Below are 55701 nucleotides of genomic sequence, written 5' to 3'. Positions count from 1 at the left end.
TCATTTTCCTCAACATGTGAAGACTAAAAAAACATTTTTTTAAACCAGAGATTTGAGATGATCATTAAAGGAAAGTGTAGAGTCAATAATGATGCCCAAAACTTTGCTTGAGAATTCGATCTGCAGTGTGGGACCAGAAGGTAGTGAAATGAGCCATGGGTAACTGATCTAATTTTGGGCCAAGCCAGAGTATTTTTGTTTTGGACTCATTCAGCTTCATTTGTACAGTGAGGGCCCAGGATTGGAGTTTCGTTATGCAAGCTGTTATATTTTCACCAATGCTGAAATACTTTTTGACTTTTGGTTTTTCTGGATTAAGAGGAGCTGTGAAAAAAGAAGTGTAGAGAATTAAAAATGCACTAACTTAAATTTAGAAATTCATTGTTTGGATCTTTCTTGAGATGTTCTCTAAAGAATGTTCCTATCCTTCTAAACAGGGCAGGAAATTTCCCTTACAATGCAGCAATTTACATTAACATAGAAACATGATGACAGATAAAGGCCAAATGGCCCATCCAGTCTGCCCATCCACAGTAACCATTATCTCTTTATCTCTCCAAGAAATCCCACGTGCTTATACCAGACCCTTTTGAATTTAGACACAGTCTCTGTGTCCATCACCTCTTCCAGGAGACTGTTCCACGCATCTACCACCCTTTCTGTAAAAAGTATTTCCTTAGATTACTCCTGAGCCTGCCAGCTCTTAACTTCATCATAAGTCCTCTCATTCCAGAGTTTCCTTTCAAATGAAAGAGACTCGACTCATGCGCATTTAGATCACGTAAGTATTTAAACATCTCTATCATATCTCCCCTCTCCTGCATTTCCTCCAAAGTATACAGATTGAGATCTTTAAGTATGTCCACATACGCCTTATAACGAAGACCACGCACAATTTTAGTAGCCTTCCTCTGGACCAACTCCATCCTTTTTGTATCTTTTTGAAGGTGCGGCCTCTGTAATTGTACACAATATTCTAAATGAGCTTGAAAGTAAAGTGTAATTGTTATTTGCGCAGACCAGAACATTTTGGCCCCCTTTTCAGGACCTTGGACAGTGACCTGCTAGTTATCCTTATAACAAAGGCCCCCGTTTATTAAGCCACGGTAAAGCATTTTAGCGCTGGCCAGTGAGGTACACTAAATGGTCCAGAGCTCATAGGAACAGAATGAGCATCAGAGCATTTACCTTGCTGGCCAGCACTAAAATGTTCTACCCTGGCTTAATAAACGGGGGCCTTTGTTATAAGGATAACTAGCAGGTCACTGTCCAAGGTCCTGAAAAGCAAGAAAGTGAGAAAATTTGAGTACAGACATCATGATATTTTCACTTTATTATATTTTTTGTATTTATTTATTGGAATTTTGTTAGTCACTTTTATGAAGAGATTCACCCAAAGAGGTATTGCCGTACAATTATGTTAACAGTATAACAGTAGTAAAAAGATCAAATATAAACATAAATACATTGAATAAGGTAAAGTCAAAATCAGTAAATTGAAACTTATTAATAAGACAACCATGAAACAGCTTCAAAAATATACTTAATAACATAAGAACATAAGAATAGCCTTATTGGGTCAGTCCAATGGTCCATCAAGCCCAGTAGCCCTTTCCCACGGTGGCCAATACAGGTCACCAGTACCTGGACAAAAACCAAGGTGTAGCAATATTCCATTCTACTGATCCAGGGCAAGCAGTGGCTTCCCCCGTGTCTTTCTCAATAACAGACTATGGACTTTTCCTCCAGGAACTTGCCCAAACATTTCTTAAAACCAGCTACGCTATCCATTTTTACCACAACATCTGGCAACATGTTTCAGAGCTTAACTATTCTCTGAGTGAAGGCCCCGAAGCAGCAGTGTATAGAGTGCTGCAGACGCTGCTGGAATCCGAAGGTTAGTCGGGACCGCGGGAAGGGAAGGGGGGCGGTAAGGGACTAAGGGAGCCAGCCAGACCGTGGGAAGGGAAAGGGGGGGGGGGTAGGGGAAACGCTGCTGCTGCACAGGGAAGTGGTGTGGGGGGAGGGAAATGGAGGGGGAGGGAATCCTGCTGTGGCTGCTGCACAGGGAAGTGGTGGGAGAGAAATGCTGCTGCATAGGAGGCAGGGAGAGAGACAGATAGAAAGAAAAGAAGAAAGACACAGGGGAGGGAGAGACACAGAAAGACAGACAAAGGGGGCCAGGGAGAGAGACAGACAGCGGGAGGGAGAGAGAGACAGAAATAAAGACACACAGACATATATTCTAGCACCCATTAATGTAACGGGCTAAAATACTAGTAAACCAATAAGCACAAATCAGAATATGACACTAACCCCCTCTTCTACAAAAACGTGCTAGCGGCTGACCCATGGCAACAGCCCCGAAGCCCATAGAGATATAAAGGGCTTCATAGCAGCCCCTAGCGCGGCTTTGTAGAAGAGGGTGTAATGAAGTAAGCTCTGGATTATTGACCATGTGAGGATCTATGAAATCTTGGTTTTAAGAGGTAATCTATTCATTTGTAATTCAAGAACAGCTATGCAGATAGCGAAGCTGGTTTTAACGAAGGTTTGGACAAGTTCCTGGAGGAAAAGTCTATAGTCTGTTATTGAGAAAGACCAAGGGGAAGCCTCTGCTTGCCCTGGATTGGTACCATGGAATGTTGCTACTCTTTGGGGTTCTAGAATCTTTTGTTACTCTTTGGGTTTTGGTCAGGTACTAGTGACCTGGACTGGTCATCATGAGAATGGGCTACTGGGCTTGATGGACCATTGGTCTGACCCAATAAGGCTATTCTTATGTTCTTAAGATATTTGTATAAGTCTTGTTTGCTTTATTTTATGCATGTTACTTTTGTAATGTCGCTTGATAATTTTTTTAAATAAATAAATGTTAAAGCTGGGGCCAAACATTTATTCCACTAAAAAAAGAAACCCCATTGTATTTGATTAATCTGAGCTGAAGAGTTATGGGTGATAAGTGAAGGTGACAGTGTTAGGGAACATGGACATTTTTTTGCTGTTAAAAAAGAAATAAATACTTTGAATTTTGACAAGAAGAAAAAAGATCAGTTGTAAAATGACTTGCATACTTTTCCCTTTCAAAATGTAGTCACGCGGACCCCAGAGGTCTCAAATTATTGTTGTTACAGATGTCCTGCTGAACTGCGTTAATGGCAAAGTAGTTTAATCACCTGCTTCTTGCGAGATCCTCCAAAGATTACAATCCCAAGAGCTCCAGATACCATTTAAGTCCCTCGCTTTGCTCCCTGTTGAAGAAAGCCTTGAAAATGTCACTGAGCCAGAGACGGCCTAGTCTCCAGAATTTCAGAATTTACTATATCTGTAAGTTATCCTTGGTGGTAATTTCCTTTTTTTCTTATATCTTTACTATTTAATCATTGTTTATTCACGCAATAAATTGTGAGCCTTCGGGACAGATAGGGAAGTTTTTCGTACCTAATTTTATTTTATGGTATCCCGTCTGGGCTATAAAAATGAACAGGTACATTTTAAAAAATCACATAAATAATTTTCAGGAATATGTTTGATATGAGCGCAAGGCTGATATTATCCAATCAAGTGATGATCTCTCCACATAGAATACGGTAAGTATCTGTATTTACATTTAGTTATTGAAAAATATCTATATAGGTGTTAAATTTAAATATATTTTACGTACAGGCTAAAGCTGAGACTTGACAAAAGAATATCTTTTCATGTGCAGGATAAAGAATATTTTATGATGCTTAACTAGCAGCAGGCTTTTCTGCCAATTTCAGTACACCGGGAGCTCCTTTTAATAAGCCGCGCTGGCGGTTTCAACACACCGGATTAGCGCGCACTATAGCGCGCGCCATTCCACGCGTTAAGGCCCTAGCGCGGCTTTGTAAAAGGAGCCCAGGATTCTGTTAACGGTGCCTAATTTGGCCAGTGCCTATAAAAACGGTGTCAGTCACACTTACCCCCTCTTTTACTAAGCTGCGCTAACCAATGAGCGCGTGCTAAACAGTTGGAGCACCTTAGTAAAACAGGGCCTTACTCCCTCTTACTAACGTGTGCTAACCGATTAGCGCACGCTAATCAAATGAGCGCACGCAAATGCTAACGCGTCCATAGACACGTGCATGCGTTAGCGTTTAGCACGTGGTTAGCGCGCGCTAAAACGCTTACTGCGCCTTTGTAAAAGGACCCCTAAAATTATTTGGCAGCTTAAGTCCCTACTAGCATTAATTATTTCTAAAACCTACCAGGTATATGTGACACACCTAAGAGAGTCAGACCCTGCTCCACAGAGCTTACAATTCATTCAAGAGAAACCTATATATATATATAAAAAAGAGATTCTAGGAGAAGGTATAATAGAGAAGTTATCAGAATGTAAACGTAACCTCAAAAAGGTGAGATTTTCATCTGGAATTGAAAAAGGACTAGAGATAGAGCATGACATGGCAACTCAAAAGGGCTGTCACATTTTATGCTTGCCTTTTGCTTTCTCTTGTGTTTCTACAGTTTGTAAAATAAAAGGAATGGCTCTTGGCAACGGCACCAGCATCACACAATTCATCCTCCAAGGAATTTCCAGCGATCCACACGTGCAGATCATAATCTTCGTGTTATTTCTAGTGATGTACTTGTTCACCCTAGCTGGAAATCTTCTCATCGTGATAACCATCTATGTGGACTCTCAGCTGCACTCTCCCATGTACTTCTTCCTCTGTAATCTGTCTCTCTTAGACTTGTCTTTTTCCACAGTCACGGTCCCCAGGACTCTTGTCAACTATCTCACGCAGAGCAAAACCATCTCATTCGGTGACTGCATTGCTCAGGTGTTTTTCTTGCATTTCTTTGGGGGCACAGAATGCTTTAACCTGACCTTGATGGCTTATGACCGCTACGTCGCCATCTGCAATCCTTTGCGTTATAACACGATAATGAACAGGCGAGCCTGCCTAGTGTTTGTGGTTTTTACATGGGTAGGTGGTTTCATTCACGCCTGTGCCCAGGCTTTCCCAGTCAGTCAGTTGCCCTTTTGCGGTCCTAACGAGATCGATCATTTCTTTTGCGATGACCATCCCTTGTCTTTGTTGGCTTGTTCAAGGACCTTTCTCAGTGAATCTACAGACATGATCAACACGGGAACCTTATCCCTCAGTTGCTTCTTGATTGTGTTCATATCTTACGCGTACATCATCTCCGCGGTCTTAAAAATTCGCTCAGCTGAGGGGAGGAAGAAAGCCTTCTCCACCTGCGCCTCCCACCTCATGGTGGTCACTTTGTTTTTCGGCCCAAGTGCCTTCATCTACATGAGACCCCCGGTGACCTTTGCAGGTGATAAACTGATCTCTGTTTTTTACACAATTGTGACCCCTTGGTTAAACCCCTTTATTTATGCTCTCAGAAATGAGAAGGTGAAAAAATCCATGATGAAGCTGGGAGGTAGGAAAGTATCTCTTTCGGGGGTACATATGAACTGATTTCCTGTTTATTCAAACAAAGTTTATGTTTTATAAATCACCTGTATGTCTGTATAATATTGTGATTATTTTTCCATGGATGAATTTTGAACTGGAATTTCCTTTGAAAGGAACTTGTATTAGTTGTGTTTTCAACATTATTTTTGGATATTCAATAACAGTTTTGTTCCAAAACACTTAGGCCCTCTTTTACAAAGGCGCACTAAGCGTTTTAGCATGGATTTAGTGTGCGCTAAATCAACGCATGCGCTAACTGCTAATGCGTCCTTAGGATAACATGCATGCATTAGCGTTTAGTGTGTGTTTAGCATGTGCTAATATTTAGCATATGCTAAAAAGCTTAGCGCACCTTTGTAGAAGAGGGGGCTAGGCCTAGAATTTGTAAATAATACCTAAGGTTAGAGACCTATATTGCCAATTTAAGTGGCTAACCTAATTTCTATAATGACATTAGGTTCAATTATAAGCTATAACAAGCTCATAATTGAAAAGAAAAAATTAATTGGCCGATAGGCGCCAACTGGATTCTACAAAAGATACCTAACATCTAAATGGGCATGTTTAGGGCCGGGAAAGGACTTAGGCGCCACTAAGGTTGATTCTCTATAGGACTTAGATGTCTTCAATGTAGGCCAGTCAAACCCTGGCCTACGTTACAGGTGCCCAAGTTCTAAGTTAGGTGCCATTAAATATGATTATGGATACGGTGCCTTACCGTGATTGACATGCGATAGGTATTACAGGTGTCTATCTTTTTAGGCACCGTTTACAGAATCTGGCCCTTAGGGCCCCTCTGGCACGGCAAAGGCACCAAAGTCCATTGACCAGTTCTCCCTGGACCAAGACTAGCGCCCTAAGAATATATGAGAAAATCCTCTTTTTATAACCTACCCACATATATTTGATTGGAGCAGCCTTTTCTTTTTCAAAATGTAAGACAATTCTTAAATCCTACTTTTTTAAAAATCTGGCCTTTGGAGATGGTTGGGGCAAAGGTGGCTTAGACATTCTTGATAGGTGGTATATCAAGAACTGAATAAACTTGAAGCTTGAAAATCTAAATGATTCATTTGCAGACCTAAGAACATAAGAACATAAGCAGTGCCTCCGCCGGGTCAGACCATAGGTCCATCCTGCCTGGCAGTCCGCTCCCATGGCGGCCCAAACAGGTCACGACCTGTCTGAATCACCAGAAGGGGCTCCCTTGCCACCTTGGTTTCTCATTGAAGTCCTATCTTCCCATCGTAGTCCTAACCCTCCGGTCTTGCACATGCACGACCTGTTGGGTTTCTATACTTATTATCTGGTTAACTTTCTGTTCGATTGATGTCTGTACCTAATATGAATTCAGTGCTTCTTTCCTGTTTTAAAATGGATTTCTTTTCTTGTGTTGTCTGCTTTGATTGATTCTAGAATTGTAAACCAGATGTCTGGATTTACCTGGACATGCCCTCTTTTTAGAGGACATATCCGGGCGTCCAGATGTCTTTTCAAAACCCGGCACTTTGTCCGAGTTTTGAAAAGCTACCAGCTCAAGACCGCGTCGGGAGGGCATGCGTGGATGCAACATGCGTGGCTCTGAGCATGAGAACTGGTTGAGGGGATGAGGCTGAGGGGGAACAGGGCGTGACTTTGGTAGAATGGGGCGGGGCTGGATTGAACTATGTGAGCCTGGGGGGTGGGGCCTTGGGTCCGGATTTTACCTTAGCGAAATCTGGTAACCCTAACCGAGACCTGCTTGTCAGAATAGGCCATATAACAATAGCCAATGGTCCATCTAGCCCTGACTACAGTTTCCACTGTGACCAATCCACCCATGAGCATTAGGACACTAAACAATAGAAACATAGAAAATGACGGCAGAAAAGGGCCATAGCACATCAAGTCTGCCCACTTTAATGACCCACTGACCTTTCAGGCCAAAGCCCCCTCTAGTGCCAGGCCCTAAAATTCAAAACCTTCCAGTACCCTCCTATACCAGATGCCCCCAAACTGAAGGACCACTATAAAGGCAACTTCCCTACTTGAAATGAACCCTCCCCGACCCAGGAATTCCCCCACCCAAAGCTTACCAACCCTCCCAATGCATACCTTTCATTTCTCTGCTGTTCTGGGCAGAGGCAATCTCCTGTCACTTGCCAGCACTGTCATCCATTGCCATGATCTGCATCCCAGTGATATATTCAATGTCAATATCTGGAAATCTACTTGGAGAACTTAGGACAGCTTTTGCCTTTTGCAGACCTAAGTTCTTCAAATAACTAATCAGGTACCGATGCTAAATATCATTGCTAGCTGCATATTTACTGGCTGCACCCAGGATTTGCCTCAGATAGAGGGCAATTCTATAACTGAGCGCCACAATTGAAATACTAAGGCCCTCTTTTACTAAGGTACGCTAAGCGTTTTAGTGAACGTTTAGCGCACGCTAAATCAACACTTGCGCTAACTGCTAACACGTCCATAGGATAACATGCACGCCTTAGTGTTTATTCACCATGCGCTAAAAAGCATCGCACACCTTAGTGAAAGAGGGGGGTAAGGGGAACAAACACGCTCGGGCATCCCGCAGTAATTTGGGGATCAGCAAGCGCTACACAAGCTGGGGGTGGAGACTGGGTGTGTTCTCTACTACTTAGCAGAGCTACATTGCAATACAGTAACCAATTAGCACATGCTTTGTGTATGAGCTTTTAACATCTACTTAGTGGTTGGCAGTAGGAGCTCATGAGCTAATGAGAAAATTTGTTTCTGGCCATTAATAAGGAAAATAGGAAAACTGGCCTTTATACCTCTGTAAGACTTTCGTGTACGCTGTGACGTAGTGAGGGTGGATGGCGCCTGGGGCGGTGTCACCCCTCACCCTCTGCTCCTTCCCCAACCCTCCACCATGCGCATGCCCTTTCCCTGTACCACTTTAACTTCCCCGGTGTGAGCAGCATCTCCAGCTTGCTGCCCGCCCTGGCCTTGGCTCTCCCTTAGATGTCACTCTCTGGTCCTGCCACCAGGAAGTGATGTCAGAGGGAGAGCCAAGGCTGGCACGAACAGCAGGTTGGAGCTGTTACTTGCGCTGGCAAAAAGCAAAAGGTACCCTGGAAGGAAGGAGTGGTGGGCATAGAAGAAGAGGTTGCCAGTGCCCCAAACAATACAGCACCCAGGGCAGTCCATCCCCCCACCTCCTTACTGCATCACTGAGTGTACGGGAATGACCCAAGTAAGGGTGTTTTAAGGCCACTTTTTACCACAGTTTATTAAAAAGGCCCTTAATTCTACTGAGGGTTGATTCATAAGCCATGGCAACTATTTTATTTTTTTTCGTTCAAAAATGTGCAGACTCTGGAAATATAATATATACATTTGAAAGTGTGTGGCATGTACTTCTTAATGCTGCCACCAGATAAGAGATGAGTGCAGGCATCTCTGGTAGGGGAGAAGCAAAAACAAAAACAAATCCAACAAATCTGCAGTGAAAGGTGAACACCAAAAACAAGAAAGAAACTGCAGAATGGAAAGTACAAGGTGCAGAAATCTTTATTTAAAAAGCATACACAATTGTAATCCTTAAAAAAAATGGCTCTCATGTACATGGAATACGGGCCCAACACAGTCCGTGTTTCGGAGAAACTCTCCTTCCCCAGGGGTCCGGGATGACCAATGTAGAGAGTGAATGTGGAAAACAATGTTGTGTTAAATTCATCAAAATCTTTGTATCGGAAGCAAGAAATTCTCCTTCTGAGCAGACGTACGGAGTAAGTACAGAGTGTTTTCTAAACCGGAGCTGTTCTGTGAGGGAGTTTTTTTGCCAGTGAAAGTATTTAAAGCAGTTTTGATTTGTACCTTTTGGTTCTCTACTGCTACATTAGTCTGAGGCTTTTACTCCCTCTTTTTGGGTGCGTGCTGGGTTTGAAGAGGGGAGGGTACCTCGGTGCCACGATCACACAATATTTTGACTCATTATATGAACACATTAGCAAATCAAATGCAGCTGATGGTATTCACTACCTTCCCCATCAATGGCAACTGAATATGGACAACCTGGGAGAATGCTTTGCCACCGGAAAATGGTTAATTTCTCATTCCAGTATTAATAGCCATATACTAATGTTCTCATGGACATAAAGTAATACACAACTGTTTGTTTCTGCTTTTTTTTTTATAGGTCTGACTCACTTTGATTGAAGATTTATTGTGAATTTAAATCTTGATGTCTAATTGTCTTTTCGAATTGTTTTAAGCATTATGTATGTTTGATCTCATGTAAACCGCCTATGGCTAGACGGTATAGAAATGTTAAAAATAAAATAAATAAATGTGCCGTTGTACTTGAAAAAGATACCAACTACTGCATCCATGACAATATTTTGGATATCTCGAGGTTTCCATCATTATTGACGGACCCCTAAGGCAGACATGTTTTATGTTGAAACACGGCCTGTATCAGGTCCCAGAATAAGTTTCACTTTCATTTCTGAGTCTAGATGGTCTTTGGTGTTTTTGTTTGGTTTTTGAGGTGGTTTTTATACTTCAACCCTCTCCTACACTGTTTTGTACCTTCAGATAAAGCCTGGAACCCATTGGATTCTAGATATTTTGGTAGCCTATTTTTCATTATGGCATCCATTAATTTTCTTACACAAACTAAAAAAACAAAAACCCAAGGGTTGCTGCATACAATAACGAAAACTAAAAAGAAAAACAGTGTTTCATGAACGGCCCGTGACCAGTGATTCCAACCACAAAATTCACATGGAAAAAAAAGCCTCAAAACATAATCGGCAGCACTTCATATCATTATTATCACAGGCAATGTGTGGCGGCGGCAAAAAGGGCGAACAGAATGCTAGGAATGATAAAGAAGGCAATCACGAACAGATCAGAGAAGGTTATCATGCCGCTGTACCGGGCCATGGTGCACCCTCACCTGGAATACTGCATCCAGCACTTGTCGCTGTACATGAAGAAGGACACGGTACTACTCGAAAGGGTCCAGAGAAGAGCAACTAAGGTGGTTAAGGGGTTGGAGGAGCTGCTGTACAGTGAAAGATTAGAGAAACTGGGCCTCTTCTCCCTTGAACAGAGGAGATTGAAAGGGAACATGATCGAAACATTCACTGTACTGAAGGGAAAAGACTTAGCAGATAAAGAGGGATTGTTCACCATCTCCAAGGTAGGGAGAACAAGAGGGCACTCTCTAAAGATAAAAGGGGATAGATTCCATACAAACGTAGGAAGCTCTTCACCCAGAGAGTGGTAGAAAACTGGAACGCTCTTCCGGAGTCTGTCATAGGGGAAAACACCCTCCAGGGATTCAAGACAAAGTTAGACAAGTTCCTGCTGAACCAGAACGTATGCAAGTAGGGCTAGTCTCAGTTAGGGCGCTGGTCTTTGACCAGAGGGATGCCGCGTGAGCGGACTGCTGTGCATGATGGGACTTCTGGGTATGATGGACTGCTGGTCTGACCCAGCAGCAGCAATTCTTATGTTCTTAGGCAAAAAAACTATTTAATGGCTCAAGGATTCGCAGCAAAGCACTTATCTGGGAAGCTGTAGATTGCTGAGAATGCTTCCTTCTTTCAAACAGTCCTTTTTTGATGTCCCAAAACTCCCCAAAAGGAACCTTGTTTTGACATAACTCATGGCTGCGTCAGGGGAGAATTACGCTTGCTGTGCTCAAACACAACTTTCATGGCGGCCTAGGAACATTGGAGAAGGACCGGACCTTTAAAACCCACAGGTTGATGACATCACTTTCGGACCTACAAAATGTCAAATTTCACAACAGCACTCAAAAAAACCACACACTCCACTCTATTCATTGATTAAGGCCCACCAGCCCAGTGTTAAATGAATATACATTTAGATCACCTCTTCGATGTGTATATGTAGCAGCATAAATCAAATGCATCTCAACTCAGTGAAACTGTGTCCCACATCGTTACAGACGGTCCACCATCATTCCATGATCAATGTCAGTGTTCTTCAACCTTTTTATACCTATGGACCAGCAGAAATAAAATAATTATTTTGTGAACCGGCATCGATCTGCAGACCAATGATTGAAGAACACTGAGCTAAGTCGTGGGCCATCTGGAAGCCTTCCCTCTGATGTTGCGACATCAGAGAGAAGGCTTCCAGTTCAGGCGCAAGACATGCATAGGAGCTGCTGCCCATGGCTTTGTGCACTGAGTCAGTGAGGAAGAGGGAGCCGGGCTGAACCGGCGATTGAAGAACACTGTTTTGGGCCTGATGCACATGCCGGCCCTGTGGACCGGCAGGAAATTTCTGTGGACCGGCACTGATCCATGGACCGGTGGTTGAAGAACACTGATCTATGTTATATCGATGTTCAACCATCCTGGTTTTTAGTGGACAAGTAGTGCAACCGATGTAGCAAAGCTTACAAAGACAGCTCAGCAAATACACTACATGAGTGCTGCCGATTATGTTTTGAGGCTTTTTTCTCCATGTGGTTGGAATCATTGGCAACAAGACATTCATGAGACGCAGGGGGTCTTTTACTAAGCACGCGCTAAAGACCCCCTACAGTTTCTTGTTTTAGTATCCATTGATTTTTACCATCATCAAAGTTAGCCTGTCTTGCATTTCACACTTTCTCTGTTGTATAAGTTTTATAAAGATATCATCCTCCTTCTCCAGTTTTAAAGGAACACTCTTGTCTCAAGTAATTATTAAACAGATCCTTTAGTGGACCCACTGGAGCTTCTTTGAGCTCCCTTAATATGTGGAGATGCTTCCTGGCCTTAGCTGTGTCCACTTCTCTTTTCGCTAGTTTCATGTACTTTTTAAATGGTGCAGCATCTACCTAGTTGTCAAATTATATTCCAATGCCAAGAGCTGGCAGTGAAGATGGAACAAAAGAATTTGATCTTAAAGCTGATTTTTTTTTCATTTCATTCCATCCACATTATCAACATTCTCTCTAAGGTGTGGCTGGAGTCTACTTCCCACATTGCTTTTATAGGATGGCACAGCAATATCGCAATGTTTCCAAATTGGGCATTAAGCACTAGTTACTCCTTCGTGCCCTGCTTAACGCCACTCAAATCAAAGACCCAGTGATTTATTCAACAGATATGGAATTTATTGTTGGCCGCAGCCATAAATGCGTAATACATACATCAACAAATATACACTTATCAATACCAAAGGAATACATAACATTTACTGAACTTATCACAACGTATACATGACACCTGTTACCAAACAACCATGCCACCAACATGAATTTGTGGGGGCCGTCCAAGCTTCCCCACTCTTCACCCTGACCCAGCCCGTTCAAGGCTGGGTCCCTTCCCTATGTTGTGAATGCAGTGAATGCCATGGCTTGGCCTCCTCACCTTCCAAGCAAGGAGACATGGCCTTTGCCACCACAGATGACCCGGAGTTTTCCTGTAAATCATCCGCTGTGCATGTGCCCCTTTATCAGATACCTTCCTAACTCATCTTTATTATACATTTACAGCTCTGACAGGAGTTGCGGGTGAGTGGGCGGGAACTCGCCGACGTCCCGTGCGCTGAAGCCGAAAGGACTGCCTTTCCCCCACACACTCTGCTATCAACCCTCTGGCCCCACCACTCCCCCCCTCCCCAATCCCCCTTTCTTTCCTAGCTGATAGGATCACTCTGTCCTTTTCCCTATCCTGGCCCCATCCCAAGATCGCCCTTCCCCTTTCTTTAACCCTCTCTTTCCCTACCTTTTTCTTTTCTTCGTCACCCCCCTACACCCCCACCCCCTTGCTTACCTAGTAACGGCCTCGCTCAATTTGTCTTCGCTCCCCCTATTCGTCAGGGAGCTTGTTCTATCTATGCTACTTTAGTGTCCTCATCCCACATGTGCACCAACAATGGTGATGAATCAATATTGTGTTTTCAATAGCAAGGGACAGACGGATCCCCTTGGGAGTACTGCATAACCAACTAGTTATGCCGAAATCTCTGTTAAGACTTACTCCATCCCATCTACACCCTCCCAGCCATTGAAGCCCTCCCCAGCCCATCCTCCACCATCCTCTTTGACTAAGAAAGCACGCAAATCTCTTTTCTATCATGGACTTCATTTTTTGCTGTTCACAAAACAGATATACTCTGAATTTTGACAAGAAAAAAAAGTCCGTGAGAACATGACTTGCGTTTACTTTTCTTGCACGATTTATCCACGTGAAGTCCATAAACTGCAGATTAGATTTGTTTTCCCCAGAGAAGAACTGGCAAACACTTGAAAAGGCAAAGTTGTTTGCAGCTCTTTCTTTTTTTGAGATGCTGTAACGATTATAATCCCAAGAGCCCCAAATACAGTTTAAGTACGACGCTTTGCTGTCTTCTGGAGAAAGCTTTCAGTCTGTAGCTGTTAGAAGAAGTTTGAGGAAGAGATGACCTATTTTCCAAGAATTCTGAATTTACTGTATCTCCAATTTAAACTTTGTAGTAATTTTCATGAATGTGTTTTGTTATTTGGAAATGAGCAATGCAAAAATCATCCATTCAAGTGATGATCTCTCCAGGAACCTTTTTTGTATTGGGAGAGCTAAGCAAATCAAGCTTTTCCTTGGCCCTTAACTTCTGGGCTTTATACAGCAAAAATTCGGACGGGCCAAAGTGTCCACCCCATTTCACTGCCTAAGGAACTTTCCAAATAATGTGCTGTAAGTATTTATTTCTCTTTGAATTTCTCCTTATGGTTTACTCACCTTATAACTTGCAACACTTTTAACGTAAGTTTTCAGATATCATTTTTAAAAAATATATAATTCACGTACAGGGTAAAGCTGGGAAACACCAAAGGAATATCTGTTCAGGTGCAGGATCAAAAGCATGTAATGATCCCTAAATATCGGAGACTTTTCTGCAGTTTCAGTATTCGTTCATCCGTCTTGTTGACCTTGTCTCTTCTTGTCTTACCTCACTTGCTATGTCTCATTGTCTCTTTCTAAGTCTTTCCTAAACATGTCATAAAACCCTTAAGTAGACCATCAAGTTTAAATAGCAAGGCTGTGAAGAGAACTGTCAGAATGGAATTGCATTGCCAGGGCTATTACTTCTTGATTATATCAGCTATTAGAAACATAGAGAGATGTTGGCAGATAAAGGCCAAATGGACCATCCAGTCAGTCCATCCGCATCATCCACTCTCTCCTCCTCTCCCTAAGAGATCCCACGTGCCCGCCCCATGCTTTTTTGAATTCAGACACAGTTTGTATCTCCACCCCCTCTACTGAGAGACTATTTCAAGTTTCTAAGTTTATTAAGAACTTGATATCCTGCTTATCACAAAATATCCACGCTTACAATTAAAACTAACCCCCTCTTTTACCAAGGTGCGCTAATCGATTAGTGCATGCTAATCAAATTAGCGTGCACTAAATTCTAACGTGTCCATAGACTAGCATGCACACCTTAGCGATTAGCGTACGCTAAATCGATTAGCGCATCTCAGTAAAAGAGGGCCTAAGGGGGAAAAAACGTGCCAAACAAGACATGAATGTGACGGAAGGGAGAAAACGACAACGTTTGATAGGAAAATGAGGTGGGATAAAACAAAGTTCTATTATTTAATTTCAGGCGTAGAATGAGAAGAAACGCATTACTTTATTTTCAACAGAAAGGATTTTTTTTTTTTCTAATATATTGTGAGATTATTATAGTTTCACTGATGGACGGAACTGATGAGTATGGTGGAAAGAAGCCAGTCTAAGAAAAAGGACCATTTAAATTAAGGGCCTGTTTTACAAAGCCTCGAAGCCCTTTAAATCTCTATGGGCTTCGGGGCCGTTACTGTGCGGCTTAGACAATGACCTGTATATTGAATAAACAAAACCTTTTTTTAAAACCCTGTCAATATTCATCTGATAGTGATCAGGGCTTTAGTGCAAAACTAGATCTGAAAATTCAATGACAGGCCATGTTCAGGCACCATCATTGTATAATTGGGTCATAAGAACATAAGAAATGCCTTCACCGAATCAGACCCTAGGTCCATCCTGTCCGGCGACTCACACACGCGGAGGCCAATCCCGGTGTTCCCTACTAAAGACCTTGTTTACCGGTATACCTCAATGTGTTTTGCAAGAAGGGGTGCATCCAACTTGCCCTTGAATCCTGGAATCTGGGTCTATCTGGACATTTCCTGGCTACCCGTACTTATTCAAGTCCCTGCGGATTATGATGCAGGGTATGGCGGCAACTATGAAAGCAACTAAAATGTTAGGAATTATCAGGAAAGGAATGCAAAACAAAGATGCAAATGTTATAATACTGTGTGCAATTTTGGTAGTTGTATCTCAAAAAAGGTATCGAGGAATTAGAGAGAAGAGTGACAAAAGTGATAAAAGGGATGGGATGACTTCCTTATGAGGAAAGGCTAAAGCAGCTAGTACTCTTCAGTTTGGAGAAGAGACGGCTCAGGATGATACGATAGAGGCCTATAAAATACTGAGTGCAGTGGAAAGGATAGATGTGAATCACTTGTTCACTCTTTCCAAAAATCCTAGGGCTAGGGGGCATGCGCTGAAGATACTACGTGGTAGATTGAAAACAAAACGGAGAAAATATTTCTTCACATAATTAAACTCTCTAATTCCTTGCCAGAGACTGTGGTGAAATCAGTTAGCTTAGCGGGGTTTAAAAGAGGTCATATTTAGCCATTATTGAGATGGCTTGGGGAAATCCACAGTTGCTTCTTAGGATAAATAGCATGAAATCTGTTTTATGACTTGGAGCTCCTTTTATGAAGGTGCGTTAGGGCCTTAACGTGCGGAATAGCATCTCCTCTTGAGCAGGTGGTAGTTTTTTCCGGTGCGTGCGCTAAAAACGCTAGCGTGCCTTTGTAAAAGGAGCCCTTGATTTCTAGCTAGGAACTGTACTTGGGATACTTGGCTTTATGGACCTTCAGTCTGTCCCAAAAAGACAATTCTCATGTTCTTAAGTTTATTTTGTTTTGACATTGCTCATCAACACAGTCATCTGAGCAGTTCACAGTCTAATCGAGAACTCTAAGTATGTTCCCTATCTTTCCCAGCAGGTTCTCAATATAACTATAGTACCCGGTCAACAGAGGGTTAAGTGACTTGGCCAGGCTCACAAGGAGTGATACTGGGCTTGAACCCACAACCTCAGGGTGCCGAGGCAGCAGCTTTAACCACTAGGCGACTCCTACTCCAGAGAAACGTTCAAGATGTAACAGCAGATTCCAAAAGGTGAGTTTTCAGCTAAGATTTGAAAAGGACTAGAGTCAGAGCATTGCAGAGCTTCTAACGAACATTAACATTCTGTTAACCCATGCCTCGTTTTATGCATTCTTTCCATTCTCTCCTGTGTTTCTGTTTCCCTACAGTTGATGAAGAGGATGAAATGGCAGCCAGGAATGCAACCAGAGTCACCCATTTCATCCTGCTCGGAGTTTCCAGCAATCCAGACTTACAGATAGTGTTCTTTGTGCTGTTTCTGTTGATGTACACGTTCACCCTAGCTGGGAATCTTCTCATCGTGGTAACCATCTACCTGGACTCTCAGCTGCACTCTCCCATGTACTTCTTCCTCTGTAATCTGTCTCTCTTAGATTTGTCCTTTTCCACAGTCACTGTCCCCAGATCCCTTATTAACTTTCTGATGCAGAGCAAGACCATCTCGTTCAGTGACTGCATTGTTCAAGTGTTTTTCTTGCATTTCATCGGGGGCACAGAATGCTTTCACCTGACCCTGATGGCTTATGACCGCTACGTCGCCATCTGCAACCCTCTGCGTTATAACACAATAATGAACAGACAACTCTGCCTCCTGCTGGTGGTCGCTACATGGGTAGGCGGTTTAATTCACGCCTTTGCTCAGTCACTTCCAGTAATCCAGCTGCCCTTCTGTGGTCCTAACGAGATAAATCACTTCTTTTGTGACGTCCACCCCTTATCTCTGTTGGCTTGCTCTAGCACCTTTTTCAGTGAAACTGCAGATATGGTCAACACGGGATCCTTAGGCATCGTTTGTTTCTCTGTGGTGTTTATATCTTATGTGTACATCATCTCGACTGTCTTAAAAATTTGCTCAGCTGAAGGAAGGCAGAAAGCGTTCTCTACCTGTGCCTCCCACCTCATGGTGGTTACTCTGTTTTTTGGCCCAGGCCTCTTCATTTATATGAGACCCACAACGACATCTGCAGGAGATAAACTGATCTCTGTTTTTTACACTATCATGACCCCTTGGCTAAACCCCTTCATTTACACTCTCAGGAACGAAAAGGTCAAAAAATCGATGAAGAAGCTGGGAGGCCAAAAAGTGTCTTTCTTGGGGACTCATATCAACTGAACTAAACTAAAACTTAGCTTTGTATGCTGGGTTTTTAACCAAAATGGAATTTGACTCGGTTAACAGTAACTAAAAGAAATACAAAAAAAAGTAACGGTCAGAAAATATTAATGTGACTGATTTCCAAAGTGTTTGGCAAATAAAATAGTTTTAAAGATTTGCAAAAAAGTTGAAAAGGACCAGGATCCCTTAAGATAAGTGGAAGTTCGATCCATAGTTGAGATAATTTGAAGGCCAAGGATTGACTGAAATTCTTCATTCCTTTGATTCCTTTCACTGAAGGAAGGGAGAGTTTGAATTGTTGGGTGCCTCTTGCATAGGAGAATCTAGAAGCATTCCATAATAAAGGGACAAGGTGGATGAAGATACCATATAAAATTTTAGAAGTAAGACATGCATATTTAAGGTGAATCCTTAGATGGACCGGAAGCCAATGAAGATTCCTCTTAATAAAAAAAAAGGCTTATTGTGCAAAACCTTCTGCTCTCACTGAATGGTATATGTTCCTAGTGGTGTAGGAAGAGGAGGGGGGCGTCCACCCCAGTGCCAAATTGATGGGGGGCGCTGGCACCCCTCCTCCTCTCCACCCTCCGCCTATTCCCATTCCTCCCTACACGTGCATGCCCCTTTCCCCTTACCTCTAGTTGAAGTTGTTGTTCACAGTGGTCAACAATGTGCTCTTTGCGACTCCGTCGGCTCTCCCGCTGATGCCACTTCTGGGCGCAGCACATAGGAAGCGATGTCGGAGGGAGAGCCGACAGAGTCACGAGGATCACATTGTTGATCACTGCAAGATACGGGGGGAATGGAAGGGGGGCACACACGGCAGGCGGGAACTAGAGAGTTGCACGGGGACAGAAATCCCACCCATCCTCGCCCGTCCCCACCCGTCCCTGCCAGGATCCTCTCTGTCCCCACCTGTCCCCGCCAGGATCCTCTCCGTCCCCACCTGTCCCTGCCAGGATCCTCTCTGTCTCCACCCGTTCCCGCCAGGATTCTCTCCGTCCCCACAAGGAATTACCTCCATCCCCGCCCGTCCCCATAAAAAGCAGCAATTACTTCTCACAGGATCATCAATTCCACAGTTTCTTTTGTGTTTGTGCTGCTGTTTTCCTTGTGGAATCTCTTTGGTGGAACCCTTTTTTTGTTTTCTGTTCAGGTCATTAACTTATAAACCCCCTTTTTTACTAAGGCTGAAGTGTCCATTCTATTATATGGACGAACCCTGCTTCCAAAGCCTTCCATCCCCGTGGGAGTACCGTGGGCCAGAGGGGGGTCCCCGTGGGAGTCCCTTGGGTTAGGGGGTATTCCTGTGATCCCCGTTCCCGTGCAGACCTCTTCTCCCTTGAAAAGAGGAGACTGAGAGGGCACATGATCGAAACATTCAAGATATTGAAGGGAATTGACTTAGTAGAGAAAGAGAGACTGTTCACCCTCTCCAAGGTGAAGAGAACGAGAGGGCACTCGCTAAAGTTAGAAGGGAAAAGATTCCGTACAAACGTAAGGAAGTTCTTCTTCACCCAGAGAGTGGTAGAAATCTGGAACGCTCTTCCAGAGGCTGTTATAGGGGAAAACACCCTTCAGGGATTCAAGACAAGGTTGGATAAGTTCCTACTGGAACAGAATATATGCACGTAAGGCTAGACTCAAATAGGGCACTGGTCTTTGCCCTAAGGGCCACCGCGTGAGCAGATTGCTTGGCACAATGGACCACTGGTCTGACCCAGCAGCAGCAGTTCTTATGTTCTTCTGTTCTTACAGCGTTTCCTTTTTACAAAGCCATAGTAGTGATGCTGCCATGGTAAATGCTCCGAAATCCATAGGAATTGAATGATCTTCAATGCATTTACTGCAGCAGCATCACGGCCATGGTTTTGTTAAGTGCTGAATATCAGACTTAATTGGCTGTTCATTAACCAGCTCTGCAAAACTGGAGGTTCATCGCTGAAGTCTGGACATGGCTCAGCATTGAATATCAGCCACAATATTTCAGCTGCAACCTGATTCTCCTGGGCTGCTTGTTTAAGAGTCCAGTAGCCTTAAGAAATAGTGGTCTCCAGAGCGCCGCTCCAGCTGAGTCCCCTCCTAGGACCCCTGGAAATCCAGCCCCCCCCCCCTCATTGTGCTCCGCTGCTCTAAGTGCTGGGCGTTTGAAACGGCAGATTGGACAGTCTTTTCGTGAGGGACTTCCAGGGGGCCTGCCTGCCCCTTGTGATTGAAATCAAGATATTGTCACGCCCACCCCACCCCCATTGCAATGGTATAAGCATGGCTAGAGTACTGACAGGTTCCTAAGTTCATAGGCATCTCCACACCGGGACTGGCCGAAGGTCCATTATACCTAGTGGCCAATTAGTTCATAAGTACCTAGAAAGTTCTCAAGAAAGTAAAGTTAGAAATGTATCTGTTGTTAAGTCAGACTTTGATGCCTTTCCTATCTGTTCCGCACATTCCACTGCAAGATGAGCAAAAACCATAACTCTGCATCTACAAAAAGAAACGTGCATGTTTATAAATGAACCTGAAAGATGAAATTACAAGAGCCTGTAATTAGCAAGAATTTCACCAGCCTTTCTGGAAATGCAATTGAGGCAAACACTGAATGCTAGCCACTAACTCAAGGGTTGGAAAATCATTTGGCCTAAGGCATGAACTACAGAGGACCCTGACCCAAGGAGATCCAAAAGGCTAGCAGGGGGTCTTTTCCTCCAAATCCCAAGATCTGAAGGAGGATCAATGTTAAAGACATTATACGAAATATACAAGTAAGGTCCCTTCTTCATACCCCTTGGTCCCAGGAGCTCTCCCTCCTCCTCTGCCCCGCCCAATTCTGGGTTCTCTAATTCTTCATCATCTCTAGGAGGAGAGTGTGCCATAGAGGTTAGAGCTACAGCCTCAGCACCCTGTGGTTGTGGATTCAAACCCTGTACTGCTCCCGTGCTAAAGATTAGCGTGCGTTAACCACGTGCAAAATGAAAAATAGTAACGCAAGCTCTATAGAGGCGTTAGTGTTTAGTGCGTGCTTAATCTTCCACAATGCCCGGTACATTAGATAGATTGTGAGCCCACCAGGACACAGAGAAGAAAGTACTTGTGTGTAAACCTCTTTGAGTGTGGTTGCAAAATTACAAAAAGGCAGTATACAAGTCCTAATCCCTTTCCAGCATGAGGAAAGGGATCCATTAAGTCACAGTTTTCCATCGGATTTTTACTATTCTTCCCTCCCAGGCAACTCCTAAGTTATACTCTCCCTCTCTGCCCAGCTGATTTTCCAATTTTTGCTGCTTGTTTTCTGCTCTCTATTCTCCTCTTTCACTCTTGCTTTTCACTGCCCCCCTCCTGATTCAGAAAGAGTACGTATCTCTGTTCTTTGTATGACTTAAGTTAAGTTTAAGTTTAAGTTAAGTTTAAGTTTAAGTTTATGAGGATTTTATATACCGCCTATCAAGGTTTTCTAAGTGGTTTTACAATCAGATACTCAAGCATTTTCCCTGTCTGTCCCGGTGGGCTCACAATCTATCTAACGTACCTGGGGCTGTGGAGGATTAAGTGACTTGCCCAGGGTCACAAGGAGCAGTACAGGGTTTGAACCCACAACCTGAGGGTGCTGAGGCTGTAGCTTCAACCACTGCGCCACACACTCCTCCAAACTTAAAACTGTTCCTTGCTGTAAAACCCCCCCACACATTTGTTTGAATTTTGACAAGAAAAAACAGTATGAAATTGATTGGGTATCCATTTTCATGGAATATACATAAACTCCAACTGTTCCAAACTTTTTCTTGCTTCACAAAAAGTATGACTGGAAAAAGTTGTTTAACTTACAGTTTTCTTTTGAGATCCTCCAAAGAGTCTAATCCCGAGAGTCCCAAATACAGTTTAAGTTCATCACGTTGCTGCCTACTGGAGAAAGACTTCAACCCGCAGCTGTTGGCAGAGGCAGAGATGACCTGTTCTCCAGAATTTCTGACTTTCCTCTATCTATAGATTATATTGCCAGACTTTTCAAGAATACGCAAGGCAAAAAGCATTCATCTCTCCATATAATATGCTGTAAGTATCTATGTTTTAGTGACGAGGGGGTGCTTAAAAAGTCTCGGCCCAACCAAGACGAGAATGACGTGCTTCCATCAATGATCTGAAACAATGTCAAAACACGGAATTTTGTTTCTGCAAATTGGCACTTAACGAAGTAAGAGAACACTCTTTTCAGCGACAGTGGCAAAATAATGCTCAGAATTTAGGAAGTTGGTTGGTTGGGCTGAAAACTTTTCAGCATCCCCTCAAGATTCGAGAAGTTTTCAGCCCAGCTGACAAAGTTGGGGCAATCTCCTTCGAGGGCTGTGCACGTAATCCAGTGATTTTCTACTTGTTTCACTTAAAAGGTGGCACTTAAAAGGTGGAAAATTGCTGGACTAGCCCCAAGTGTATAGCCTTCGAAGGAGGCTGCCCCAACTTTGTTGGCTGGGCTGAGAACTTTTCAGTGGCCCGTCATATGTATTGGTTATTCAGTTTGCAATTTTTAGTCTTTTCACGCGTGTTAAAATGCCGTTGTGTAAATATATTTCACTTACAGAGAAAAGCTGGGAAACACCATAAAGAACACCTGTTCAGAATCAGCTCCGATCCCCATAGGGAGGAGCGATGGCAAATCGGCCAAAAGCCGTTGCCAATAGTAGCCGGGGGGGGGGGGGAGGAAGGGGGGGTAGATAAGAGAGGTGTGGGAGGGAGGCCGCCCCCTTTTCAGCGAGGCAAGAGCTTGGAGAAGGAGGCAGCATTTTATCGGCTCAACCCTTCTTACAGCTCCACCGCAACCCTTCTGCTTCCTTCGGCGATATTTTGGCCTTCTGAGCCCATCACCACCCTCCTGCTTCAATTTCTATTGGGCAAAAATGTAAGTTTATCTACCTATTTGCCGTGTTCGCGTAACGGCGTCCGCCACGCGGCGGCCGCAGTCCACTGCCAGCGGCGGCCGCACGGTTTCAGCGAGGCAACAACTGTCGTCTGCACCTCTTCGCCGTGGTCCGCCGTAGCCGCCTTCCTCCTCCCGATAATTGCCTCCGTTTTGTCTGCTTCCCGGCCGCATTCTACCCCCTCCTTCCGACGGATTGCGATTCGAGGGGGCGAACACCTGTTCTGATGTAGAATAAAAGAAATACATTATGATCCCTAAGTAGAAGCAGGTTTTCCTGTCAGTTTCAGTAAAAATTCATGTCCTGTCTTGTTCACGTTGTTTCTCCTTCTCTCACTTCATTCGCTGTGTCTAATTGCCACTTTCTAATTCTTTACTTAGGGTTCCTTTTAAGAAGGCGCGTTAGGGGTTTTACACGCGTAATGGCGCATGCTAAACCGCCGTCCATGCTAGCCACTACTGCCTCCTCTTGAGCAGGCAGTAGTTTCCCAGCTAGTGCGGGGGTTAGCGCGTGATAAAAAGTCACGCGCGCTAACGCGATTTCGTAAAAAGAGCCCTAAATCTTTCAAACAAGAGCAATCATTGCCTTAGAATCCCTGAGCAGATCATCAAGGTTAAATAGGAAGGGATGGAAAGTAATTGTCAGATCGGACCTGCGTTGCCAATTCCATCACTGTTTGATTATATAAATCATTAATTCTATTACTGACTTTTAAGGCTCCTTTTACTAAGCCGCGGTTAGGGCTTTAATGCACGGAATAGAGCGTGCTACATTGCCACGTGCACTAAGCCAGCTCAATGCTGGCGTTAGTTTTTCCATGTAGCGCACGGTAATTTCCTGCGTGCGCTATAAACGCCAGCGCACCTTAGTAAAAGGAGCCCTTAGATCCGATTGCGAAGGAATTAATTTCATTCCTTTCAGAAGAAATAAATTGTTGCCAGAGGTATTGTGAGAAAATAATTTTTAAAAATTATACTGATGCTTAAGGCAATTTTATTGAATAACATCTTGAAAGAACTAATGAACTGTGCTTGAGAATGGTGAAAAGAAGCCAGTGGGTAGCATAGTCAGACAGTTAATTTTGGGCAGGTTTGAGCCCAAAGTGGGTAGGCCTGAGCCCAAAATGGATGGATATCTCACTCTCTCCCCCCCCCCAACCTGTGCAGCAGGTTTTCTCTTTCTCTCCCTTCTCCCCCAGCCCAGACTCTCTTTCACTTCCTTCCCACACCCAGACCATGCAACAAATTCTCTCCCTCCCTCCCTTCTCCCTCCCCAGCCAATGCATCATTTTTTCAGGTCGCCAACAGAGGTAGCAGTTGACCCAGAAGCCTTACCTCTAATGCAAAACACAAATGCGGCAGAGGGAAGGCTTCTAGGTCAGCCGATGGCAGCGAGTACAAACCGCTGTTAGTGGCTTATAGCTATTGGGTGGCCAGAACAGAAACCAAACGGGGTGGGAGGGGGGGGCAGACCCACTTGTGGCTATACCCTCATGGTGAGTAGACTTAATGTGAGAAAAATGCTGATCTGATCTGAGGGTTTGGACTCAATGCATATAATTTGGATGGATATTTCAAAATGCACAATTCATTTGGTTACAGATGGCAGGACTTTATTCATAATTGGTCTTTAAGCCCGTTACATTAACGGATACTAGAATAGATGTGTGTGTTTGTCTTTCTTTCTTTCTTTCTCTCTCTCTCCTTAGCCGCTGTCTGTCTGTCTTTCTTTCTGTCTCTCTCTTTCCTCGGCTGTCCATCACCACCCCTTGCCTGCTCCCCCTGTCCAGCAGCAGCCCTTCTCCCTTCATTTTACCTCCCCCCTGTCCAGCATCATCCCTTCACTGCTCCCCCTGTCCAGCAGCAGCCCTTCTTCCTTCGTTTTACCTCCCCCGTCCCTGTATTTCTCTGTTGCGCCATGCCTGCCTGTCTCTCCGTGGCCCCCTTCTGTTCCCCCCTCCCAGAGTAAAGCATGATTGCTGTTTACCCCAGCACACCCCTTCCCCTAAAGCAGCCCCCTTTCCCTCTCCCCTCCACTTCTTACCAGCACACCTCGCAGCACCCGCACAACACTCTCCTGCCATTGTAGAGACAAACTGCCGCTCAATCTGTGCCCCAAGCCGGCGCACGCACCGCAAGCCGCTCCAAGTGCCGTAAATGGAATTTGGCACAGAGGCACACATCACGGCGGCAGGGATCATGACCTCCTAAGTGCGCATGCGCACTAAGGCTTTTATTATAGAGGATTCTCAGGATCGTCATATAGAACTTGCAATGAAGCAATGAGTTATATAAATGGATTTTTTTTTTTTTTAAAAAAAAACCTCATTTTATCAACCAGGGAATCAGTAGCATGGAATATTGCTGCTATTTGGGATTCTGGAATCTTGCTGTTCTTTGAGATTTTGCATGGAATGTTGCTACTATTTGGGTTTCTGCTAGCTACTTGTGTCCTGGATTGGCCACTGATGAAACTGGACATTGGGATAGATGGACCATTGGGCTGACCCATTTTGGCTATTCTTATTTTCTTAACCTTTGATACTATAATCTTTAAGGGTAATTTAAAACCAAAAAAAGTACCTTATGAGAGACAATAATCCAACATATAGATATTGGTTTCAAAAAGGTTATCAAGGGTGACTTCGAGGTGCTAATAAGCCTGGCCTCAGCATATAAAGCTGTATACAGTATAAGCCTAAAATGGAATAGAAGAGAAGAGAGCCCATGACAGCTTAAGTTGGTAATACTATTGATCATTTCAAAAACACTACCCCTTGCATGACTCACAGTAAAGGCAGCTCTACAGAGCTTATAGTCTAGTGAAGAAAATCATATACAACCAAGAAAACATTCTAGGAGAATATATTAAATGAGAAGTCATTGAGACGTATAAGTCACTTCAAAAAGTTGAATATTTAGTCTGGATTTGGAAAGGGCTAGAGTCAGATCAACTCAGGAAGTCCTTCTAAAGAATATTAATGTTCTCTGAGCATCTCTCTCCTTTTTTTTAATGCAATCTTTCTGCTCTTGTATTTCTGTTTCCCTACAGTTGATGAAGGAGAAGGAATGGCAGTCAGCAATGAAACCAGAGTCACGCATTTCATCCTCATTGGACTTTCTAGCAATCCAAACTTACAGATAGTATTTTTTTTGCTGTTTCTATCCATGTACTTGCTCTCTATAACCGGGAATCTTCTCATTTTGATAACCATATATGTGGACTCTCAGCTGCACTCTCCCATGTATTTCTTTCTCAGCAACCTGTCTTTCATAGATTTGAGCTTTTCATCCGTCACTGTCCCCAAATCCCTTGTTAACTTTATCATACAGAATAAAGCCATCTCCTTCAGCCAATGTTTTGCTCAGTTGTTTTTCTTTCATTTCTTCGGAGGTACAGAATGCTTTCATCTGACCCTGATGGCTTATGACCGCTATGTTGCCATCTGCAATCCTTTGCGTTATAACACGATAATGAACAGACGAACCTGTGTGATACTGGTGGCGTTCACATGGGTTGGTGGATTAATTCATGCCTTCGCACAGACATTTCCAACCCTTCAGCTGTCCTTCTGTGGTCCTAATGAGATAAATCATTTCTTTTGTGATGCTCACCCCTTATCTTTGTTGGCTTGCTCTGGTACCATCATCAGTGAAATCGCAGATAGGGTCAACAGCGGATCCCTAACCCTTGGTGCTTTCTTGGTCGTGTCCATATCTTACGCATACATCATTTCCACTATCTTAAAAATTAAATCAGCTGAGGGAAGGCGGAAAGCTTTCTCTACCTGTGCCTCCCACCTCCTGGTGGTCAGTTTGACTTTTGGGCCTAGTGTCTTTATCTACATGAGACCGTCAGCGACATTTGCAGGTGACAAACTGCTCACCGTCTTTTACAACATTGTGACTCCTTGGTTAAACCCCTTCATTTATACTCTTAGAAATGAGAAAGTGAGAGGAGCTATGAGAAAGCTGAAGAGGTAGGAATGTATCTCTACTAGAGATGCATATCAACTGATTTTCTGTACATCTAAGGCCTTTTTTTATCACGCTGCATTAGGGTTTTATATCGCAGACTATAGTGGTAAAAGCCCCGACACTCATAGAATTCCTATGAGCGTCAGAGATTTTACCACAGTGACCCACAATTAAAAAAACCATAACACAGCTTGATAAAAGGGGGAACCCAAAAAAAGAAACTGTCATATAAACCATGTGCTCTAACTGATTAATGTAATATCTCTAATCTAACTTACAAAATTCTAATTATTTTCCTTTGACTATTTTCAATTGAATTTCCATTGAAAGGCATAAGAAACCTGAATGAATTTTGCTGTTCTTAGAAAAACTGAGAGTTACATCTCCTGTCACTCCTACCCTGGAATCCAAGAACACTGATGTTTGTACATATGTGCTCATCAAACTTGTATTTATTATGCTTTCTGAATTATTATTTTGAGATCCAATAACAGTTTAATTCTAAGGCACTTTGTACATTAAATAAACTTTTCTTATTATAGGTTAATTTTTATCATAAATGTTCGCACTGTGTGATGCTTTCTAGTTGCAAATATTGTTTGCTGAGTCCAGTTTAGTAACTAATCTATAAATCCTGTATGTCTTTAAAGGGTTTGGATATGAGAAGAACTGAAGTTCTTTCTGATTTGACCATCAGACATTTGTCCTCATCCTTGGAGGAAACTTCTCCCTCCCTTTGCCTCCTGCACTGTGGCTTATCCCCTCCTATGACCTTCTAAAGTTGCCTTTATGTTCGTCTTGCTTATACTAGAAACAGAGAATGTGATCCTTAGCAATAAACTGAACTAACAGAGGATTAAGGGGCCCTTTTACTAAACTGTGATAAAAAGTGGGCATAGTGCACCCATACAAGGATTTTTGCTGTGCACTAAGCTGATTTTCCATTTTCCCCATTAGCCATTAACATGTGACCATTAATAAAATTTAGAACATAAGAACAGCCATACTGGGTCAGCCCAGTCTCCTGTTTCCAATAGTGGCCAATCCAGATAATAGCACCTGGCTGAAACCAAAGTAATAGTAATATTCCATGCTACTGATCCAGGGCAAACAGTGGCTTCCGCCACATCTACCTCAATAGCAGATATGGACTTTTCCTCCAGGAAATCTTTCTGAAACCCAGCTATGTTAACCACTGTAAACACATCCTCTGGCAACAACTCAAAAGCTTAACTATTAAAAAAAATATCTATTTCTTCCTATTTGTTTTAAAAGTATTGTCATAGTAACATAGTACCATAGTAAATGACGGCATATAAAGAGACCTGAATGGTCCTTTTTCTTAGATATTTCTGGGCCGGAAACCCAAAGCCAAAGTAGTGTGCTTAGATTCTATCTACTGGAGTCTCCATCAAAGCTTACTATAGCCCATCTTAACCACCCAGCCATCGAAGCTCTCCCCATCCCATCCTCAACTGAATGTCCATATACAGAACATAAGAACATAAGAATTGCCGCTGCTGGGTCAGACCAGTGGTCCATCCTGCCCAGTAGTCCGCTCAAGCGATGGCCCTCAGGTCAAAGACCAGTACTCTAAATGAGTCCAGCCTCACCTGCGTATATTCCAGTTTTGCAAGAACTTGTCCAACTTTGTTTTGAAACCCTGAAGTGTGTTTTCCCCTATAATAGATTCCAGAAGAGCATTCCAGTTTTCCATCACTCTCTGGGTGAAGAAGAATTTCCTTATGTTTGTACGGAATCTATCCCCTTTCAACTTTAGAGAGTGCCCTCTCGTTCTCCCAACCTTGGAAAGGGTGAACAGTCTGTCTTTATCTACTAAGTCTATTCCCTTCAGTATTTTGAACGTTTTGATCAAGTCTCCTCTCAATCTCCTCTTTTCAAGGGAGAAGAGGCCCAGTTTCTTCAATCTCTCACTGTACAGCAACTCCTCCAGCCCCTTAACCATTTTAGTCGTTCTTCTCTGGACCCTTTCGAATAGTACCATGTCCTTCTTCATGTACGGCAACCAGTTCTGGATGCAGTATTCCAGGTGAGGGCGCACCATGGCCCGGTACAGCGGCATGATAACCCTCTCCGATCTGTTCGTGATCCCCTTTTTAATCATTCCTAGGACACAGGACACAAACCGTGCAATTTGCCCAGTACTGGCCTTAGTTCCTTCAGCGTATACCCATTATTTTCTGATTAGAGATCCTCTGTGTTCATCCCACGCTTGTTTGAACTCTTTTACCATTTTCTTCTCCACCGCTTCCCTTGGCAACGCATTCCATGCAACAGCTACCCTCTCCGTAAAGAAGAATTTCCTAACATTACTCTTGAATCTACCCCCTCAACCTCAAACTATGTCCTCTGGTTTTACCATTTTCCTTTTTCTGGAATAGATTTTGTTCTACGTTAATACCTTTCAAGTACTTGAACGTCTGAATCATATCTCCCCTGTCCCTCCTTTCCTCTTGGGTATACATATTCAGGACTTCTAGTCTCTCCTCATATGTCTTTTGGCACAAACCTCCTATCATTTTCATCGCCTTCCTCTGGACCACTTCAAGTCCTTTTATGTCCTTTTCCAGATACGGTCTCCAAAATTGAACACAGTACTCCAAGTGGGGCCTCACCAACAACCTGTACAGGGGCTTCAACACCTTCTTTCCTTTACAGGTTACACCTCTCTCTATACTGCCTAGCCTCCTTCTGGCAATAGCCACTGCCTTGTCACACTGTTTCTTTGCCTTTTATTATTATTATTTTATATAACTAAACATTACAGAAATCAAGCAAAAATATTGACATGGATCTAATCTAATCTAATCTAATCCTTATGTTTGTATATCGTATCATCTCCACGTTCGTAGAGCTTGACACGGTTTACAGTAGGAGAAATAGGAAGGAACTACAACAGAGGGTTAGAGGTAGAATTGTGAAGAAAATTTAGAGGACTTGGGATGCCAAAATATAAGAGTTTCCTTGATTCCTAAATTGGAGGAAGACTTAAATTTTTTGAGAAAAGCCAGGTTTTCAGATGTTTGCGGAAAACTTGGAGAGAGCTCAAGTTCCGAAGAGGGGAGGTAAGGTTGTTCCAGAGCTCAGTAATTTTGAAGTGGAGGGAGGTCCCTAGCTTTCCTGTGTGGGAAATGCCTTTTAGGGTATAATAATAAAAAAAAAAAAAGTCTAAGTCCATTTTGGGCCTAAGTCACTAGGCGCCCATAGTTAGACATGTCCATAAGAAAATAAGAACATAAGCAATGCCTCTGCTGGGTCAGACCTGAGGTCCATCGTGCCCAGCAGCCCGCTCACGCGGCGACCCAACAGGTCCAGGTCCTGTGCAGCAATCCTCTATCTATACCCTTCTATCCCCTTTTCCAGCAGGAAATTGTCCAATCCTTTCTTAAACCCCAGTACCGTACTCTGCCCTATTACTTCCTCTGGAAGCGCATTCTAGGTGTCCACCACACGTTGGGTAAAGAAGAACTTCCTAGCATTTGTTTTGAATCTGTCCCCTTTCAACTTTTCCAAATGCCTTCTTGTTCTTTTATTTTTTGAAAGTTTGAAGAATCTGTCCCTCTCTACTGTCTCTATGTCCTTCATGATCTTGTAAGTCTCTATCATATCCCCTCTAAGTCTCCTCTTCTCCAGGGAAAAGAGACCCAGTTTCTCCAATCTCTCAGTGTATGAAAGGTTTTCCATCCCTTTTATCAGATGTGTCGCTCTCCTCTGAACCCTCTCGAGTAACACCATATCCTTCTTAAGGTACGGCGACCAATATTGGACGCAGTACTCCAGATGCGGATAATAATAATAAAAACAGTTTATATACCGCAGGACTGTGAATTTCTATGCGGTTTACAATGATTAGAAATGTTACAGATTGAGTGAATAAACAAAAGTACAGATTTAGCGACAGGGGGTTCTTGCGCTTGGTTGTTAAGGACTAAGATGCACCATCGCCTGATACAATGGCCAAAATATATTTTTTCTGAGAATCGTCTACTTGTATGTCCAGCCATTTCATCGTCCAGACTGCTAAGTCATCTATCTTTATACCCCATTCTCGTCCAAAAATTCATCCAAGTCAAAAACGCGTAGAACAAGACCTTTTGGTCATGGCATGGGCCAGCAAATTGATGGACTGGCCACCCAGACATGGCAATAGATTTGTGGGGCACCATATAGGGCACTGCTGCAAATTTCCTAGATTTTTTCAGTCCATGCTATTTGGATGTCCAGTCTTCCAATCTCCTATAATTTTCACAGTCCTCATGTGTGTCATCTGCAAATTGAATCACCTCATTTGTCATTCCATTTTCCAGAGAAGCAAAAACACACTGTGGAGAAGTGATTTTCCTGATATGGACTTTATTAATGATTCAACTTGACAATCCACATAAAAATCTCTAGGACCCAGTCCGCTGAAAACCTTACGGTCCATGTTTCAACTGAAAACCCAATACGGTCCATGTTTCAACAAGAATGTCTTCCTCAGGGGTCCTACAAATAATTGTGTGATAATGTAATAATTTAGTGTCATGTGAACATTTAGACATCATCTGATGAATTTGTGAATCTGAAGGTCCATGTGATAACATGCATAATTGTGGTAGTGTTCAAGATGATGGAATGACTGGTGATGTTTGAATTGTGAGTGTGTGAATGGAGCATAATAAAAATGTACATGACTGATTATTCTAAAAGTGACAAAGTTCCAAGGTCTATAGTGATACTTAAGCAAATTCCAGTGCACGCTTTCCCATGCAAGTGTGACTGGCCCAAACGAAAAACACGTGATAGCCAAAAAGCTATCATAATCTAAGTGAAAGATACAACGGAAAGATCACTATAGAGAAAGGTGTAAGAGAAATACGTACTCCGATAGTCCTAAGGTAAGGATTCATGGTAAAAATTAAACAGTCCAAATATGCTAAAATTCAAAATATAAATATATACTAAAATATAAGAAAGCAAAATGAAAAACACAATAAAAACATTCTCAAAAGGCACCATACGTGAATAATAATCCACAACACAACCACTGCCTAAATTGGGGGCTCAAAATGGTGCCAAAACTTAAGTTTGGAATCTGAGTAAGAAGCTCAGCATACCGTACATAACTGAAGCCAAAGGCCAAATGGGGAAACAATATATGAACAGAAACCATACATCAAATTGTATATGATCATTTATAAATATGTTAAATAGCACCAATCTCAGTACAGATCCCTGTGGCACTCCACTATTCACCCTCCTCCATTGAGAATGGACATTTAGCCCTACCCTCTGTTTTCTGTCCTATAACCAGTTCCTAATTCTACAATTGAACTTTGCCACCTATCCCTTGACTCTAATTTTCTCAGGATCCTCTCATGAGAAACTTTGTCAAAAGCATTCCGAAAATCTAGATACATTACATCAACCGGATCATCTTTATCCACATGTTTATTCACACCTTCAAAGAATTCAAGCAAATTGATGAGGTAAGACCTCCCTTGGCTAAATCCATGCTTACTCTGTCCCATCAAACCATGTTTGTTATTTTTTGGAATAGTTTTTACTATCATGCCCATCATTGAAGTCAGGCTTACTGATCTGTAATTTCTCAGATCTCCCTGAAACCTTCAAAAAATTAGCATAACATTGGCCACCCTCCAGTCTTCAGGTACTACAGACGATTTTAGTGACAGGTTACAAATCTCTAACAGCAGATCAGCAATTTCATAAGAACTTAAGAACATAAAAATTGCCAAACTCTGGATGAATCTGTTGGTGTCCTTCTTTGTTAGTACAGTGATGCCTCATAAACATAAGGGCAGTATGAAGGCATCTTCCTCCGTGAAGCCTTCACTTCCTTCTGCCCAACAGACAATCGAGCGATTCATATCTGGCATCTGCCCCAAGAACAGGGAAGCGCTTCCTGCCTTGACAGAGGGTGGAGAAGGCCTGGTCACGCAGGGGCACGAGATCTTGCTATCGCCCCCGTCATCAGTTCCTTCTTCCTGACCGGCTTTAGCTGCTGCCGAAGGAGGTGAAAGCCAGGTAGCTGAAGTAGCGCCAGGAATCTTCACTGAGGAGGACCCTAAGGCAGATGAGCTTCTGCCGATGAATATCTCAGTAAAGGAGCTAAGTCCTCCCTGGGAGGTGACACTGGAGGCAATTTGAACAACTTTACAGAAATTAAATGCTGTGAGAGGTACTGGCTTTGGGAAGGAACGTTGATCAATTATCCAAGTCTTTAGATCAAAGAAATAAGGAGACAAAAGATTCTAAAACACCTGGAACATCTTCCTTAGATATGTTTAAAAGTTACCTGGTGGAAATACTCAAATATTCATCTGAATTTATTCCCCCATTTAACAAGATTTACCATCTACCACTATCCTCTAAACCAGGGGTGTCCAACCTTTTGGCTTCCCTGGGACGAAAAAAAATTTCTAGGGCCGCACAAATGCGCAAACGCTGCAGCAAGACAGAGGAGGGACCCGGCAAGGTGGTAAACACCCGGGGGCAGCAGAGGAAAACACTGCATTACCCTCGACTGGGGTCGCACAAAAACTTCATGGGGCCGTAGGTTGGACACCCCTGCTCTAAACAATCCCAAGGAGTAAGTTAAGTGCATTTGTATTGCATTTAAGATCCTATTTGGCATTTTTGCCTCTTTGATTCCTTTAGACTGGAATGTTCATAGATCTCATCTTGCTAGAAGTTCTCAAAAATTAAAACTTACATTTCCCTCTCTCAGTGGTAAAAACAGAACCTTCAAGAGATTTATTTGTTCTTTTGCTTTTAAATTAACTAAATTCTGGAATGCTTTACTGCTTACATTAAGAAGTTTAGGTTCTTTTGCTTTATTCCGGAAAGTTCTGAAACTTTTTTTGTTTGCTAAACATTTTGGAAATTAACTATTTCAGTCTACTTTTTCTTTTCAAATTTATGTATTATGTTTTACATTATTGTAAACTGAGTGGAGCTACATGTCACTGGTGCCAGTTAGAGAATCGGGTTGCTGCTGAGCTTATCGTGGGAAGGGATCTCCCTGCCACCATAAGTCTAGTGGCAACCCATTCCCCCCCTCCAGCAAAGACTATTGGCAGGAGGGATGCCAAGTCCCTCTTGCCGGAACCTCATCACCACTCCAAACATCACCGGCAACTGCCGGAAACCCCCGGAAACCCCTCCCCTTGAAGATCGCAGGCAGGAGGGATGCCCATTCCCTCCAGCCAGAACTCCACCTGTACATCGATGGCAGGAGGAATGCCCAGTCCCTCTTGCTGGAACCCCCTCATACATCATGGGCATCCCCTCCAATCAAACTCCCTCCACCCCCATCAGACCCCTCCGGACCCTCCATCCCCCGGACCCCATCAGACCCCCTCCTGCCAGTGATGTATGATGTGGTGGGGGGTATCCCAGCAAGAGGGATTGGGCATCCCTCCTGCCAGCGATATATGGGGTGGAGGGATTCCGGCAGGAGGGACTGGGCATACCTCCTGCTGGTGATGTTCGGGGGGTGGGGGGTTCTGGCAGGAAGGATTGGGCATCCCTTCTGTTGGTGATGTTCATGGGGAGTGGGAGGGGGGGGGTTGTTCCAGCAGCAGGGACTGGGCATCCCTCCTGCCAGTGACATTCGGTGGGCATGAGCAACCGCTAAACTTATCATGGCAGGGAGACCCCTTACCATGATAAGCTCAGCGGCCACGTCTGCTCACAATGTAGGCATCTACCGCGGGCCTAGGGAGGTGCATAGGGCCAGCTAGGTTCGCCTAAGGCTACTTCTATACCAAGGCACAACCATGCTTAGCCTTAGACGAGCTTAGGCGGGCCTACGTGCCTCCCTAGGTTCCCTGAGGCACCTGCAATATAGGCGGCCTGTCCTGGGAGGTTTAAAAAACAAACAAACATGTATCCCAATTGCGTTTAAGAAAATTTTAAAAACATATTTATTCCAGGACGCATTTGACCTATAAAACATAGTCTTTCTTAGATTCCCATACCCTTCTTTTTTTCATCTTAACCCATCTTTACCCAATGTGCTTTTACCCTTGGATGTTAAACTTTCATAGATAACAAAATTGTAACTTCTTCCCTTGCTTCCCACCCCCTCAGGTTCGTCATTCTTTGTCAGTTTCTTAAGTGATTTTTTGTCAACTAAATGTATGTCTGTCTCTTAATTGATTTTTATTAACTAAATGTATTGCCACACTCTGATGGTTTTTAATTGTACATCGCTTAGGTTTTGTGATAAGCGATTCATCAAATAAAGGTAAACTTGAAACTTGAACTTGATTTATAAAATTTGGCCCTCAGGCCTTGATTTTTTATAGGACGCCCGGTCTCAGAAGTCAACGGGTGTCTTATACTACTAATGCCAACATTTGACTATCCTTCATAAATAGCAGGTATATGATAAAGCTATTGTGGAGGTCTGATCATCATGCATTCTAACTCAATTATCCCCCAACTGTAGGTCATAATATTAAATGGGATCAGAGAAACGGAGCTGCTCCCCCCTCTCTCTGGACCTCCATTGTGACTTATATTCGGAAGTGTCAGTCATATTGGCACTTGTGGTTCAGTGAAAATTCACAGGCCCTGCCACTCCTCCTATGTGGGCTTCCTGTTAGACTGGAACCCAGGGGAGTGTGCTGGGGTCTATGAGTGCACACTACGAAAAATGGGTTATAGGATGAGTATTGATACTGGTACCACTTCTGGTTTTGCCACTGATTTCCTGTATTCAGTAGTAGGAAAGGGAGAATACTTCATTACCCTTCTGTTATATTTTCCAAAAGTCACAAATGGTATAATAAATTAAGACCTGTTAATAGAATGGACGTGGGTTTGTAATGCTTAGATGCTAAGGACATAATAATAGCCATACTGGGTCCATCAAGTCCCGTTTCCTATTTCCAACAGTGGCCACTCCAGGTCACAAGTACCTGGCAGAACCTCAAAAGAACAGTAATCCTTCTAAAGGGTGTGGATGATTTCAGCTAGCATCCTTACCACGAGGGCTGGTTCATCAATATTTTAGTCTGAAGTTTAAGTGGGACCTTCAAGGGCTGTGTCTTCCTCTCGTCATTGAGACCTTGATGGAAGCAGGGGAGGAGTGGACTGGTATACCTTTAAGGGAACGTTGACTATGTTTTCTTCATATGATTTTATTTCTTGCTATAAAAAAAGAAGAAGCAGATATGTGTAAATTTTGACAAGGAAACAATAGTGAGAATTTTTCATACACAATTAATCCACGTGGACTCCGATGGTTCCAAACTATTGATTTGTTTGGGGAGGGGGGTTTCACAAATATACCGGTGAATGGTAGAAATGGTAAAGTCTAACCACCTGCTTCTTTTGAGATCCTCCAAAGATTATAATCCCAAGAGTCCCAAATACAATTTAAGTTCATTACTCTGCTGCCCTACTGGAGCAAAACTTTCAATCTGGAGATGTTAATGGAGCTAGTGAGGCAGAGATTATCATTTCACCAGAATTTCTTAATTTAAAATGTCTAAAAATGATAATTTGTTGTAATTTACAGGAATATTGTCAGTATTTTGAAATAAGCAAAAGAAGCATCATTCATTATGGAGAAGCCCACTCCAAATTCTGTAATATCTAGTAAGTATCTATCTCTTTTCAAATTTATCTCTCTCGTTTAACTACCTTGTACAGTCTGAAAATAAACTTTATTGATAGGGTAAGCACAGAATAGGAAATACCAAAATTATTTGTATTCAGGTACAGATTCTAACTAGCAGCAGGCTTTTCTGCAAATTTTAGCAAAAATTCATGAAATGTCTTGTTCACCTTGTTTCTCCTTCGCTCACTTCATTTGCTATGTCTAATTGTCTGCTTCTAACTCTTTACATAGGCTCTCTTTTACAAAGGCGCGCTACGCGTTTTAGCGTGGATATAGCGTGTGCTAAAGCAACGCTTGCGCTAACCGCTAACGCATCCATAGGATAACATGCATGCGTTAGCATTTAGCGTGTGTTTAACGCACGCTAACATTTAGGGGTCCTTTTATCAAGGCGCGGTAGGGGTTTAATGAGTGGAATACCGCACGTTACACCACCTGCCACGCTAGTCGCTAACGCCTCCATTGACGAGTCGTTAGTATTTTGGCTAACCCCTGTAGTGCGCCTTGATAAAAGGAGCCCTTAGCATGTGCTAAAAAGCTTAGCGCACCTTTGTAAAAGAGGGCACGACAGATTAAAGTTGCCTGACAGCTACTGATCATTTCAAAAACACTCCCCCTTGCAGGATTCCCAATAAAAACAAATATAAGAGAGATAGTCCTGCTTCACAGAGCTTACAGTCTAGTGAAGAAAATCATATATTAATTAGAAAACATTCTAGGAGAATATATTAAATGAGAAGTCATCGAGATATATAAGTCACTTATACATTTTGGTGGAATTCGGTATGCCATATTTTTAAGATGGAAAGAGCAATTGCAATACAGAAAGGGAACTATAATAATTTTATAAAGATCTGGGGGCCATTGGAAAGATATTGTAAGGAGTAAACATCATTTTCCTTGGATGAATATATGTAAACATTGGGGGGTGGGAGGGAGTTTTTCTGGAAATTTCACTATATTATGTGTTTATATTATATTTATGATATAATTGATTAAAATATTTGAAAGAAGGTGGGTGGGACGGGATATAATTTTTATGTTTGTAGAATTATATGAGAATTACAAGTGTTATTGTTGTTACTAGTATATATTCCTGTACGCTTGCTGTAAGTTTTCAAAATGAATAAAGAATATTAAAAAAAAAAAAAAGTAAAAGGAATGGAAAACTTATACCACTCTAGGAATTTACGCTTGGTTAACTCCTGAGATATTATTGCCAAAATATTTTAAAGAAGTACTGGGATTGCCAATATGCGGTTCTATATTAATTTCCAATTGTTATTACCTCACACAAAGGAAAAAAAAAAAGAGCTCCGAACAAGGATTTGACCAATTGGCACCAATAGAGTTTGACTTAACTGCTTTCCTTGAAGACTCTCAGGATGCCACTGCTACAAGAGACACTCTTTTACTTACCATGTAATAAAGAGATAGCTAAGGGGCTAATTATGAGAACTTACTTTAAGGGCTTCTTTTACTAAGCTGCAATAGCGGTTTTAGCGTGCGCTAAGCATGTGTTGGACGCTAACACCAGCATTGAGCTGGCATTAGTTCTAGCTGTGTAGCATGGGCTTAGCTTAGTAAAAGGAGACCTATGAATAAAATGGCAAAATTTTGTGGAGATACTATATTGAGATTTCCTGATGTGGCAAAACCCACACAAATGAGACGAAGGGATTTTCTTTTGCTGAAATCCATGGTTTTGGCCTTGGGTACAACCTTCTACTTAAAATTTCCATGTAAATGCATAATTAAGGTACAAGGAAAAGGATTTCTATTTTGGGATGTAATGCAATTGGAACAATTTCTACATCTGCGGGAACAACAAAAAACCTGATTACTATTTTGATTATTTTTGAGGAGTATATAAAAGTATCACCAGTTTAATTAAGAGATATAAGCTTCCTTAATTTTTATTCGTAGTGAGTTAGGGTTTTCTAAAAAAAAATACTCTTTAGATTTCATTATAATCTCTAATTAAAAGAAGAGAGGTCTTCCATTAATGAGGGCTAGAGGGATAATTTTTGATTATTATGTTTAATTTTTGATCTCCAATATCTGTTTAATTTCCAATTCCTGTACCATTCTGTTTAGAATTGTATTGAAAAATGCTTAATAAATAATGAATAAATAAGTCGCTTCAAAAAGTTGAATATTTAGTCTAGATTTGAAGAGGGCTAGAGTCAGAGCAACTCAGGAAGTCCTTCTTGCTTTTGTCTCTTGTGTTTCTGTTTCCCTGCAGTTGATGAAGTGGAAAGAATGGCTCTCAGGAATGAAACCGAAGTCACGCATTTCATCCTCATTGGACTTTCTAGCAATCCAGACTTACAGATAATAATCTTTGTGCTGTTTCTAGTGATGTATCTGCTCATTATTGCTGGGAATTTTCTCATTGTGGTAACTATATATGTGGATTCTCAGCTACACACTCCCATGTACTTCTTCCTCAGCAACCTCTCCTTGATAGATTTCTCCTTTTCAACTGTCACTGTCCCCAAATCCCTTGTTAACTTTATCATACAGAATAAAGCCATCTCCTTCAACAACTGTTTTGCTCAGCTGTTTTTCTTTCATTTCTTTGGGGGTACAGAATGCTTTCTTCTGACCCTCATGGCTTATGACCGCTATGTTGCCATCTGCAACCCTTTGCGTTATAACACAATAATGAACAGACGAGCTTGTATGCTGATGGTGGTGTTTACATGGGTAGGTGGATTCACTCATGCTTTCGCACAGACAATGTCAACCCTTCAGTTGTCCTTCTGTGGTCCTAATGAGTTAGACCATTTCTTTTGTGATGCTCACCCCTTATCTTTGTTGGCTTGCTCCGGTGCCTTCATCACTGAAATCGCAGATAGGGTCAACAGTGGATCCCTAACCCTCGGTGCTTTCTTGGTCCTGACCATATCTTATGCATACATCATTTCCACTATCTTAAAAATTCGAACAGCTGAGGGAAGGCAGAAAGCTTTCTCTACTTGTGCCTCCCACCTAATGGTGGTCACTTTGGCTTTTGCTCCAAGTGTCTTTATCTACATGAGACCCTCAGCGTCATTTGCAGGTGACAAACTGCTCACCGTTTTTTACAACATTGTGACTCCTTGGTTAAACCCCTTCATTTATACTCTTAGAAATGAGAAAGTGAGAAAAGCCATGAAGAAGCTAAAGAGGTAGGAAAAATATTTATTAGAGACGTATATTGAAAGATTTCCTGTTCATCTATAGAAAGACATTGTCGTATAAGCCAGTGGTTCCAAACCCTGTCCTGGAGGACCACCAGGCCAATCGGGTTTTCAGGCTAGCCCTAATGAATTTGCATTAGAGAGATTTGCATATAATGGAAGTGACAGGCATGCAAATCTGCTTCATGCATATTCATTAGGGCTAGCCTGAAAACCCGATTGGCCTGGTGGTCCTCCAGGACAGGGTTGGGAACCACCGATGTGAGCCATGTGCTTAATGTATGATCTCTAATCTAACCTATAAAATTCTAATTATTTTCCTCTGATTATTTTTAATTGAAGTTCCATTGAAAGGTATAAGAAGCCTGAATGAATTATGCTGTCCTTAGAAAATGTGTGTTGTACTTCTGCGTACTGTGATGTGTCATGACCCGAAGGACCACCACAATCATTCGCCGTCCGTGGAAGCCTAAGAGAACAACTGCCACATGCTTGTTAAATGATTATTTGAAAGAATTAATTCTCACCAAATAAACAATTTGCTCTTTTCTCTTTGCAGATATGAATATTTTTTTTTTCTGTGCTTCCTTCAAAAACATGCAAATAATGGTTCTTTAATATTAAACAACTCGGGGTTACTTAATAACCAAAGGTGTCAGCAAGAACAATGTGGTACAATGTAACAACCAAACAGAGTCCTCAGTGGTTATTAATTCTAATACAAAGTAACATTTTTTTTTTTGTTTTGAGCGCTCAGAAAAAAGTTTGTGAGAGGCCAGACTTAACCCCTCTTTTACTAAGGTGCGCTATGCTTTTTAGCTCATGATAAATATTAGCGCACGTTAATTACACGCTAAACGCTAACATATGCATGTTATCCTATGGATGCGTTAGCGGTTAGTACATGTGTTGATTTAGCGCATGGTATACACGCGCTAAAACGCTTAGCGCACCTTAGTTAAAGAGGGCCTTAGAGCAGAGCTCCAGCAGCAGGAAAAACTCTCCTTTTTCAATCATAGCACATAACATGGCTTTGCATTTGATACATTTTCAACATCTTGCTAGTTAAATCTTGCATGAGTTATTTTAAAACAAAAACAAAAAATTATCTGCATTGGAGCGGAGCAAAAGCTTAGGTAGGTCTTGACACGCTTCACATCAGCTGTCTCAGAAAACCCGACACAGACTTTATCGGTGCCGGTCTCACGATCTGCTGCTTCTCTTCACTTCTCGCACCAGATTAAAGAACTCTATCAAAGGATAATTTGACAGATGCTAAGTTTGATGTGAGGTGATCAGGGGAAGAAACGTCTTGCAGGCTATTAAACAGCACCTCCCTCCAACCTATGCCATTGTGCCAGTCTTAACAATAAATAATGAAACGAAACAGACACTTTGCAAATATGGCCCTTTTACCAAGCTGCAATAGAAGTTTCTACCGCAGCCCGTGGCGCTAAATGCTCCGACGTTAGTCTGACACACGTAGAAATTCTATGAGCGATGAAGCAGCATCAGAGCCTTTAGTCTCTGAGCCACAGTAGAAGCATCTTCCGTGGCTTCAAGAAATTACAGAATATAAATTTCAAATGACATTAACAATAGGAAACAATAACGATATATATTGATAGCATAAAAATTCCACTTAGCCCTCATCTTTACACAACAATAACAGGTAATGCGGAAAAATTAATTCCTGTTATCTAAGGCCCTCTTTTAATAAGCCACGATAGAGGCTTTTACCATGACATGGGGCACTAGGGCCCTCTTTTACAAAAGCGCACTAAGCGTTATCTAAAACCCATAATTTCACCCTATTCTTATCTCCTAAAGACCTCCACTTCCCTTTGGTAACTCTTTACCCAACGTTTTATTACCTTAAAAATTCTATGTCATTGCTTATTCTATTCCTTCAAATTTTGAATGTAATTTTTGTTTTAGTTTGGATGTAATCCGCCTTGAACCGCAAGGTAATGGCGGAATAGAAATCACTAATGTAATGTAATGTAATTTAGCGCATGCTAAATCAATGCATGCACTAACCACTAACACGTCCATAGCGCACCTTTGAAAAGAGGGGGTAAGGGCCAGATTCTGTAACCGGCACCCAAGTCGGTAGCCATCTTAAAAGTGGATGCCAATTGTCTGTCAATCATTTGAGGGCGCGGTTACAGAATCGGGTCTATTCAGTCAAGATAGGCAGCTGAAATGTTGGCCTGGAAAATCCTGGCCTACATTTCAATCGCTTATCTTTCCCGCTAGACATAGGGTTACTAGACATCTGGATTTGCACAGACATGTCTTCCTTTTAGAGGACATGTCCGGGAGTCCAGACGACTTTTCAAAACCAGGCACTTTTCATCAGAAACAGGCTAATTGACCATATTTCTTTTTTTTTTTTTTTTTCTCCCAATTCACAATCATCCACCACCTTGGAAATTTATACACATTCACAAAACTTTCAATAAAGGTTTATCTTTAGGAAATCTTCTAACTGAATAGGATCCATTAACACATATTTTTCAGTAGCATAAGTAATCAAATATTTGCATGGGAACGAGGAAGAAAGCTGCTCCTATAGCCAAGATAATTGCTTGATAAACGCACTAGACGACTTCAATAATATGGACTTTATTATTGGGGGGAAAAAAAAGGATTTATGTTCTTGTTTCCTTTTATTGATTATTTGATTCTATGATTTACCTGTAGTTTTGTTATTATTGTGTATAACAAAGAATAAATAAATTTTTATTTTTTTTTAAACGGCACTTTATCTGAGTTTTGAAAAACTTCCTCTAAATCGCGTTGGACAGGAGAAATCCGTACATGTATGGATTTCCTCCTGTCTGAGGAGAGCAGGCAGTGGGGGGCAGAGCTGGGGCGGGGCTAGAGTAGAACTGGGGCAGGACTGGGGCATAAGAGGGTGGGAATGGATAGAACTGGGTGGGCCTGGTAGTGGGTCTAGAGGTCGGGATTTTGCTAAAATAAAATCTGGTACACTGCAGCAGCCGATCATCGTAGAAGAATTCACACCTCCCCCATCAGCTGAGCAGCAGGGACTCCCCAAAGCCACAATTCTGTAACCGGCACCCAAGTCATTCTGAGGCTCCAGTTACAGAATCAGGGCTTTGGGGAGTCCCTGCTGCTCAGCTGATGGGATGGGGGGAATTCCCCTGCTGTGATTGGCTGAGCGGCCATGGCAGGGAATCCCCGAATGCCACCACAAGTCAGCCAGCATGAAAGATGCCCACTCTGTCCTGCTGTCACCCCCAACCCTTCCCACACATTGTCTGTGGCAGGAGGGATGCCCACTCCCTCCTGACATCACCCCCGCAACCCCCCCCCATGAACCGCACCACGACCCCCCCCCTCATGGTAGCAAAAATGGCAGGAGGGATACCTACTCCCTCCTGTCTGGCTGAATATTCCAATGCCATGCCCCCACCCAGTACTGGACCCCACACCACTGACCCCCCCCCCCCCCAACCATCCCCTACCCTCCCCCTTCATCTAGTGGCACGACAAAGTGGGTTTCCCTCCTGCCTTTTCTTGAGAGGAAGTGGGGCCCTCTATTGGCAGTAGGGAGTGGCCATCCCTCCTGCTAATTTTCTCTTATGAGGGAGGATTCCTGGTGATGCAATCATCGGGGGTCATTGGGGAGGGCCGTCATCGGTGTTGGGAGACTTTTTTTAAAAAAATGAGACAGATATTTTGCATGTATAACACACACAAAATAGCGGTGCTATTAAAAAAAAAAAAAATCAAAAAATCAAAACAAAAACAGGCAGACCTGTTGGTAACACAGTTACTGACAAGTCTAGACCAGTCATTTTTTTCCAATACCTAAAACTTTTGTGGGTTTTTTGGGGTGTTTTTTTTGTTTGTTTTTGTTTTTTTGGGGAGGGGGTTGCACAGCCAAGCGATGTTAGTGCATCAATCACTTAGCTACTTTGCATAGCTGGATCGTAAAATGGGCAATCGAGCTGTTTTGTGCATTGGGTCAGTAAAATCGATTGTCTGTGAAAACAGGTTTAGCGACGATCGCTGACTTTAATGCATCTAGTCCAAAGTTTCTAATGTGGGCTATAATTAAGATGCTGTTATGTCCTATACTACCATGGCTACGCACAGCTCCATGGCTGACCTATGTAATGTAAAAACACGTCAAAAAACTGTGTAAATCACACTAAAACACCTGCTATTACACACGCTTTGTTTAAGAGTAAAGACAGTCAATATTCACTACACAGAGATAACCGATCTCCAGTGTCTGCAGTCAAACCTCAGAGCAAGTCATAAGGAAGGATTCCTATGCAGACTATCATTGATCGTGTGTTAACTCGACAGTTCTAGTGAACAGTTTTGACTGTGTAATGACCAATACTCCAGATAAACAATTTTAGATGATACTATATCCAAAGTTCTTATTTTATCTTTTATATTAAATTCTTTATCTTTTATATTAAATTGAAGCAATACTTAGCTTGGGTGGAGCATCTCAACCCAGCCAACTCAATGAATACAATCCGACGGAAGATCTCTGTTTCGCTCGAACGGACATTACATCGGGCTTCTTCAAAAGGTTCAGAATGTTATCATTGAGAGCCACTGTGAATATAGAAACAGTAATGTAATGTATGTATGAACTCCTAATATAACTGTATTGGGCCATGAACGTCTAATATATTCTGACTAAATGTATCTATGTAATCTACTGTGAATGTTCTTTTGTAATCCGTTCTGAGCTCACGGGCGGAGGTGATAGAAATCTAAATAAATAAATATGTCTGGGAAAACACAGACGTGTCCTCTTTTTAGAGCATTGTCCGGTCACCCAGAGGAATTTCCAAAACCCAGCAGTTTGTCTGGGTTTTGGAAGTCCTAAGCTCGGATGCCGTGTCTGGAAGCCTTTGTGCATGCATGGCCATCACCATAATAATGTATGCGTTCATGCAAGTGACATCATTGCGTCAACGTCCGCGTATGCGCAAATGAAGCCTTCGAGCTCGGGGAGGTTTGTGTGGGGGCAGGGCTGGGGGATAAATGGGGTGGAGCCAAAGGCAGAATGGGGCAGGACCAGGGGTGGAACGGGAGCATCTTCTTTATTCAAAGAGGAAATCTGGAAACCCTACATATAATGAAAGTTCAAAGAAAAGAGCAGAGTTTGCAGTTGAACCACAGTGCTTCAAATTCGTTTTTATGATCTGGCATTACGTCTACCAGTATTTCTTAATTGATCTATCACTTGCAAGGACTCCTGATGCAGGCTTTTTAGCCAAAATACAGTCCGTGTCGAATCAGACGATGTGAAGGTGGTCGTTTTTGTATGGTTTTAATCAGTGGTTGCTAATAAATTGTGGTTCGTTTGAAGACCAGGTTGACTCTACTCTTTTTCTTTGGGCAATAGAATAGCAGGTAGCAGGATGTGCATGAAAAATCCAAAATGGTGTCAATTAGCACCAATTCCCCAGTCATGGTACATGGGCTTGTCATGCCACTGGGACTATGCTGTTGGTAGTTTCACTACCAGCAGGGCCTCCTAATGTGAACAGGTTTCAGCAGAGATGTCAGACTAATGATGTACCACCCTTCTGGGCAGCGGCAGACGGGCAAGGTTGGAGGCAGAGGATCGCATTTGATGTGCCAATGGCGACATCCAATTTATACTGAACAGAAGAAAAGCCCAGCAATCTACTTCTGTATTCTGCCACAAAAATTTGATGGTCCTCAAGTCACTAGGACTCAAACACAAGTCGATGGCACCTAACACACATGACACCCAATGACTGGCAATAATTGGTTCATTAGCCAATTTAATTGGAAGGTGCTGTTTACCTTTATGCAGAATACGGCAAGGTAGATTTGTGGATGACTTAGCAAGATCTTATTCTGGTGTTCTCTATTGCTGGATTAATATCGAGGTACTGTCTGTACTGACCCTGACACACGCATTTGGGTCAATCAATAAAGAGAATTCTTTTATCCCATTCTATGAGGCCCTTGGCGCTTTTCTTCATGGATTGTTTTGTTGTGTGCTTTGATTCCTTCATTTGGCTGTTTTCTCCAAGTATGAGTGTCATATAGACTCTGAGGATCATAGGCGTCAGAACTGGAGAGGCCACAGGGCCATGGCCTCCCCAAACATTGGTGGTTAGAGTCAGTTATGGCTGTACTCCCCCACCCACCTCCTCCCGGTTGCTGTAATTTGAATTTTTCTGGCAGCCACCACCATGCAGCGTCGCTGCAGTCTTCTGGGGCAGGCCTGCTCATTGACGCTGCGTAGCAGCTGCCGGAAGATTTAAAATTATTGTGCCTGGGGAAGGTAGGTGGGAGAGTTAGGAGCTGGATAGAGAGAGGATGTGTCACAGGATCCTGCCGGAGCAACCCCCCCCCCAAAAAAAAAAAAAAAAATCTCTGAACATTCTTATTCACTCGCTTGTTATCTCTCATCTAGATTATTGTAATTCTCTTTATCAAGGAATCACACAGAGAGAAATCAGAAGACTTCAGATTTTACAAAATACAGCCATCAAAATTATCTATAAGGCCAAAAAATATGATCATGTCACACCTTATTAAAAGATGCACCCTGGCTTCCTATTTCTCATTGCCTTACATTTAAAATCTTACTTCTTACTTTCAAAACAAAATTAGTACATTCCCCAGCATTTACACAACTTCAAGATTACTCCAATCCACTCAACAAAACTTGCTTTTAATTCCATCAATCCGCCATATTTTTTTTGACACCAGGTGTAAAACCATATTTTCGGTTGTGGCACCATCTTTATGGAATGCCCTTCCCACTAATTAGAGACAGGAAGATTGTCTATCCAAATTCAAATCAAATCTTAAGACATCTTAAGCTGAAATTTCCTTTGAATGTGTAAGTTTCCACTTTTTCGTTACCCTATCTCCCTTTGTGTCTTCCTTTTTTTTTAACATTGTAATTTAATTACCTTCCCTCCTTACATATCAAGTTTTATTCTCGTGCTGTATTTTTTTTTTGTGGTCTCTGCTTTTATTACCTTTATTTTATATTTTTAAACTGAATTGTAAACCGTTTAGACCAGGGGTGTCCAACCTGTGGCCCAAGGGCCGCACGTGGCCCTGTGAAGTATTTTGCACTGCTCCAGACATCCTGTATTCATACATGAGATTTTTGTTACTGACATGCATTACTTTGCATTAATCCACGTTGAACCTCATCTGCCATGTCAATGCCCATTCCTCAAGCCTGATTATGTCATATTGCAGATCTTCGCAATCCTCCTGTGTCTTCACCACTCTGACTAGCTTCATATCGTCCCCAAATTTAATCACCTCGCTTGTTGTACCTACGTCTAGATAATTTATAAAGATGTTGAAGAGCATGGGTCCAAGCACCGAGCCCTGCAGCACCCCACTAGTGACGCTCTACCAGTCCGAGTATTGTCCATTTACCCCCCACTCTCTGTTTCCTATGCTCCAGCCAGTTTTTAATCCACGTGAGTATTTCACCCTCGATTCCATGACTCGCAATTTTCCGAAGTAGTCGTTCATGCGGAACCTTGTCGAACGCCTTCTGAAAGTCCAGATATACAATGTCGACCGGATCGCCCTTGTCTATCTGCCTGTTTACTCCCTCAAAGAAGTGCAGCAAGTTTGTCAAACAAGATCTGCCCTTGCTGAAACCGTGCTGGCTTGTCCTCATCAGATCATGTCCGTCAAGGTGATCAATGATGCGGTCCTTTATCAGCGCCTCTACCATCTTTCCCGGTACCGAGGTCAGACTCACCGGTCTGTAGTTTCCCGGGTCTCCCCTCAAACCTTTTTTGCAGATCAGCGTAACATTCGCCACCTTCCAGTCCTCCGGAATCTTTCCCGATTTGAGCAACAGATTGGCTATTAGTTGACGCAGTTCAGCTATGGTCATCTCTTTCTCCATATGACAAAACATTTTCTTGTCAAAATCAGATAAGCTTTGAATGTTTACAAGAAGACAAGAATCAGTGAGAAAACGATTTACATCCATTTTTTCATGCATGATTTAGTCCCATGGACTCCACAGGTTCTAAACTTTTGTTTTGTTCCACTGATCTGTTAATGAGTAGTGCAAATGGAAAAGTTATTCAACCACCTGCTTCTTTGGGAGATCTTCCAAACATTATATTCCTCAGAGCCTCAAGTACAGTTTAAGTTCCCCACTTGGCTACCTTCTGAAGAAAGCTTTCAGCCCATAGCTGTTGGCAGAACTTTTGAATATACTACAGTATATCTATAAATTATACTTTGTGGTAATTTTCAGAATTAGGTTTAGTGTTTGGAAATGAGCAAGGGAAACATAATTTATTCAGATGATGACTTCTCCAAATAATATGATGTAAGTATCTATCTCTATTTGCATTGATCTTTATTCTTTTCCCAGCTTCTAATTTTCAGTCTTTTAACTTAAAAATCAAAATGATGTTTTATAAATACACTTAAGTTACAGGTAGAGAATAAAGAATGTGTTATATCTCTAACTAGCAGCAAGCTTCTCTGCTAATTTCAGCATACATTCAACTCCTGTCTTGTTCACCTTGATTCTCCTTGTTCCAGCTCATTTGCTGTGTCATGTTTAAATTCTTTCCTTAATAGATCAAAAGAAAGCAAACATTGCCAAACAAATTTTAAGTAGACCCTCAAGTTTAAAGAGGAAGAGTGGGAAGGAAATCGTTAGATTGGAACTGTATTGACAGTGCCATCACTTGGGTGTGATTGTATGTGATGATCGTAAGGTGGCCAAACAGGTTGAAAAGGTGACGGCGAAAGCTAGAAGGACGCTAGGGTGCATAGGGAGAGGTATGGCCAGTAGGAAAAAGGAGGTATCGATGCCCCTGTATAAGACTTTGGTGAGACCTCATTTAGAATATTGTGTACAAGTCTGGAGGCCGCACCTTCAAAAAGATATAAAACGGATGGAGTCGGTCCAGAGGAAGGCTACTAAAATGGTGGGTGGTCTTCGTGATAAGGCGTATGGGGACAGACAATCTGTATACTTTGGAGGAAAGGCGGGAGAGGGGAGATATGTTAGAGATGTTTAAATGCCTACATGGAGTAAATGCACATGAGTCGAGTCTCTTTCATTTGAAAGGAAGCTGCAGAATGAGAGAGTATAGGATGAAGTTAAGAGGTGATAGGCTCAGGAATAATCTAAGGAAATGCTTTTTTCCAGAAAGGGTGGTAGATGCATGGAACAGTCCCAGTAGAGGTGGCGGAGACTAAAATTAAGGGCTCCTTTTACATTTTTAGCACACGCAGGAAATTACCGCGCACTACACCACGCGCTAGGCTTCTAGAACTAGCGGCAATGTAACACGCGCTATTCTGCGCATTAAAGCCCTAACGCGGCTTAGTAAAAGGAGCCCTAAGTCTGTATTCAAGAAAATGTGGGACAGGAACGTGGGATCTCTTAGCGAGAGAAGGAAAGAGGGAATGAGCAGACTTGATGGGCCATTTGGCCTTTATCTGCCTCATGTTTCTATTAAATCTTTTATTTACTTCTAGATATAAACTGAGATAAAACAGATTCAATTACATTCATACGAAAGAAATTTTCATTGGACATATTGCAAAATGATAAAAAGTTTTACCGTTATGTACATTTAATTAAATAATATCTTGAGAAAACTGATCCTTGAGTTTAGTGAAAGGAGACTAACGGATATCACACAAAGAGTGAACTTCATGTGGGAAAAGTATTGATCTGAGGGTTTGGGCCTCTTTATATAAGCTCTTCATCTCGATCACCAGGTACAGTTTGTTCTTTTGCAATGAGCTATATAATGGATTACGAGGGGGCCGCTGAAAAGTTCTCAGCCCAACCAACAACGTTGTGGCAGGCTCCATCGAGGGCTATACACTTAGTCCAGTGATTTTCCACTTTTTTTTTTTTTTTTGGCTCCACATTTTTCTGACTGAACAAAAAAGGTGAAAAATTACAGGACTAAGTGTATAGCCCTCGATGGAGCCTGCCCCAACTTTGTTGGTTGGGCTGAGAACTTTTCAGCGGCCCCTCATAAATAAACCCTTTTCACCAACCTATAAACTATGTTTTCCAAGACAATTTACCAAAGAAACATAGAAACGTGATGGCAGATAAAGGCCAAATGGCCCATCTACACATCTGCAGCAAACAATGATCTCTCTCCGAGAGATCCCACTTGCCTATCCCAAGCCCTTTTGAATTCAGACACAGTCTCTGTTTCCACCACCTCTTCCGGGAGACTGTTCCACCCATCTACCACCCTTTCCTTAAAAAAGTATTTCCTCAGATTACTCCGGAGCCTATCACCTCTTCATCCCATGCCCTCTCAATGCAGAGTTTCCTTTCAAATGAAAGAGACTCGACTCCTGCACATTTATATTACGTAGGTATTTAAACGACACTATCATATCTCCCCTCTCCCGCCTTTCCTCCAAAGTATACAGATTGAGATCTTTAAGTCTGTCCCTATACCCTTATCACAAAGACCACACACCATTTTAGTAGGTACCTTAAGAAAGATTATAATCCATTTTTTGTATCCTGCTCTCTGAAGAGTCTCTGAGGTATAGCTATTCCGTGACAGTAAGAATGAGATGATATGAGCAGCAAAATTCTTTCAGGGGTAAGAGTTACTGTAGCGGCAAATGAGTTTCTGTTGAGCGGACAAAGTTGTATATAACCTCAAAATAGAATAGCCTTCAATAAACAACGTTAGATACCTGGCAGCTTGAATCTTTTCATCTACACTTCTCCCTCCGTATTCGCTGTGATAGGGGATTAACAGAACCGCAAATAACTTTTTCATATATTATTTGCTGTTTTCTATTAAAAACCATCGTGAATATAGTGAAACCGCGAATAACATGGTGGGAGACCTGGTCTGTTCCTGAAGGAGAGGCAAAACATGGTGAAGAAAGTGCTGGGAATCAGTGATTTTCTCTGTAAATGCTTGGAATCAGTGATTTCTCTATGCAAACTAATGTAATTTGGGAGGAGGAGCCAGCAAGTTAAAAACCGTGAGTAACTGAAACCGCGAATACAGAGGGAGAAGTGTATTTATCTTTTCTAAAACACTGCCAGCTGTGTGCAGCGCTGCACAGACCCATATATCAGAGATAGTCCCTGTGCCACAGAGCTTACAATTTAGTGAAAAGGAACATACTGTAATAATAAAAACCCAAGAGATTCTAGGAGAATGTTTTATAAAGAAGCGATCAAGATGTAAAAGTAACTTATGAAAGAAGAGCTGGGATTTCCAAAGGACTAGAGACCAAGCAAGGCACAGCAACTTTGGAAGTCTTCATAATGAATGCTAATGTTCTCTGAACATCTGTCTCGTTTCATATAATCTTTCTATAGTTTCTTGTGTTTGTGTTTCTGCATTGTAGATAAAGTGACAAGAATGGCAGTCAGCAATGAGACCAGAGTCACACATTTCATCCTCCTTGGGCTTTCTGGCGGCGTAGACTTACAGATTCTATTCTTTCTGATGTTTCTAGTGATGTACGTGCTCACAATGACGGGGAATCTTCTCATCGTGATAACCATATACGTGGACTCTCAGCTGCACGCCCCCATGTACTTCTTCCTCAGCAACCTCTCATTCATAGATTTGTCCTTTTCCACAGTCACCGTCCCTAAATATCTTCTTAACTTTATGTCGCAGAGCAGAAAAATTGGATTCACCAGCTGCATTGCTCAGTTGTTCTTCATACATTTCATTGGGGGAGCAGAATGCTTTCACCTGACCCTGATGGCGTACGACCGCTATGTCGCCATCTGCAATCCTTTGCGTTACACCACAATAATGAGCAAACGGGTCTGCTTCCTGCTGGTGATTTGCACATGGGTAGGTGGTTTAGTTCACGCCTTCGCGCAGTCATTCCCGACCTTTGAGTTGTCCTTCTGCGGTCCAAATGAGATCAATCATTTCTTTTGCGACACCCACCCCTTGTCCTTGTTGGCTTGCTCGAACACCTTTCTCAGCGAAACCGCGGATATGGTTAACAGTGGAACTTTAGCCCTTAGCTGTTTATTGCTCGTTTTTTTATCTTATGCGTACATCATCAAAACGATCTTAAAAATTAACTCAGCGGAGGGAAGGAGGAAAGCTTTCTCTACCTGCGCTTCCCACCTCATGGTAGTCACTTTGTTTTATGGACCCTGTGTCTTCATCTACATGAGACCCTCGGTGACATTTGCAGCTGACAAAGTGGTCTCTGTTTTTTATACCATCGTGACTCCTGTGTTAAATCCTTTCATTTATGCTCTCAGAACAGAGAAGGTTAAAATAGCGATGAAGAAGAGGGTGGGAGGTTTCTTTGAATCTGGTCAGGTAAAGGCATTTATTCAAGCAAAGCATAAGAATCAGTTAATGAGCTAGATTGGCTAGGCTCGGGGGTGTCTTTTAAGTCATTCAGGTCTAAAGGATGCCAGGTTTATAAGTGAAAATAAATATTCTCTTTTGTATCCCCTTTCTTTTCTTTATTTAATTTTAGGTCTTCTCCTCTCTGTTAATACGTGGAAGAAAAGCAAAAATATTTAACGTCATTACGTGTTGTTCTCCCTTGTTTGTTCTTGAACAATTGTAATTTTGATCATTCCATTTAATATCTTTGAGTTTACGAGGGGCCGCTGAAAAGTTCTCAGCCCAACCGACAAAGTTGGGGCAGTCTCCATTGAGGGCTATAAACTTAGGGCTCCTTTTACGAAGCCACGTTAGCGGTTCAATGTGCGCAATAGCGCGTGCTAATCTCCTGGCCGCGCTAGCCGCGACCGCCTCCTCTTGAGCAGGCGGTACTTTTTCGGCTGGCGCAGGGGTTAGCGCGTGCCGAAAAGATGCGTGCGATAAAGCTTCGTAAAAGGAGCCTTTAGTGCAGCGATTTTCAGCTTTTTTCATTCTGTATTTTTCCAATGGAATGAAAATGTGCGTAGCCATCAATGGAGACTGCCCGAACTTTGTCGGTTGGGCTGAGAACTTTTCAGCGGCCCCCGTGTATGTCACTTCTAGTTTAGAAACCAACTTATACAGTAGATATATTAATTTGTTTAGATGTGAGAACAACTGAAGTCTGTTCATACTGGACCATCGAATGTTTGTCCCCATCCTTTTCAGAACCCTCTAACTCCCTTTGTCCCTAATGGCCCCGAAGTCCATAGAGATTTAAAGGACTTCAGGGCTGTTGCCGCACGGCTTTGTAAAAGAGGCCGTTAATCTTTTCTTCCTTTTTCTCTTCTTCTGTCAATAATAAGAATTATGATTCTTTTTTATATTAAGGGAAGCTTTCAAGTGATAATTTTACAGCTGTGCTAACCTTGAAATTATCAAAGCAAGTGGTCCTGTTCCTGAACTATATTAAAGTGTGGCCTTAGCCCAGTGGTCTCAAACTCGCGGCCCGGGGGCCACATGCGGCCCACCAGGTACTATTTTGAGGCCCTCACTATATTTATCATAATCACAAAAGTTTATCGATCATATGTCTCTTTAGCTATAAATTATAATATTATTATTAAGACTTAGCCAAAAGGAAAGATTTATAAACTATAAAGAGTTTTACTTCATGCAAAATTGTCATTTCTTTAATAAGACATTAACTATTTTTTCTGAGGCCCTCCAAAATGCAAATCCAAAATGTGGCCCTGCAAAGGGTTTGAATTGGAGACCACTGCCTTAGCCTTTACCTGGGTCTTCCTTGCATGATAAGGCCATTTTGTTCCACATCAGTAAAAATGCCACGTTCCTATTTATTTATTTATTTATTTTTAGTGTGGGGGGGGGGGGGGTTAGGGCAAGGGGTTTTGATCCCGCCAAACTGGGTTCAGTTCCCACTATAGCTCTTTGCAATCTTGGGCAAGCCACTTAACCTTCAATTGCCCCAGGTACAAAATTTAGGGCTCCTTTTACTAAGGTATACTAAGCGTTTTAGCGCATGCTAAATATTAGCAGGCGCTAACTACGCACTAAATGCTATCGCATGCATGTTAGTCTATGGACGTGTTAACGGTTAGCGTGCGTGTAGATTTAGCGTGCGCTAAAACGCTTAGCACACCTTAGTAAAACAGGGGGTTAGATTGTGAGTCCACTAGGCATAGGTACCCACATACAAAGAGCCACTAAAAAGTTCTCAGCCCAACCAAGACGAGAATGATGCGGAGCCATGAAACTTACAAGCTATTCCACACTTTTCATTTCAATGGGCACAAGTATAGGGAAACCAAGCCATTGTGACATCACTGATGAGGTTGGCTCTTAGGCACTGGTGGAATGAGGCATTATGACATCACAATACGAGGGGCCACTGAAAAGTTCTCAGCTCAACCAAGAAGAGAATGGTGCGGAGCCATGAAGCGTACAAGTTATTCCACACTTTTCATTTCAATGGGCACAAGAATAGGGAAACCAAGCCATTGTGACATCACTGATGAGGTTGGCTCTTAGGCACTGGTGCAATGAGGCATTATGACATCACAATACGAGGGGCCACTGAAAAGTTCTCAGCTCAACCAAGAAGAGAATGATGCGGAGCCATGAAGCGTACAAGTTATTCCACACTTTTCATTTCAATGGGCACAAGAATAGGGAAACCAAGCCATTGTGACATCACTGATGAGGTTGGCTCTTAGGCACTGGTGCAATGAGGCATTATGACATCACAATACGAGGGGCCACTGAAAAGTTTTCAGCTCAACCAAGAAGAGAATGATGCGGAGCCATGAAACTTACAAGTTATTCCACACTTTTCATTTCATATCATTGAAACAAAAAGTGTGGAATAACTGGTAACTTTCATGACTCCACATCATTCCCTCATATAATGTGCACAGCACTATAGAAATGATTAGCTGTAATAGTGCATGAATGGCAATGCACACTTATGTGAAAATCCAGAGAACGACAACACAGTAGATGGCAACACAATAGACACTGTTGCAGTTCACAGGGACTTGGCTTTGGATTTCTCAACATTCTGGTAGGCATCAGTTTGCACCTAGGGTGAACATTCTTGTGTCCCCCACTCCTTCCTGCTCCATGCCATATGTGCCCCTTTCTTTCCCCCATACTTCCTTAACTTTGCCGGCATGGACAGCATCTCCAACCTGCCTATAGGTTATGCAACGCACTGGCACGTAGAGCAATGTTATACAAGGTACGCACACCTTGTAGAGTCATGCTAAACACCGATCAAGTCGGTGCCAATTCTGTAGATGTCATATATAGAATTAGGGGGAAATTCTATAAGAGGCACCTAAAGATAGGCACCTAACTTAATCAGTAAATTGGCTTCAATCATGAGCGTTAACAAGCTCATAATTGAAAAAATAAAATTTAATTAGGAGATAAGTGTCTATAATGTCCATAGAACAACAAAGTGGCAAAATTCATCACCATTTCTGTCTTCGCGGAAAACCTTGGGAAACCATCCCGTGTCATTCTTTACCCCCCCTCTTTGACAAAGCTGCGCTAAGTTTTTTAGCGTGTGCTAAATATTAGCGCACACTAAACTCGCACTAAACACTAACGCGTGCGTGTTATCCTATGGACGCATTAGCGGTTAGGGCATGCATTGATTTAGCGCACGCTAAATCCACGCTAAAACGCTTAGCGCGCCTTTGTAAAAGAGGGCCTTAGTGTCTATCTCAGCCTCAGACCTTCTACACCAGATAAGTTCGGAGGCTCTTCACTTTTAAGTCAGCTGTTATCAAGTTTCAAGTTTTATTTAAAAAATTTTTATACCGTGCAAACTTCTAAGCAGTGTACAAATAAGTACGGATGGGGGAATAAACAATACAACTTTACATATGTGGTCCTCTTAAAGAGTTTTTTTAAAAACGCGCTAAACACGTGTTAAACGCTAATGCGTGCATGTTATCCTATGGACGCTTTGCGTGCCTTTGTAAAAGAGGGCCCAAGTTTAACCTCCAGAGTAGAGGTCTGCATGGGAACGGGGATCGCGGGAATCCCACGGGTCCCACGGGGGTCCCGCAGGAATCCCCCCCTAACCCACGGGACTCCCATGGGGACCCCCCTCTAGCCAACGGGACTCCCACGGGGATGGAAGGCTTTGGAAGCAGGGTTCGTCCATATAATATAATGGACACGTCAGCCTTAGTAAAAGAGGGGGTTTATAAGTGAATTACCTGAACAGAAAACTAAAAAGGGTTCCACCAAAGAGATTCCACAAGGAAAACAGCAG

At 42.5% G+C, this 55701-nt stretch overlaps 4 protein-coding genes and 1 pseudogene across 4 annotated transcripts; all 5 read left to right on the top strand.

The window, feature by feature from the left end:
* Positions 1–4511: 4511 nt before the first annotated feature.
* Positions 4512–5459, top strand: LOC117350440 (olfactory receptor 4S2-like). The gene has a single exon (XM_033924729.1). The coding sequence runs from the start codon at positions 4512–4514 to the stop codon at positions 5457–5459; it is 948 nt and encodes a 315-aa protein (XP_033780620.1).
* Positions 5460–16826: 11367 nt separating this feature from the next.
* On the top strand, positions 16827–17774 carry LOC117350439 (olfactory receptor 1509-like). Its single transcript, XM_033924728.1, has one exon. It carries the CDS (start codon positions 16827–16829, stop codon positions 17772–17774), a length of 948 nt encoding a protein of 315 aa, XP_033780619.1.
* A 7981-nt stretch (positions 17775–25755) lies between these two features.
* On the top strand, positions 25756–26670 carry LOC117350438 (olfactory receptor 1509-like). The gene has a single exon (XM_033924726.1). It carries the CDS (start codon positions 25756–25758, stop codon positions 26668–26670), a length of 915 nt encoding a protein of 304 aa, XP_033780617.1.
* Positions 26671–35347: 8677 nt separating this feature from the next.
* On the top strand, positions 35348–39544 carry LOC117350436 (annotated as a pseudogene).
* An 11464-nt stretch (positions 39545–51008) lies between these two features.
* On the top strand, positions 51009–51890 carry LOC117350435 (olfactory receptor 4Q2-like). The gene is made up of 2 exons (XM_033924713.1): positions 51009–51360; positions 51652–51890. Exons 1-2 carry the CDS (start codon positions 51009–51011, stop codon positions 51888–51890), a joined length of 591 nt encoding a protein of 196 aa, XP_033780604.1.
* The last annotated feature ends 3811 nt before the right edge of the window (positions 51891–55701 follow it).

The sequence above is a fragment of the Geotrypetes seraphini genome, chromosome 16 (genome assembly GCF_902459505.1).
Source record: "Geotrypetes seraphini chromosome 16, aGeoSer1.1, whole genome shotgun sequence".
In the NCBI taxonomy this organism is placed as follows: domain Eukaryota; kingdom Metazoa; phylum Chordata; class Amphibia; order Gymnophiona; family Dermophiidae; genus Geotrypetes; species Geotrypetes seraphini.
The sequence above is the reverse complement of the archived record's forward strand: the minus strand, read 5'-3'. Positions and strand labels throughout refer to the sequence as shown.

Excerpts from the sequence above, each read along its gene's own strand:
- LOC117350439 (XM_033924728.1), top strand. The coding sequence starts at position 16,827 with ATGGCAGCCAGGAATGCAACCAGAGTCACCCATTTCATCCTGCTCGGA.
- LOC117350438 (XM_033924726.1), top strand. The coding sequence starts at position 25,756 with ATGGCAGTCAGCAATGAAACCAGAGTCACGCATTTCATCCTCATTGGA.
- LOC117350435 (XM_033924713.1), top strand. The coding sequence starts at position 51,009 with ATGTACGTGCTCACAATGACGGGGAATCTTCTCATCGTGATAACCATA. Across the intron at positions 51,361-51,651 it reads GGTGATTTGCACATGGGTAG|TCACTTTGTTTTATGGACCC; the intron begins GTGGTTTAGTTC and ends ACCTCATGGTAG.
- LOC117350440 (XM_033924729.1), top strand. The coding sequence starts at position 4,512 with ATGGCTCTTGGCAACGGCACCAGCATCACACAATTCATCCTCCAAGGA.